This window comes from Rhipicephalus microplus, chromosome X, assembly GCF_043290135.1.
Source record: "Rhipicephalus microplus isolate Deutch F79 chromosome X, USDA_Rmic, whole genome shotgun sequence".
Taxonomy (NCBI): domain Eukaryota; kingdom Metazoa; phylum Arthropoda; class Arachnida; order Ixodida; family Ixodidae; genus Rhipicephalus; species Rhipicephalus microplus.
Genome location: NC_134710.1, coordinates 279,878,119 through 279,950,207, shown reverse-complemented (window position 1 = coordinate 279,950,207; position 72,089 = coordinate 279,878,119). Strand labels below are relative to the sequence as shown.

General features: G+C 43.9%; 1 protein-coding gene across 3 annotated transcripts; it reads left to right on the top strand.

Annotated features, from left to right (window-relative positions):
• The first annotated feature begins 15,579 nt into the window (after positions 1-15,579).
• Positions 15,580-68,346, top strand: LOC119167136 (pancreatic lipase-related protein 2). Of its 3 annotated transcripts, XM_037418571.2 has the most exons (8): positions 15,611-15,732; positions 29,936-30,009; positions 38,393-38,475; positions 41,170-41,298; positions 55,049-55,348; positions 56,522-56,774; positions 64,824-65,018; positions 67,790-68,346. In XM_037418571.2, exons 2-8 carry the CDS (start codon positions 29,976-29,978, stop codon positions 68,110-68,112), a joined length of 1,317 nt encoding a protein of 438 aa, XP_037274468.2. In that variant the 5' UTR covers positions 15,611-15,732; positions 29,936-29,975; the 3' UTR covers positions 68,113-68,346. The 3 variants fall into 3 exon arrangements, with proteins under 3 accessions (XP_037274470.2, XP_075735349.1, XP_037274468.2); XM_037418573.2 differs by lacking the exon at positions 29,936-30,009 and having other exon boundaries at positions 15,580-15,732; XM_075879234.1 differs by lacking the exon at positions 64,824-65,018 and having other exon boundaries at positions 15,605-15,732.
• The last annotated feature ends 3,743 nt before the right edge of the window (positions 68,347-72,089 follow it).

Here is a 72,089-nt window from a genome sequence, read left to right as displayed (position 1 = left end):
TGTTCTCGGAGGCCTCGAATACCACTCGACATGCGTTTTCTGACCAAGCACAAAAACTGTTACAGGGCCCCTCTTAATATTATGACCCACAAAGAAACACACAGGATTTAGCATTTTCGGCTCAAGTATTTTTGTTGTAGTGGAGCATACGCACTAGCGCGTATGCACCTTCCAAAGAGAAGGAAAACCCCGTGCTCTGATTGCCCGAGAACCTAGGCCGCCTTTGCCAGACTTGTCGTACGGCCATTTTTCGTCGCGACAACGTTACGACTTCTCCGGTTCAATAAACATCATCACATTTGGTGGAGGCTGCTGAAATCCCCAAGCAGACCTGGAGCTCCGCTCTCGCAAGTTGCCCGAGAGACCACCGCGAAACATGACTGACGCAGTCGCCAACCAGCCCATCCCTGCCCAGCCAGCACCACCGGCTGTCCCGTCTACCTGCCCCGGCGCTACTCGCCATCGGGATCCACCAATCTTCAGCGGCAGTGGTGAGGAAGACGCAGAAGACTGGCTCTCCTTGCACGAACGCGTAAGCGCCAGCAACAAGTGGGACAACGACTCTAAGCTCGCCTACGTTACCGTTTACTTGGCAAACGTAGCTAAGCTTTGGTTTACCAACCGCGAAACCGCCATCGCCAACTGGTCCTCCTTTAAGACACTCGTGACTGAAGCGTTCGGCCAACCAGAGGTCCGCAAGCTCGCGCTGACCAGCGCCTGCGCCACCAAGCCCAGCAGCCTGGCGAGACGTTTACTAGTTACATAGAGGACGTGCTCGACCTCTGCAGGCGTGTGAATCCATCTATGCCTGAAGAAGAGAAAATTCGGCAGATTCTCAAGGGCATCGAGGATGGCGCATTCCAGATGTTGCTAGCGAAAAGCCCGAACATGATGGCAATCCTCGTAAGCCTCTACCAGAGCTTTGATGAATTGTGCCGTCAGCGTTCCATCGCCCGACAGAGTGTCCCACCGCTGGATTCGATCTCGGCCGTCGCACTCACAAATGCCAACGTTCGCCAAGAAAGTCTGTTCAACCAGATTAAAGACTTCATCAGGGAGGAAATCGCCCGACAGCTCTCCCTGCTGCCGCATAGCGACGCGCCCACCGCAAGCCTGCCTTTGACACTGCAGCAGGCCATACGCACTGAAATTTGTGATGTCCTCCCTAAAGTGCAGGCCCCTTACCCATGCACTTCAGTAGCACCTAATCTCTCAGCTGTCGGCTACGCACCACCTGCACCACCTTCACCTTTCAGCCACGCAGCTGTGGTCGCGCGGCTCCCACCGCATCCAGTCGCCTTATCGGCTCCACCTCCTCCGGCCTCGCCTCCAATTTACAGGCCCTCACCTCGCTTTTTCCGTCGATCTAATGAGTGGTGCACCCAAGACAATCGTCCTATCTGCTTCGCCTGTGGCATCGCTGGCCACATTGCACGCTTCTGCCGCCATCGCCCCACACCTGCAAACGCATACTTCGGAACTCCTACCTACGCACCGCAGCAGGCCACCGCATCTGCATAGGAACAGAGGCACTCAGACTCGGATCGCCGCCCATCGACTGCTCGTTTCCCATCCCCTCGTCGCCGATCGCCATCGCCTATGCGTCGTCGAGCACCTCCTGAGGAGGGAAACTAATCAGTGCAGTTCCGGAGGCAAGAACTGCAACTTGTGCGCAATTCCCAAGGCCTCCGTTTTCGCCGCAAAATGTTGTTGATGTCGATGTTGAGGGAGTCGCCACATTAGCGTTAATTGATACCGGGGCCGCCGTTTCTGTCATGGACACCAAATTTTGTCGGAAACTGAAGAAAGTGACCACATCTTTCTGTGGCATGGTGCTGTCCACGGCAAGCGCGCAACGCATTCATCCTTCGGCTCTGTGTACGGCGCGCGTCGTCATCCAAGACGTTTTGTACGTCGTACAGTTTTTTGTTCTGCCATCTTGCTCTCATGACCTTATCCTCGGTTGGGATTTCTTATCACGTCATGAAGCTATCATCGATTGTTCCCGTGCCGAAGTGTGTTTGTGCCAACATATGAATTTCCACCTCCCGACCGGTCTCCTCGGCTCTGCAAACTCATCGCTGACGACATCACCTTGCCCCCGGAAGCTTCGGTCCCAATAAGCCTTTCATGTGTGGCGCAACCTGACGCCATGGTGGTATATACGCCATCTCCGATTTTTACTGAACGCAAGGGCATCGTTCTCCCATTTGCCGTTCTTACAATTGCGTATGGTTTAACCGTAATGCTGGTTACCAACCACTGCAACTACCCCATTGGCTTACTTCGTGGGGAAACGTTGGGATATGTGCAACCTGTCGACCATATCGATGATATTATTCTTCCCGACGAAACACCATATCACATTGCCGCAATAACTCATGCGTCTGAGCCATCAAGTTTGTCAGCCTTCGACAATGCTATTGACGCAGACCTTCCCCTCTCGCATCGCCGCCAACTTGCTGCTCTCCTTAACAAGTTTCGCTCTTCTTTCGACTTTCAAGAACCTGCTATGGGCCGCACCACGACTATCACTCATAGTATTGACACCAGCTCACATTCGCCTCCGCGACAGCGTCCTTACCGCGTTTCCGCCGAAGAGCGCCGCGTCATTACGGAGCAAGTAGACGACATGCTTAAACGTGGAGTGATACAGCCTTCTCAAAGCGCTTGGTCATCACCTGTGGTTCTGGTAAAGAAAAAAGATGGCACCGTTCGATTTTGCGTGGACTATCGCCGCTTAAACAAGATTACGAAGAAAGATGTCTACCCGCTACCACGAATAGATGATGCTCTTGACTGTTTACAAGGCGCGAGTATTTTACATCCTTGGATCTGCGTTCTCGGTATTGGCAGGTGCCAATGGCTGAATGTGATCGCCCTAAAACAGCCTTTGTAACGCCAGATGACCTATATGAGTTCAAAGTGATGCCATTTGGGCTCTGCAACGCACCTGCCACGTTTGAGCGCATGATCGATACCATCTTGCGTGCCTATAAGTGGAAAACTTGCTTTTGTTACCTGGAAGACATCGTAGTCTTTTAGTCTGATTTCCCGACACATCTTGTTCGCCTCCACGAGATTCTGACGTGTCTAAATTCTGCAGGCCTACATTTTAACTCCAAGAAGTGCCACTTCGCAGCGCGAAAACTAACCATATTGGGACATGTCATCACAAGAGACGGTGTTCTTCCGGATCCCGATAAGCTTCAAGCTGTCGCTGACTTCCCGTTGCCCACATCACTGAAAGCCCTAAGAAGTTTCGTCGGTCTCTGCTCCTACTTTTGTCGCTTCGTGCGCAACTTCGCGTCCATCATCGCACCTCTCACGAGTCTGCTTTCCAATCCAACAGCAAAGGTATATCTGCATGGTCACATGCATGTGAAGACGCATTTCGCCAGCAGCTCCGCCTGCTGACCTCACCACCTATTCTTCGTCACTACGACCCCGCTGCTGCCACAGAAATTCACACCGATGCAAGTGGCATCGGTCTTGGTGCAGTTTTGGCACAACGGAAAGGCACCCAAGCCGAATACGTAGTCGCCTATGCAAGTCGCGCTCTCAAGAAGGCTGAATTGAATTACTTCGTGACAGAGAAGGAGTGTTTGGCCATATTCTGGGCCTTGACGAAGTTTCGCCCGTTCCTTTACGGCCGCCCTTTCGACGTGGTCACAGACCACCACGCTCTATGTTAGCTGTCCACATTGAAAGACCCGTCCGGACGCCTGGGTCGTTGGGCACTTCGATTGGAAGAATACGACAACCGTGTAGTATATCGTTCCGGTCACAAGCATGCGGATGCCGATGCACTTTCGCGATCGCCATTAACCCCAGATGTGGCTTCTCTGTCACCACTTTTTACCACCTTGTCACCGATAGACACCACTGACATGCTTTCGAAGCAGCGTAAAGATCCATACCTTGCATTGTTACTCGACTACCTTACCGATCCGTCTGCTGTCCCTTCCACGAGAGCGCTACGCCGACAAGCAGCCCACATTTCCGTGCGAGACAGCATTCTGTACCGCCGCAACTACATGCCTGGTGGTCGGAAGTGGCTCCTTGCTGTCCCAACTCATATGCGCTCTGACATCTGCATGAATTTCCATGCAGACCCCCAAAGTGCTCACGCAGGTGTCCTGAAAACCTACGAAAGGCTGCGCTAACAACATTACTGGCGAGGAATGTATCGCTTTGTGCAGAAATACGTTCAGTCTTGCACCACTTGCCAACAGAACAAGACACCTCCGCGGCACTTTACTGGCATGTTACAGCCGCTCCCATGCCCGGCTCGCCCATTCGACCGCGTGGGTATCAATCTCTATGCCCCCCTGCCACATAGTCGCTCTGGAAACCGGTGGATTATTGTCGGCGTCGATCATCTCACACGCTACGCTGAGACTGCTGCTCTACCGGCAGCGACCGCCCACGAAGTTGCACTCTTCATTCTGCGCAGCTTCATTCTCCGCCATGGGGCTCCACGGGAATTACTCAGTGATAGGGGTCGAGTGTTTCTGTCGGAGGTCATCCAAGCTATTCTCGCTGAATGCAACATCATCCACCGGAAATCTACCGCATACCATCCACAGACGAATGGTCTCACTGAATGGTTTAACCGCACACTTGGCGACATGCTGAGGATGTAAACCTCCTCCGACACTGTCTTACCTTTTGTTACCTTCGCTTACAACACCGCGACGCAAGCAACTACCGGTTTTTCCCCGTTCTTTCTGTTGTACAGCCGCGAACCATCCCACCCACTCGACACCATACTTCCGTACCGCCCTGATGCATCGGAGTGCTCCCCGCATTCGGAAGTCGCCAGATACGCTGAAGACTGCCGTCAGTTGGCTCGGTCTATGACAAGTGAGGCTCAAGGTCTACAAAAAATCCGACATGATGACGCTCATCACATAGCACCTACGTTTCGTACTGGCTCCCCCGTATGGCTTTGGGTGCCCCCGCACGTTCCTGGCCTGTCTTCTAAAGTTCTGGCCCGGTACCATGGTCCATACCGTGTCATTGACGCAACCTCGCCGGTTAACTACATCATCGAGCCCCTAACACAATCGCCAGATTTGCGCCGTCGAGGACGCGAGACCGTACACGTCGACCGTCTCAAGCCCTACTACGAGCCCCGCATTGTGCCTACTCCCTGAGTCACCACGATGGCTACGCTTCCCCCCCGGGGGGGGGGGGGTATTGTAGTGGAGCATACGCACTAGCGCGTATGCGCCTTCCAAAGAGAAGGAAAAACCCCGTGCTCTGATTGCACGAGAACCTGGGCCGCCTTTTCCAGACTTGTCGTACGGCCATTTTTCGTTGCGACATTGTTGCGACTTCTCCGGTTCAATAAACGTCATCACACCGTAGACACCAAAGTTATATTGGTTGCAATGCAGCTTTCGGAGGTACCACGCTTTTTAGGTGCGAAGCTCCTTATTGCATCACCCGATCGTCCCGTTATTGTAGTAACCACTGGTGGCACTTACCCGTGAGAACGGTGCTTAAAATGTCCACTGTATGGCGGTACTTGTATATGATAAAAACTTGGTGAAAAGATGTGACATGGTGGTACCTGGAGTATTGACTAGATAGATGGACGGACGGATAGACATACGGATGGACGGATGGAGTGACGCACGCACGGACAGACAGACAGACGGACAGAAAGACACAGACAGACAGACAGACAGAGGGGCGGACGCACGGATGGAAGGACAGACAGAGGAACGGCCGCACGAACAGACACATGGACGGACGGACAGACAAACGAACGCACGGACAGAATAACGGATGAACAGACGCATGGACGGAGAGACGCACCGACGGTCATAAGGATGAATGGACACACGGACGGATGCACGGAAGGACGCATGGACGGACGAAAGCATGGACGAACTGACGAACGCTTCGCCACAGCAATTGTCATTCACTCTATAGATATGCTGTGATTTTTTTCTGTTTCGCCTGTCACCAGGTAAACTGAGTAGCACAGGTCGGGGAACTCACTCATGAGTCGACTCTCTCGGACTCACGCAGACACAGATTGAACCATGAGTCTGAAGCTGAGTGAGTCCGGGTCAGGAACATTTTGGTGAGTCTAAGTTCGAGTGCGTCCGAAGCGCAAGATATATATCTTTAGTGAGTCTGCGTAAATTTTACTTTTGTTTGCCGACCTATATTTCAATCTATATTCCCTTCAGCATTACTTTCAACCTTACCAGGAATCACGACTACTTTGACATATTCCAAAGCAGAGTTCTTCATACATAATTTAAATATTTGTTGATCACAAGAGCCAATTAGGTAGAGGTTTGGCTTGATCTCCTTCTAGTCGACTTTTCTAGGGAATTTCTTCATAAATATATCTTATGTTGTCATCCATTCTAGGAGAAATTCCCTCAGTCATAACTCATAGCTCGTATTCCAAGGTACTACATCAATCGGCGCCAAGAAGAGCTACAATTTCGTGAGATATTTGTGTTAACGAGCAGTGATGCCAGGTATAAAAAGGTAATTTAATGATAACGAACCCCAGATTCAACTCACTTGGACTCGCTCACAATCATATCAAGCTTTGAGTCCTAGTCTTAAAGAGTTCGGGTGAGTAATGTTTTCGTGAGTTAGAGTGAGATAAAGTTTGGTTGAAGAAATTGATTGTGAATATGAGTCCCAGTGCGTTCGTCTGAGGAAAATTTTGGTGAGTGCAAGTCCGAGTGGGTCCAAAGCGCAAAATATATTAAATGAGTGAATCGGAGTGAGCTCCACAAGTTTTGCCCACCTCTGCTGAGGAGTGATGTTACTATACGAGCAGACGAGGAGCATGGCCTAAGACACATGAATAGCGAACACCGTCAGCCAACGGCAAAAAGAACTTGCAAGCAAACGGTACTGTAAATACGGCCTTTGGAGATTTTACTGCGATTCATCAGAGTTGCCAGCCACATTTTTTTAACTTTCCATACGTCATGGTCAAAATTACAATACTTACTTCTTACCCTCAGCTTCAAAATAGCACACTGCAACAATAATAAAGTTTCACTACGCTTCACATTACGACGTCCAGACGTGTGGTGTAGCTGCATTTAGCGGCAACTTCAGCAATGTTGAAATTACTTTTGAACAGAAGCTAACAATCATGAAAGATAGGAGATGAACATAAAAGGCGTTCTGGTATTTATATGGAAACAGCATTAACTCAGGCCTTCAAAAGGGACTAGGTGTCTCCTCAGCATAGATCAGCAAAACTTGTAAAGCTCACTCAGACTCACTCACAAAATATTTCTTGCGCTTTGGACTCGCTGGGATTCGCACTCACCAGCTTTTTTTTAGCTGGACTCAGTCGCACTCACACTCACAAAATTATTCCTCAAATAGACTCACTCACACTCGAAATCAATCAAATATTACGCCCTCGCGCTCACTCAGACTTACGGCTCGATCTGAGTCTAAGTTGGTGCAAGTGAATCGACTCATGTGTCCGTTAGCTTAGAATTACGTTGTTCAACCACGATGTCAATGCTCTATAGCATAAATATCTAACGTATTTGGTCCTTTTCTTGGTGCCTTTTTATATAGTACCTTCGATATGAGTTATGAATGCCCGTAAACCAGTAATGTCATTTTTTTTCTTGAAAAATGTCGCAACTTAAGATATATTTATTGACAGCTGCCTTGGAAGAGTTGGTGAGAGGGGGGGGGGTTCAAAGCTCTCCCTTACGTAGTTCACGCTTCTAATCAATAAATAGTGAAGTGGTGTATGAAGGACACTGTTTTGTTATCTGTGTAAGAATATGTGAGTATAAATGTGAATCTAGGTAAAGCTGATGTAATGTTGAAGATTAGTAGATTTTACCAAAGTCGGCAAAAAAATGGACAAAAAGGAACTTATACTCACTCAGACCTACTCAACAAATTTATCTCGTTTGGGCTCACTCGAGCTCAGACTCACCAAAACTTTGCCGAGCCGGACTCACTCGAACTCACACTCACGAAAATTATCTTGAACTGAACTCCCACGGACTGCGGCTCCCGAAAGTTATACACACTTGGGCGCACTCACACTCAGTTTCATGGCTCGTTCTGAGTCTGAACAAATCCGAGTGAGTCGACTCATGAGTGAGTTCGCCGACCTATACTCATGAGCAAGCTGGCAGTGTAAGCGAAATGGTAACAAAAAGCATCAAACAACATGTCATTGAGGCGGCATGTTGGGTAGCAGAAACTGGAATAAAAGCGGCTCTGTATGAACATTGCGTGTGAGCTATAGGGCACTAGCATACATGAAACCGAGGTTTTTAGGGCCAACTTACGAAAGGTAAATGAATTGAGGATAAAGAAGTCAACCACTACTGTTGATTGGAGGTTAAGTTTGTAGAAATCAAAAAAGGAGGAAAACTGATGTTGGAGGGCGATAAAATGCACGAGTTCGCGCTGCACATTTACCAAGTTTTTTTATAGAAGAAGCACCTCAATTCAGCTGTACAAGATTAGGCCGTGGTCTAATAATACCAAAAATAATAATAATAATAATAATAATAATAATAATAATAAATATAATAATAATAATAATAATAATAATAATAATAATAATAATAATAATAATAATAATAATAATAATAATAATAATAATAATAATAATAATAATAATAATAATAATAATAATAATAATAATAATAATGTCAACCAAGTCTGAAGCTTGTTTAAGCACAGGTTTTCCCTCTGCCACTATAAAAGTAACGTGTTTTCGTCAATTAATCCTGGACAATGTCATCGAAAAAAATCATGTGCTCCCTCATGCATTTGCTTGAGATGACTGGAAAATAAAAGCCATTTTCTTTTTGTTTTATTGTCATTCGTTTGTAGTCATGCACCTACCATCAAAATAATTCTCCACCTAGTGCGGTTTTGCACGGTCTCAGTGATCGGAGACATTGCAGGCTAACTGCACCTCACGTGCCTGCGGGTTCCACTCGGGTGTAACCAGATGACAATTTTATGTGATGTCGCTAGCACAGCATTACGTTCGAGTTACGTTACTACGACACCATCGTGGCGTGTCACATTTTCGTGGTCTGTGACGTCACGATGACATCATGAGGTGTGATTTCTTGATCATGATGATTTCTTGCATCACTTGTGTTCACAGCGATAGTGACTTTCTGTGTCTTATGAGACATCAAAGGTTTTTGGCTTAACTAGAATGAGCTGCCATCAAAAAATTTAACACCCCTCTACGCAACGAACGCATTGGAGGTGATTAACAAAGAAAAAAAACCAAGGATGAGAAAAAAACGACAATGACAACACCGGGTAGTATTGCATATTATCTTTCGACTATGTCCTAAGCTAATATCGTAAATGATGAAACTTTCAATTTCATTCATTGAAAAGTGTTTGATCGCTTTGAAACAGTAATTCTGAAAAATGTCGCGCGAATCATCTACATTTTTACCTGACAAACGACGAGCAAAACGTCAACATTGCCCTACGTTTTCTAAGAAAAGTGCATTACCGCTCTACTACAATACACAGGCCTAAAAATTAAGAAATTACCCAACAAGTAGGCTAATTACGCTACGGTTGTCAACAGTGCATTAAACCACTCAACCACCTTCAGCACCATGGTTTGTGAACGGGGTAGTTCTGCTGTGAAGCTGTGATGGTGTTACGCTAATTATTTATTTATACACCATCAATTATTTAGTTTGGGTATGCAGCAGAAAAAGGACAAGCTGGTATTGATATTGAAGCCGGATTCTTATGTTCACTTTATCACAGAACCACACCTGCCACCAAACATCTGCTCGACGGTGGCATGGGTAGTACATCCTCTTTGCATGGACAGGTGTACGCGTCCACTTCCGCCAGTACTTGCAACATTACTTTGAAAACTGAAAGTGTAAGTATTGTCTATGTGAAATGCTGCGTCAAGCAGCAGATATACTGAATGTCTATCTTTTTGCGAAATCAGGCAATTTCCAAGTATACACGCACGCACACTCATTTTAGTCGAAATTCGCGCGTACCACATTGCGATGCCAACTTCTGATAGCAGCTTGGAATGACATGCGTATGTGCACGTGCGTTTTTGAGTACGTGCGTGTGTTTATGCAAAAAAAAAGCGCAAGAGCAGCAGAACTTGTGCATTTTATTTTGCTCGTGCTAAAAGAACACGCCAGAAGGGTGTACTGCTGGGATATTGGGTTTGTCATTGGTCGGTAAAACCTAGCACAAGTGCAAGTTATTTGAACACAACAATAGACCTTGTTCTCATACGTGTGATGTGTTTGTGTCGAAAACGTTTCACGCTACGCTTTGTACTCAGAAGTTATTGTGCCTCTTATTTATATTGTACCACATCTAAGGGAGCTAAATGCTTTGGTGTCTAAAGATCCTAAAACAGGTTAATATGCTGAAATACGTGGCGCAAGCTTGACAGAGAGAAAAAAAGATGAGACAGAAAGAGCGCCAATAAGGTTAATATGGCCATGATGCAGCACAAACCAGTATTTCGTACGTGCTATGAGCTGTATTAGTCACTGCGCGTGAACTCAAAGCACAGCGATGCTGCGGCGGCTGCATTTCCGATGGAGGCGGAAATGTTGTAGGCCCGTCTACTGAGTTTAGGGTACACGTTAAAGAACCCCAGGTTGTCGAAATTTCCAGAGCCCTCCACTACAGCGTCTCGCATATTCATAGCATAGTTTTGGGCTGTTAAACCCCACAAATCAATCAATCAATCAATCAATCACGGCACAGCAATGGGCTAACATGGTATACCTGCCTGTACACAACTTGACAAGTAAGTAGGGCGTGCACTGCCAAAGCTACGCCTGTTTTATCAGATTGTGATGTTGCAAAGCAGCTGGCGCTTACTGCGCTTCCTGTCTGTGCTTGCTGTTGCATGACCACAGTGCAAACTTGTTGGAAGAGGTGTCGCATCTCGCCACAAATCTAGCAAGACATGCCTGAGAGAAGTTTGTATAATGTCATTGCTGAGCGTTCTCCGACGCTTGCCGTCTGTCTGGGCATCTAGCACGAAGCTACGTGACTTGAATGCCGTGTTGGAAGAATATTTTTGCACATTCTTTGATTTTTTGAAGTCCTCCGGCAGTATCTTTTCAAGGTGAGATTTCAGTTGTACCCGCCTCGCTAGTCCAAGTGGACGTGAGGGCGTGTTCTTTGTCGTTGTTTTACACTCCAGGCAGAGTTTAAAAGAAGCGTTAAAAATATTTCAAATAAATGTGAATGACACTAGAGGTCTTGCCCATTTGTGAAATCATTCTTGTCCTGCCAGTAGTGAATCAACAGAAGATTGCAGTAATAGCTGCTTTCAAGGGGAGTGCCACCGTGGTTGATGTCATTGAAAAAATTTGAAGCGATGATTCTCAGAACGCGCCGCAGCACTCCGAATATTCATGTAACTCTTTACTGAATGGGTAGTAAAGCGTATGGATGGGCACTGTCTCAATACAATATAGGGATCGATTGTTGGATTAAAAAATTAAGATTTGAAAATTGACATGGCAAGGTAGACTGAAAAAAGAACACTGGAATGCAATATAAACGAGAAAACATAGGTTCAAGCACACATTTCATAATTTCGCGTGAAATTTCACGGTATATTAGTATAGCCCTCTACTAAGCGTTATACATACGGGTAACTGTGCGTCAGATAACAAATTAATAATTAACTAATATGTCTAGTTTTACGTCCCTTAACGACGATATGATTATGAGGGACGCCATGGTGAAGGATTCCAAAAATTACGACCTTCTGATGTTCTTTATCATGCACTGACATCACACAGTACACGGGCCTCTATTAATTCGCCTCTATCGAAGTGTGACAGCTGCGTTCAGGATCAAACCAGTGACCTTCCGGTCAACAGCCGAGCACCCAAGCCACTGATACGCCGAAGCGGATGGAGAACAAATTAGGACGATACAGTGTCACTATGTTACGCATACGAAAGTACATGCGTTTGGGCCAGTAGCGCTCGTTTCGTAGGCTATAATTAAAGGCACACTGTCCCACGTAAACAACAATCCAAATAAAGAAAAAGATGTCTCATACCCTACTGCGCGGCTACGTTTTACAAAGTGCCACATACGTTTTCTTCATGCATTTTCTATTACGAACATTTTCGAAACACGCCAAGAAAATATTTTTCAGTGTTGGTCGTTTTTCGTTCATTTATTGTTGTAATAGAAAAAAATTGTCCCACTTGTGTTTTGAAGGCCAATCACGAGGCGCTTATCACACCATGCTAACAATGGATCACTAAGCACCGGTGGCAGACATGACCATGTGTGCCTACGCTTTCACACTGAATGGGAGAGCTCAAATAAATACGGCTGGTGAAAGTATGTATTAATGTGGCTTAAAACGAAGCATATTAGCAAACTGTGCGCCATGTCGTTGCTCCTGTTTGATCCTCGTTGTTGTGCATCAGGAAGCCTCGTTCACTCACCCCTGTGCATACGTCACTATTACATCACATTATCTAGACACGCTTCCACATACCGCCTTCCACTCTAATCCGTATTCAACCCAACGACTGTACAGCAGGAGGAGGCCGTAACGGCCAGTTCGGCCCTGCATGATTAACGCTGGCCGCTTTCGCGAGTTAAGAAATGAATATCTTGAAATCGATCCGGAAAATTGGGGTTCCTCCGATGAAATTTTTACTGATAACTGAAAGTTGAATTCGCCGGAGATTTCTTGTGTATTGCTCAATAATTTATTAAATCGGTTAGGTAGATTTATAGTATTCTTATACCATGCTTTTCTACTACGCGCATGTGTGACAGCCGGTTTCGGCACATAAAACCTGATGCCCCTGAGAGCTGTCAGTTACGAATAACGCAAGAAAATTTACGTAGATTTTTTTATCGAAAATAGGCGTTTGTTCTTCCAGCGTAAGCTTGACATTAGTCAACTGTCATTTAGTGAAATGCAATACAGTCTTATTTGCGTATGAGATGAGTGGCTCATGCTTATTTTCTTGTAAAAGTTGTCAGTTATGTGAAAGCCATGTTGCAATATTAACGCAATAGCGCTAAAGAGGTCATTTCGCAGAAACTCCGTCGTTGGCGTCGTTGTAAGCGTCAACGTCGTTAGTTGTCTGCGAAAAATCATCTTGTTCGTGACCGAAAAATTGAGAAATAGCTAAGAAAATAAAAAAAAAATTCTGCATCTTAGTGGGATTGGTAAACAGGTCGTTTGCATGGCAAGCGCCTGTTCTATCACCCAGCCACGCGCCTGCTTGTGAGCAGAGTGAAAATAACTTATGCCTAGAAATGCAGTGAAAGTAACTGATACTTTACAAACATGCGCGTCCTGTATACATGCGTCACAATACAACATGAAATAGAGCAATAATATTGGGTGGCACAAGCATACTTTGCCACCAGGTGTCAGAACTTGTGATTATCATAATAACGTCATGTTGTAAAGCCGTTCACCCACTACAAAAGGCACACACGTTCCTGCGCTTATTCTCTTAAGGCGACGTAGTGGGTGAATTGAAAGTTGCGCAACATTCCGTGCACTACGTGCTTGAAGTACGTACTAAAGACTAGATGTCGCTATCGCATTCTCGCAATTTTTCGTCATTAGACTTCTCCCCACAACATGAAAGGCGACTGGTCGTTCTACGTTAAGACTTGCGATAGTTTATTGCATTACTCTTAGTGTACGAATGGTGCTAGTGATTAATCATAGTCATGAAAACGGCCGCCATTCGAAATAACGTCGCTTTTGTCACAATCTTCCTTGGCCCAAAATTTTTGAGCAGATACAAAAGGCCAAGTTTGGCGCATTTACTAGACCTGAATAAAGTTAATTTGTTAGTATCATCACCTTATACAAAAGCCATTAATGTTCGATGGTTGTAGCAGGCCCATGTATGAAATGTACCGAAACTTCATGGTGCTATTTACACAGAAAAAAAAACATGGGTAAAGCTATTCAGCAAAATATGTTTTAAAATGTTCGTTATAAGACGTATACGCCCCGTGTAGCTACCAGTTAACTTGTGCAGTTTATGCACTCTAGTGGCTGCATCCCAAAGATAACGAGGGCCTGCAGGGACAGGGCTCACCTGGCGGTTCCGTGTACCTTCCTCTTTGCCTCTCGTTTCTTTCGTGGTGGCAGTATACAGGAACGGGCGCGAATGGGAGGGGAAAAAACGACGAACAGTGCAGCTATCATAGGACTTTTACCTCGCAAGCCTCCTTCCGTCGGATAGCATAAAGGCTCGCTGCTGAGGTTGGCATGTATACGTGCTGATACCTTTGTCGTAGTTTTTCTGTAAGTTTACTTTTATTGACATTCTCAGTGACAACTGAATATTTTAAAAAAACACGGTATTTTTGCTTTGAAAAGCTGGCCTCCTGACATGCCGTGTTTTAAGCTATGTGAAAAACCTCTTTCCAAAATGACGTCTGCTAGCAGTAGAATTAGGAATACCAAAAGGCTTCAAAGGCCCTAAAGCGAGAATGAGCAGTGCTAGAGACGGGATGGTGATGAAATGCCAGAAGGGCTGCTGGCACCTGTGGTCCTATCATCATCCCGTGTCTGGAGCTATAAGTTCCTGTTTTATTAACGTAAAAATCAGCCCAGTTAGACGCACTTATGCAAACGCGCTAACATTTTCTAAGCAAATAAAAAAATCACGCACAATGCAAGTGCTACAACTCCTGGCCCAGCATTGCTGTAGAGCAGCAGATGCTTTGTCAACTCAACTTTCTTCAGCATACAATAGAAATGTATCAGTCTTATAAGCGCTGACTAGGTTTTCGTAAAAGCAGTTCATTGTGTTTGTGACTGCGTGAAATAAGTTATCACTCTTGACCATCTGAGAAAACGATGAAGCTTTTGATAAAACCCGGCATCATCTAGGTTTATCCGAATTTTTTATTCCGTCATTCTGCGCAGTCTCTTGATGCACTAACTAACTAACTAACTAACTAACTAACTAACTAACTAACTAAATCAATAAAAACGTAAATATTTGAATAAATCGGTGCATTGGCACGCCATTAGAAATAGAGGCTGAATAACAAATACATTGGAAACCACAGCTTTCGTTAAGGGGTTAGTGTTACAAAATTTACCCATGGTAGACTATCAAACTCTGCATGGGGAAGTTCTGTTTAAGTAGTCAAGAAATGCCACTCAGCACAAAAATGTGAAGTATGTTTGTCACGTAATCATCACTGACGCTGGGAGACTCTTAGTGCACAATGAAAAATGGCTGAAATGATTACCTCACAAACAAACGCTGATACCACGCGTCCAAGCAAAGTTAATAATAAAAATGTGCGTGCATCTAGCTTTTATTGCTGGTGCGGTGATATTGTGGCATGTCTACGTACACAACCGGTGGCATTAAAATTTATATGCTTCTACGAAACCTTGTTCTTTGAGCCGTTGATCCGCGAACGTCCATGGTCAGACGTTAACTGCTCGAGTACCACATTCGTGCTTTTCTAAGGGTGAATGCTGCAGGCACTGAAAACATGAGCTGACGTAATAAGCGGCCGTCCTTGGATGAAAGAAGCGAAAAAAGAAAAATAGAGGCCAGATATTGCGAAAGGAAGTCGCCCCTCGCCGTGGAGGAGGTCGTTTTGAGATGCGCGAGGCAGCGGTGGCCGCACGCCGATAACTTTTCTCGCGATCGGTTCTGACGCCTGCTCACGACGCGGCACACTTGCCAGGAGGTAAGCGCTTGTTTTGTGTACGCGTGGCCTGGTTGACCATTTTGCGAGCGATTGCCAATATAATGTCAGCGCAGACGTTGTGTACGATAAAAAAATGAGACAGCCGAGATTATTTTGTCGCGCACCGACTCGTGCTCACACGAGTCTTCCCTCTCTTCCTACTTCTGTTTTGACACTGGAGCGATTGGCCACACTCGTATGAATGGGAAAAAAAGATGTTACAAAAGAAGCTGCTACCCAGGCACCCATTCTAGCGATAGCCAGTATGAAATCATGTGGACATGTAAGCTCCCCCGGATACACCCCTGCATGGACAATGCATTGCAAGCAACGATTGATTGACATGTGAGGTTTAACGTCCCAAAACTACCATATGATTATGAGAGACGCCGTAGTGAAGGGCTTCGGATATTTTGATCACCTGGGGTTCTTTAACGTGTGCCCAAATCTGAGCACACATGCCTACAACATTTCAGCCTGCATCGAAAATGCAGCCGCCGCAGCCAGGATTCGATCCCGCCGCCTGCTGGTCAGCAGCCGAGTACCTTAGCCGCTAGATCATCGTGGCAGAGCTTGCAAGCAACAATTCGTACACTCCAAATGATGAGATACAAGTCGGTTTAACCCGGTGCAGCACAGGTCGAGTTTATTAAAAATTGATTGAAATGAATGTGCTCGTGGGCTAGTTCGTACACTGCCATCTTCTCAAGATTATATTCTGAGATTTCACACGCCGAATTCACGATCTGATTTTGAGGTACGCCGTACTGAGAAGATAAGGAATAATTTTGACAATTTGTGGTTCTTTAAAATTAGACCAAATTTATGTGCCCGAAAATTTTCTTTTTCACTCGTCGCTAAATTTTGACACACACAAAACAACTAAAGGACGATTCTAGTCACATTTCTTGTTGTCTACCTGAGTTTGGAGGTGTTAAAAGAGCGTATAAAATTCAACGATGGATGAGTTTGTAGCAATATATTGAAGGTGGCAATTAAAACGAAAATAATTATAAAGTGTTCATGGCAATTATTACCGTGACACCGTTTTGATGCGGCGTATTGGTTGAATTAGATCGCAGGCATTCGACCGCGACGTTGCATGTATCCTTTAACAACATTTTTATTTCTTTTTTTCGCGTCTCCCTTTCGCTCTCTACTTTCTTGAAAAACTTTTCCTGTATGCATTCACAACACAAAGAGTTGAGAAAGAAGCAATATGCTTTGCGAGAGGCTCCATTCTAAACTTGCATTTTAATACCCCTCACGTCATTGTTGTCGTGGAAAGAATTTAAGGCATCCCCAGAAGACAAGGCGAATGTTAAAGAACAATTTATCGTAATCCTGCCGTTGACCTCAGCACGAGTTCGAGAGCGCGGTACAGAGGCGATCTACCCAATTAAAACATCGCTGGCAATTTACAGACCATGAATATGCAGTGAATCTCAGATGTCAGCAATGAATAAAATGTCTACTTCGGGCTGTCCACAATTCAGTCCTGCGGTTGTTGATTCTTTAGAACAGCTTTTATTTTTTAGTACACCCAAACATTCTTCAGAAATTCAAGTGGGAAAGGAATAAATAATATTGTGCACACTTCAGAGCCATGATGTAACTAATTTGGCTGATATTTTATCCGCTACTCAGAAGTCATTATTTCCTTTACCTGCCGCGGTGGTCTAGTGGTTTAGGTACTCGGCTGCTGACCCTCAGGTTGCGGGATTGAATCCCGGCTGCAGCAGCTGCATTTCCGATGGAGGCGGAAAGGTTGTAGGCCCGTGTGCTCAGATTTGGGTGCACGTTAAAGAACTCCAGGAGGTCGGAATTTGCGGAGCCCTCCTCTACGGTGTCTATCATCATCATATGGTGGTTTTGTGACGTTAAACGTCGCATATCAATCAATCAATCAAACAGTCATAATTTTCTGTTGTTCATGTAACTGCGTCCGAAAGTTTGTCGGAAGGTAACATCTAAAGCTTCCACAGTTACTTCAGAAAGGTTCCACACATCGGGGGCCTAATGCACAACACTTTTCATTCGTAGCTGCAGTTCACTCATTTGGAGGTGACGGTAGTGATATTGCAGCAGCGGCAACATTCTTTGGCTGAACACTATTTCCTGGTGAAGTGAGGCTAACAAAACGTGGCTGGTCCCCCATGAAGGAATTGGTAAAACATGGAAGTAAAGCACACGTGTCTTTACAGAGGTAGTTGAGCGTTCCTTGTGCCTTGTTTCAGCAACAAGATCAAATTGCAGAATCATGTTAAGAACGGCGATGTATCCAATATGTTTGCAGCGCAAACCTCTAGCAGAAAGCACACACGAAATTAGCATACCACTGCAGGAGCACAGACTAACAACTCTCACAGCTCGACACTCAAAACACGCTGTTCAAACAGAAACAAAGACGCACGAAACGAGCGCACAAGTATATATATATATATATATATATATATATATATATATATATATATATATATATATATATATATATATATATATATATATATATATATATATATTAAGAGTAATAATTCAATGGGCCAGCTTGTCTTCATAAAAATGTGGGATATAGCACCACGCGTTGTCAACAAGGATAAATATATTTACTTACCATCAGTTTCGGTAGGGGTCCTCCCTTCGTCAGGGGATGAGTTCCTTGTTGACAACGCTCCTATTGCGGTATATATATATATATATATATATATATATATATATATAGATATATATATATATATATATATATATATATATATATATATATATTTATATATATATATATATATATATATATATATATATATATATATTTATATATATATATATATATATATATATAAGGAAAAGAAGTGTATACCCAAGGGCTCGTTTTTCCGTGTCCTGACACAATAATAATGAGATCTAACAGACAGTAATGCCAAGGAATGTAGAGGGGAAGCCATTAGAACCATTGGAATGTAAATAAGGAAGAAAAGTGGGTGAAAAAACAACCAGCCGTGAGCCGGAATCGAAATCACGACCTTCGAATAACGCGTTCGATGCTCTAACCATTGAGCTATCACAGCGGCCTTCCCTCCATACACTTTTTTGTTTTTATATGTGAATTTAGGAGTAGGAGTGTCAGTCAGCGCCATCTATAAGCCAAGCGACGACTATGAAACACTCTTTTATGCGCATGTGTGGTGTCACGTAGCACGTGAACTTATTACGAGCGGGCAGCTGATCAATAGTTCCTCGTATACAACCTAATGACACTAAGCCTGCCAGTACGAGACCCAACCCTACACTACCAGCCGTTATATATCGTATAAAAACATATACACCCATGAGGCCACTCACAGCCCGAACGTGAAGACACCTATCAACACCCACTGCAACGCTGTAATTGTATACCTATCGGGCACGAGTTTGTCAACCGACGAAGTAAAACTATCATCTAAAGGACTAAACTTCAACCCAACAAGAAAATCTTTTGATGATGCTCACTTTCTCTGAGACATCGAACACTTCGCTAAAAATTTGAGGCTGCGCGAATATTTATTAGACAAACCGTCTAACATTCCAAAGGCTCCCTACCACCAAACAGGCGATTATACACCAAACATCCACCAAAACAAGTATCTGAACCTATATTTTAACGTGGTCCAGAAAGATATATTGCAGGAGTACCACAGACAAAATGGAAAGCGGGGAGACATGACAAAATCTGAGAAAAGAGTATGCAAAACCTAACGTCTAGGACTGATATAATAATAAAACCCGCTGCAAAGGAGGGGTCATTGTGGTCTTAAATACAGCTGACTACCTACAAGAAGTATAGCGTCAACTAAACGACTCAAAATTTTACGAACGCCTCCTAGGGGATCCGACAGAGAAATACATGCGTATTGTAACAAACGAACTGAACAAGATGTAGGAAAAAGGAAGAATAACACGCAGTATGCACAAAGTAATGCGACAAGTACATCCTCGTCCACGTCGTTTTTACATACTCCCAAAAATTCATAAATCCGGTAACACAGACTGAACAATAATATCAGGTATAGGCACAGTAACCGAAACCATATAGGGGTACGTAGACAAATTAATAGGCCACATTCTTTGCACTCTTTCGTCGTGTGTCAAAGACACCACACATTTTCTTCGAGATATTGTAGACCTGCGCGTTCCGAAACATTCGTACTTAGTTCCTCTTGATGTGTCCTCACTGTATACAAACATTTCCCACAATGATCGCATAGCGGCATTAAAAACATATACACACACCATAGACAACCTTACACCCCAGATTTTCCTTCCATCTCAAGGCTTGCAAGGCTAGTATTGAATTAAATTCATTTGAGGTAAACCAAGCATACTTCCGACAAATCAGCGGAACCGCGATGGGTAGCAAGCTCGAACCAAACTATTTTAACATTTTCACGGGAAAACTAGAAACTAAATATTTGTCCCAAATTCTATTGAAACCACTCTTATATACAAGAAGTATTTGACGACAGTTTCGTTATTTGGACTCACAGCAAGGATGAACTTCTAAATTTTATCGGTACTTACAACACTGTGCATCCAAACATACACTTCACTTATACACCTACTCACAAGTAATCCTAAATTTTCTTGACGTTACCATAACAATAGTAGATGACAAACTTTCCACAACCCTCTACCGCAAACCAACGGATCGACAACAGTACCTCCATCATCAAGGTGATCATCGACGCCATTGTAAAAACAGCAATCCATACCACTAGGCCTACCGTTTTAAGGGAATTTGAACACTGACTTCCACGTGAGCTCACAAAGGCTAAAATTTATGCTCGATAAACAGAAATATCCTCCACATTTAATTGATGACGCTATTCTAAAATCTAGAAAACTGAAACGTGATGACCTTCTTATGAAGCGGTCACCACAACACAACCTGCAACAGACACATCAGTGTTTAACTTACAGCACAAATTTCCCCAACGTTAAAAAATCCTTAAACGACATTACAACATACTGGAACAAAGTGAACATCTCAAACGTACATTCCCATCGGCTCCTGGCGTCATTTACCGACGAACACGAAGCCTCAAAGAACCACTTGGTCGGCATGAACTTCCAACAGTTCATGCCGACCTTGTCTAAAGCCTCGATGTCTTGTTTTAAAAGCGATGCGAGACTAGCAATCCAAGCATATATATATATATATATATATATATATATATATATATATATATATATATATATATATATATATATATATATATATATATATATATATATATATATATATATATATATATATATATATATAGGTATGGGATATGGCACAACGGGAGCGTTGTCAACAAGGATAAATATATTTATTTCCCAACAGTTTCGGGAGGGGACCTCCCTTCATCAGGAGATGAGTTCCCTCCCGAAACTGGAGGGAGGGAGGTCCCCTCCCGAAACTGTTGGGAAATAAATATATTTATCCTTGTTGACAACGCTCCCGTTGTGCCATATCCCATACCTTCACGAAGACTAACTGGCCCATTGAATTATTACTCCCACTATATATATATATGTATATATATATATATATATACATATATATATATATATATATATATATATATATATATATATATATATATATATATACACATATATATATATATATATACATATATATATATATATATATATATATATATATATATATATATATATATATATATATATATATATATATATATATATATATATATATTGTAACGGCGATGAGGACTGGAAAATTGTAACTATGCCTTTGTGTTTCAGTGTAACTACCCTTTCTAATGTGCAACTGTCGTCCATTAATGTCTCTCATACTAACTGATCCATGGTTGTAAGCCCGACATGCCAAAAAGCCACCGCACACACAACTAAAAGCCCACAAACGTGGATTCTCAGAACAAATTACTATTCACGTTAAACTTCCATTCCCGTAATTCAGCAACACTGCCTGGTACCCCTCCAAAGCGAGACAGGTAGCGCCTTAAGAAACATTTTCTTCCGCGCCGCCTTCCTAGAGCCTCGGGATGCCGTCCCCTACGCGTGATTAGTGACGGTCGAGAGAAAGAGAAAGAGAGAGAGAGAAAAAACTTTTGCCGCACGCAAGCCCTTATCTTAGCCAGACCCCGTCTTCAATAAATGGACCGCCACCCAACTACACTGAACGCAATACATCTAAGAAAATGCACACTGAAGACGCCACTCGCACAGCACAGTAAGCCCTGGAACGTTCTAGATTGTCTTTTCTAAAGACGATAGTCTTTCTTAGGGACCTTCGACGCAAACATTTTGGTCTGTCTGTCCATTTTGTCCACCCTTAACGCTACCGCGTACTCTAAACGACACCAGCGGATACTCCAAATGGCCTACCCCATCCGCAGCGCCCACCAATGTTGCTCAAGATTCAGCGTTCATAGTTGTGTGATAGTCAATTAAAAAGTAATTATTGCGCATATCTGAGGCACCATAAGAACACGTATATATTCTGTATGTGCGTCTTTTTCTAGCAAAGGCCTACATAGGAACGTCGAAAGACCGTAGCGTTTATTACGCTGCGCTGATCATGCAACGGTTGCACGAAAAGGCAAGTGTTTTCAACGCTTTGCTAAAATGATATTGTGGTGGCATCTACCCGTCGCATTGCGTTCTACACCTTATCACCTCTGAGACGGGTGCGCACGCGCGCGTCAGATCCGCATGCTGCGTTTTTCAGGATAACTGCGAGATAGCGCTCATCTCTCACGTGTGACATGACTTGATGCGCTCATGCGCCTCAGCTGCACACTCGAGATACCCTACCGCAGCTCCTCTAGAAAATTTTTCATCGATTCTATTGCACACAACATCACATAAACGTTTTGTTCGCTATCTCCAGACGCAAGACTATCGTCTTTCGACGACATTTGCACATTAAAGTGCAGATACGGGGCCAATATTTTTACTCCCACTTTTTCATTTGTGTTTTTCTTTTTTTCTGTCTTAGCCATTCTTTCCCTGAAATTTTTCACTCAAAATACTCTAAATGTGAACGCGAACAGAATATAACCTCAGGGGTCTGGTCTAAATTGTTGAATTAAACACTTGCGTTGTTACAATTCTCTTGACCTATTGCAACGCTACGGCTACTTTTGCCACCGTCACCATGCAAATATATATATATATATATATATATATATATATATATATATATGAAATCTAGCAGACTATAATGCCAAGGAAAGTATAGGGGTATAGGGAAAGTATAGGGGGAGAAGCAATTAGATCAAATTTTAAGGTAAATTTGAAGGAAGAAAAGTGGGTGAAAAGATAACTTGCCGTGAGCAGGAACCGAGCCTGCGACCTTCGAATAACGCGTTCGATGCTCTACCACTGAGCTACCATGGCGGCTATCCTCCCAGACACTTTATTTGGTATATATGTGAATTTCAATGAGGGAGTGTAAATCAGCGCCATCTGTAGTCATGGCGGCGGGTGTGGCACACTCTTTTTATGAGCCTGAGTGGCTTCACGTAGCACGTGAACCTATTATGAGCTCGCAGCTGACCAATAGTCCTTCGTATCATATATTTATTTATTTATATATAGAATACTGCGGACAAAAATTTCAAGCAGGGTGAGCATACATGAAACACACTAAATAACAAAATGAAACAAGGTTGCAAAGCGTTTTTTACACAATTTATTTGTATATATGACAGAGGGGTTATGAATTTTAAAAAGTAACAATTGAGCAACAAGGGGACAATACAATTCTAAGGAAGTCATGGAAGAATAGTATTTACTCAAATGGTCAAGAGCGTTGAGGAAATGCTTCGGTTACAACCTAAGGCACCAAGTCTGCCAATACGAGACCCTTGTTAAAGGAATATTAAATACCTGAAATACACCAAACGCGTCCGAATTTACTGATGTGAGCAAACGTAATGGACATCTACTTCGTAAACACATACATATTGTCTATTGGTGGGATCGCAATGACAGTGGGTGTAAGTCAAATATAGTCAGTTTGTAGTATGTACGACACGAAGACCATGATTGAAGGCATTCTGAAAAGTGCCACCCCTTAGGACAACATCTGAATATAAAAAATAGTATGTCCTTCATCAAGCTTGCATGGTGTTTCCTCATATAACCATTTCTAGCAATGAAAGTTTTCATGAATATGGATGCTGACACGTAGGACATGAGATGAAGGAAAAATCGACGTCTTATAAGAAATAGGAAATGTTGACCCTTCTAGACTTTGTCTCTTATATCACCAATGAAACCACAGTGTGAGCAGTGGTCTTCTTTCACCATTAAACCACACTATTAGTCTAGAAATATCATACCACCGAAAGAAAATGATTTTGGCCAAAATTAACTACTTGAAGCTAAGTGGCAGGGAAGTCAAAGCAAGCGTACATAATTTGCTTTTCATCTGAATGCTCATATTACTAGAACTATGGAACTGAAAGTGGGAGACAATTTGCCATCTGGAGGAGTTGAACCCGTAACATCTGCATGACACCAGCGTTGCTCAGACAGTTTTGCTATAACAGGGTTTGTTGTCTCCACTCCGTGGTTATAATTCCTGCACGTGTTAAACCAAAAACGTGTTCCTATTAGAAGCGGTGCTTCCTAATCAAGCGGTGCTTGAAGTATACTTCAAGCACCGCTGTTGGATTCAGGGCCCTATTTGATGAAGGCAAGTGTTCGTCCCAAGTACTTTTTTGTAATTGTTTGCCAGCCCAAGAGGCGGCTAAATCTCATGATTCAGGAGTCATTAGCGAAGTGGCAGAACTAACGAAATCAGAACTTGATGAATAAGGGGGAAAAAAAACGCCAGGCCTGCGGGGAATGCGCAGCACTGTAACAGCGCAAGCTGGAAGAGTGGCCTTTCAGAGTCTTTTTTTCAACACTCTTTGGGTAGCTGATGCAAGCACAGTTGCAGGGTATCAACTACGCCATTAACCATTGTGCAGTAGCCAGGATTTCTCTAGGACATCCTTCGTCATTCTTCGGAGAAGCGTGGTACTCCCCGCACATTTTCGAGAAAAGTTGTGCAATATTTTGTGCTGTGGCAGATGACGAGGAAGTATTATTCCAGAAGCTCTTGTAAGCCTTACAATCCCCCGCAGTGGGTATGTGCCACAATAATAGGTGAACACGATGAAGCATTTGTAAAGGATTGGAGCATTCAACGACCCACTCATTGCGCAATTCGCATTATGTGACACCTTGTTGTTTCTTAGCGGTTCTAAAAGGATTACTTGTTCATAATAACGCGATTCCTTTGCCGAAATCAAGCTGGCCTGAAGCCAGTTTGCATCTTATCTTATCCGGTGAAGAGGAGGAGAGGATCGTACGTCTTGGCTGGCCTCGGTCTTTACTTGGAACGGTTCTCTTGTTGTTACCGGCCGCACAAAGGTCACTGCAATCGTTGCAGTCTCCATTTGCGAAAAGCGCGCGCTTTTCCGACAGAGCAAAGTAACAACTGAGACACTTATTCGTGTGCAACTGTACCTGTGAATACGTTTCGTGCGTCAGTTGTGCGCAAGAAACGTGGGGCACGCTTCAATCTGCATTCCACTCTGCTCGTGACCTTCTAATTTGTTTCTATCGCGTTCATTGCTTCGCCTTTGTGGCGATTCTGTGGCTTTTTTTGTTATTGATCAGCCATGATCTCTCTAGCAATGTATTCTGCATCAGAATTTGCTAGAATTTCCTTTTACAAAAAGCACGAGCGTAAGAATTTTTAAATACCGCGAATCTTGAGACTAAAGCACCGCGTGTGCTATGATTTATGGCCAATTATTCGGGACAAATAGGCGCCCTAAAGTACGCGTCTGAAAGCGCCTAACGATAGTGAAGACGAAGGCCCAACCTTTTATGTTTTGTCTATGCTGTAATAGCAGCAAAAGCTGTCGCCGTAACTCTTGCTCATGACGAGAGTAAGAGTCTTGTCGTCTCAATATATATATATATATATATATATATATATATATATATATATATATATATATATATATATATATATATATATATATATATATATAGAGAGAGAGAGAGAGAGAGAGAGAGAGAGGCAATTGTTTCAGCAATAAAATAAATATTCACAATTATTGCGATTTAACTTCCCAAAGCCACGATATGATTATGAAGGACGCCGAAGAGGATGCTGTTCTTGACATGCGCTTCAACCTAAGTACTTAGGACTGTTATAATTGTCCTCCCTAGCATTGCACCACTTGGACGTGAGATCGTTGCGGGACAGCTCTCCCAGAGGTGAACCACAAGCAACAACGACACGCAAGGCGTACTTGGAATTTCGCGGCGCAGCCATCTCCCCTCGTAGAACCCTTTGAACTTACCCGACCGACTGGCGACCTATGAAGGGCTGTTTACAGTCAAAACGACTTAAATAATATGGTTAACTCTGTACGTCTCTGTTAATTGGAGTACCACGGACAATAGGCCAAGTGACTGAGAACCGTCTGCGGATGCATTTCCCACGTTCTTCATGGTGCCTAATACCACTGTTTCTACAAGTCGTGGTCTGCTTGGCACCGCATACTGAGCACTGCAATGGTCCACATAGTTGATTTCCACGTGGGACTCAATGTCTTCGTGCTGTGCTGTGTCGTGCACAGTGTGCAGTGTTTTCTCCCTCGCCATGAGCTGAACTGGGCGTGCCTCTTCCCCCTTTCGTTGGTTGGGAAAGAGGCGGCTTTTTACCTTCCCCTTTCGAGGGCGGAGGTTGAAATGGCAAAATTTATTGGACTGTCCTGGCCTCCATTGTTTTTTCTTGCAGGTAATCCTGGGAAGGCCACGACATAAAATTCGAGCGCCCAGGTGATCCCACATGCTTTCACAAACTCCTAGAAGCTCACAGAAGCTCGAGGGCCTCCATGATGCTAACGCCATCATGTAGCAACACGCTACCTGTAAATAATGTAAATAGAAGTTACTGTTAGCAGCTCTTGGCTCCTCTCCTCGACATCTCCCCGAGACTCTGGTTGGCTCCGGTCTTCAGGGCAGACCCCCGAACACATCAGGACTTAAGCCTCAATGGTTTTATTTAATCCCGTGATCTCTGTGTGTCAGTAGTCAAGAACAGTAACCACTGGACCATCGTGACGGGTACAAACAACAAGTAGTGTGCAAAGTGGACGAATTAATGATGAAATAAGGGAAAAGACTAAGTGTTCTCTCATTCTATTTCCCACTTTGTGCTGCAGCTTACATGACTATTACCTTCAATCAGGGTCGCGGGCAGAAATTTTCACATGGGTGTAGGCAGGGCTCCACCTAATTCTGTAGTAGGGGCTGGGCACACAGATGTGGTCAAAAGTCAATTCATGCTTTGTATGCCATATAAAAATATTTATGGGTGGAGGTTACGGGCTTGGTGTGTCCCACATATGTCTCCAATACCATGGCTAATTCTTAAATACCCTGTACCTGGAGCCTTCGGATCCATTTTAACCCAATGGAGTTCATTAACGTGTCCGTAATTGATTTGAATGATAAATTGCGACAAAAACACTGCATCAACATCACGCAGGCCTTTTGTTGGTGACAGCTGTGTGTTAGTCAGTCTGCTATGTTTTTCTGGGTAGCTCATTCTTTTGGAAAGCGCTCTAACTTGTTCGTAATGAAACAAATGACAGTAAGCAAAACATATATCACGCATGCACGTCATGCTATAATTCTTCTCATACTTATATAGAACCAATGTGGAGAAAGGTAATACAGTCGGAACAGTGGCGCGAAAATTCACGCAAGCAACAACAGAACAAGACGGGACACAATGGTGTCTCCTGTCTTGCTCTGTTGTTGTATGTGGGATTCCTCGCGCTTCTGTTTTAAGTTGTGCATTACCAACCAGCCCATAAAGTGTTTTTGAACATAATAATGATTAGAAGCAGTAATGATTCCGAATAATAATTAGGGAAGCATCCATCTTTCATTCAGCCTTCAATGACAGCGTGATAGGACGGACAAAAATCGCGATAAAAAATAGCGTGCCCCACATGTGTATCGAAATGTATCGGAATAAAAGAAAGTCACAGCTTTTCCACAATGGCGGAGCAATGAACGTGATAGTAACGAATTGGAAGGTCAAGCGAAGAATGGCAAACAGATCGAAACGTGCCCTGAACTTTTCACCCACAAAGGACGCACGTACTCACAGGTAGAGATGAACGCGAATAAGCGTATAAGAGTCTCAGTTTTCCTTCGCTGAGTCCAAAAAGCGCACCCTATTTGCGAACAGAGACTGTGCAACAATTACAGTGACCTTTGTGCATCTGGTAACTACAACAGAGTTGTTTCGGTGAAAGCCCAAGGCCAGTCAAGGCGTACGATTGTCCCGACCACGAGATAAGCAAGTGCATGCGTGAGCGTCCAAGCTGCCCCCTTTTCACGAGGCAAAGTACGCTTGGGAGATAAGAGCACGCGCCGCCACGTCGCGCCGCCACGTCGCGCCGCCACGTCGCGAGGATAACGCAATGATCGCGCCACGCGCGATCATTGTGTTATCTTGCTGGTAATATTGCAAACACGATAGTTAACCCCGAGATTACCATCACCGGTAACTGGTAAATATAAATAGCTTGCTGTTTGAACGCTCAAGGAGGTGCTCCTTTCTGGCGCAGTGGGTAACACCTGCACTCACATTTCATATATCCGACGTTCAATTCTCTGCACCAGAACCTTTTTCTGGGTCATTTTTATTCCTTGTTATATATATATATATATATATATATATATATATATATATATATATATATATATATATATATATATATATATATATATATATATATATATATAGATATAGATAGATAGATGGATAGATAGATAGATAGATAGATAGATAGATAGATAGATAGATAGATAGATAGATACGTATACATATACGGTCAGTGACGGCGATGCCAGCGGTGAAATCCAGCCTAGTGTGTCGATATAATTGCTATAGCAATAAACAGAACTTCGAGCTATTGTGCTAAAAGGACACTGCTGCAGTGTTCCATTTCCAACAAGTGTGTTTTTATGTAAGGTTGTCCTTCAATGGAACGCGCAGAGTGTATTGAGCAGGCGGACTCGGACTCGCCAGTCATGGTAAGCATGGTGCAGTTGTTGACATGGTAAGTAAGCGAACTAGACGTCTGGGGGTTGACATGCGCGAAACAAAAATTTGTTCATGAATTCAGACCTTCAAGTGGCACATACAGCAACAACAAACTATCGCCTGAATGTACAAGCTTGTTGCCATTGGCTTGAGATTTTCGGTAATAAGCCAGGCATCAAGACCAGCTCTAGCCGGTTTTTAGAAACGCTCATATTGAGGAACTTTTCTCTTTCCCTTCTTTTTTCCCATTTTTTGAGAATATGGGCACTGCTCTGTACACTCGGCAAAATATTTAGCTATATCGTGCATGAGTGGCAGTTTTTTTATGTATCTGTTTTATGTGACTGAATTAGGTTTTAAAAACTGTGCGGCCATGTGCATGCCCATAAGGCACATGCACACAAAACAATTTTTTGCAACTTTGTTCAATCATACAATGCTGTAGACCAATGTGATCTGATTTGGGTGCACGTTAAAGAACCCCAGGTGGTCGAAATTTCCAGAGCCTTCCATTACAGCGTCTCTCATAATCATATAGTGATTTTGGGATGGTAAACCCTACTTATCAATCATCGTTATATGAAGCTGGCATACAAAAACGTGGCCGCTGCGCACTATAGCTAAAGCTTTCGCGAGTGCTGTGACAGAGTTTGCCAGCTGAAAGCAAATTAACAATCAGGGTAGCACTTTGCACAGCGGACCACACTGAGTAAACTGATATATTCATACAAGTGGTTTACTTAGCCCGAACCAGCCGTTCGTTGCCCAGTTCAATGAGGGCATACGTTAATTTATACAAACAAAAAGAAATATGGTTTTGACAGCCTGAAGGCTTGCAGAAAATTGTTCTTGCAGAAACCAGCCGACAAACAGAGGTGGCTGCTGCATGCGCAGATGTTTACGGCATATCGAGGTACATAAATCACTGTTCCGCGTACATAAAGAGCACAATCTTCTCAGTCATGACGGAACATACATTATACACTCAGACAGCTGACCAGTCCATCTATGTGGGCAAACCTCGTCCGAGGCTGCCCACGTCCCATTTGTTTTGCTTTTCAGGGTGGCTGTGAGTTGGCTGTTATAAACCGTGAGGGGTTTCATGCTTAATTTATCTTCCCCAGAGAGCCGCAACGGTAAGTAGTGTTTTTATTGATCGGAACTTGTAATATTTCTTAATTTCCTCACTCGTATTATTAAGCAAGATGCAACGGGTGTCTTGACGTCACCAGGGTAACATGAAATACCAGAATATCTAATAACAATGCACTGTGCAGTGTTAAGCATCGAACCTGGCACACCGTCATATTCTCTCGGTAGTCATTCTCCCTTTATCGCTTTATCAGTTCTAGGGTAAAGCCACCGCAGTGGTCCAGTGGATATGGTGGTCAGGTGCTGACGCGAAGATCGTGGTGGTGGGATTGAGTCTTGGTCACATCAGCCATATTTTTCTTGAAACGAAATGTTAGAGGACCATGTGCTTACATTTAGGCGCATGGTAAAAAAAATTGGCACCATATCCACGGAGTGAATGATGGAGAGTGGGGCGAAGCGTTAGTCCGTCCATTCATTCTTGATTCCGTCTGTCCATGCGTCCGTCTCTGTGACCGTCCATGCGTCCATCCGCCCGTCCGTGCGTGCGTCTGTTCGTGAATCCGTCCCTGCATTCGTCCATGCATCCGCCTCTGCGTCCGTTCATGCGTCCATCCATGCATCTGTCTGTTTGTCCGTTCGTCCATCTATTCAACACTCCAAGTACGACCATCTCGCATCTTTTCATCATATATTCCTCATATAGAAGCACCGTCATCCAGCGGACATTCCAAGGACTATACGAAAGGTGGCACACGCACACTTTCTTACGGCTTTCGCTTCGGGTCTACATCCCACCTTTAACCACCTCGAGTTCATGGTATATACTAGTTCACTTTATTCATGGCACTGCGGCCCAACGCTCACTAAACCTTTCTAAAACCAAGGAAGTTACGCCCAGAGAGTATAACGTAGCAACCTTTTCCTGTCAGACAGTGCTCAATGTACATGCCAATGGCTGCTAATGGGAAATGAGAGACAGGAGAATTCGGCTTTTACTTTCTTACGGCTTGCGCTTCGTATCTACTTCCCAGGTTTAACCACCTCGAGTTCATTCATGGTATATACTAGTTCATTGTATTGATGGCGCTGCGGCCCAACGCTCGCTAGTCCTTTCTAAAACTAAGGAGGTTACACCCAGCAAGTATAACGTAGCAACCCTTTCTTGTCAGATAGTGCTCAATGTACTTGCTAATGGCTCTTAATGAGGATCGCAGCGTGCGCGTTAACTAAAAGCCGAATGCTCCTGTCTCTCATGCCTCATTAGCAGCCATTGGCATGTACATTGAGCCCTATTTTTTATTGTTCAACAATGCACAGAAAAAATTTTTTGCTGGCACCACCTTGGAGGTCAAAATGTTATACTTGTTACATAATACAACGGCTACGAGGGACGAATGGGTGTCGCTATAAAGAGCTTCGCCCCTACAAAACCCCATGTGATGGAAATTTATGGAGACCTTTACTACCGCGTCCCTCATAACCATATCGTCATTTTGGGATCGATAGCCTCAACAAATAGTGGTATATCATTTATTTTTTAGGGAGTGTGTTAGATCTGTTGTTCTTCCAAACTTAGGAAGCCCGCAAGTGTTTTGCGCTTTTTTTGTTTTAAGGCTGGCGAGTGTCAGTGTTTATTGTAAAGACGAATCCACATGATTTTAGATAAATTCTTTCCGGTCTTGTTTCCCGACAATAATTGACTCTCTCTAAATCATCCTTTGTTCAGAGGAAAAAAAAGCTTTTTTATGAAGAGGGCTTTTAACAAAGGGCCCGTTATCTACCATGGCCAGGCGCTCTATAAGGGCGCGTGCGCCCGCAAGACCACTCACAATTGATCATGATAGCATCTTGCGCAGAAAAGGAAGCCATCTGGCCTTGATATGACACTTCCTGGCTGCTAATTGTTCTGAGGGAGGCACACACTCAAGGGCGGCGTATGCTTCCGCGCTATAATAAGTAAGACGCAGATAAGACCCCTTACATACTAAGTCTTCACAGCGTTGTACATAGGTTATTACACGTATATTATGGCTCGCTACGCCAGACCGTCAAATTTATCTTTGAGCAACCCACAACGCAAATCAGAACGCTATTCGCAAGACCTAGTGCTACGATTGTTCGCAAAAGAAAACCGTTGCCAATACGGATTCAGCACATGTTATTGGCAAGATAGATCACGAAAATATGCATAAAAGAGAGAGTAACAACGTACCTCAAGGAAGGAAAGCCGAAAATTTTTGATAAAGATGTAGGCCTATGCAGTCGTAACAGCCTAGAGCGAATAAACCAATAAGTGGTCGACCATGACCAGCGGAAGTTTGCGCTTATTTAAAAGGATGCATATTTTTAAGTGCTTTCTCGCCGAAGAACGCCAGACTATTGCAGCACGGCGAAATCATGAAGAAAATGTATATAATACGAGTTTAATGAAAAGACGGCACATCGCCACTGTTGCTGCGCGACAAACCAGATTTTCTCATATTTTTCCTTAATTATAAGAGGCACTAAATGTGAGGTAATTCTTGTGCCAGACTTTTCCAGGTCGTCCACTAGAAAATTGAAAGCACCGCTCATTGCAATGCCAGTAAGGAAGTAAGAGCACAGTTTATATTTCTTGTTGTTTTGCTTTCTTAAAGGCTGGTAGAAAAAAGCAGAAGGGGGACCTCTAGGCCCTATTCTTTTTTGAAGTCGTTTTTATTGGCTTTTCTAGAGCAGTTTTTTAGACTCCCCTACCACGTGGACAGCTATGGAAGAAAAACATGTCAATAGAAGTGGAAAAGAAAACTTTCTCGCCGTGTATTGCGGTGCTCCTGCCAGCGTTGTTCTCTCTTTTATGACATTGCTAGTCATTGCGTTCTTTCAAAGATTTGAGCAAGTGACTTACGTAAATGCCCTTTCTTGAAAAAGAGGCTGCAGATGTATTTTTTGTTTAATGTTAAAAAATACTGTGTCCTTTTCTTTGTTAACTGGTGAGCTGCGGAAAAGTTAAATATTACATCAACTCCGCTACTCCTTTTCTATTAGGTCTTGAGCAAAAAAAAAAAAAAACCCACGACATGCGACATATTTGGACATATGCATGGGTTCATCGTAAGCATGGGTTCATCATAAGCACGACAGATTTGGACATAAGCAAGGGTTCATCTTTCCAGAGCGTATATTACTGGAGGTTCGGGGCGCTTTGCCTTCAAGGGCAACTCCGGCGCGTTTTTGACCCTGTCAGCATAATGGTGCTTCCATGTTCTTTAGACACTTCTCTCACGAGCCCGATAACTGAAATGCTCAAAAAATTCGAAAATAATATTTATTACCAAAAAAACCACGATACCGAAAAAGAAACACAACTGAGTGCGTGAGACGTCATGATTTGCCTGACGTTGTCGAAACCTGCCTGATTGCCCATATTTCTCGCCAAGTGGCACTACCTGTCCGCGCAGACCGCGGCGATCGGCTGAAATGCTTTTGCTGTTAAGGTGAATATATGGCGATTTGTGTGTGGCTCACAACGCAACACCACTTGGCACCTAACGCACGCCGATCAACGTGGAAAAGAAAAGTGCACACCCTATCAAGGAAGTGCCGGCCAAACCCACACAATCCATAGCAGCAAGCAGACGCTGCAGTGGCACATCAATTTGTCACTTCCGCCAGGCAAAACTCAACGTCACACACACAATGTTTCAAATAACTCTGGCAAGTGAGGTGAGCGCTACGAGGCAAGCTATAAAATTTATTTATTAAGAATCATCGAAACTCTCAAACCTGTAATTTAGCATGAATGGCGCAAACGTGCAAATGAACGTATCAAGTGAATTTGATTGAGATCACCTGAGATCCACTGGCGGCAGGTCATAGTGATGGCTTCTGAATTGATTTCGACTCCTTGAGGTTGGTATATTCGGAGCACTTCTGGGGAATGGCTTATCATTTATCCATAGTCGTTCATCTTTGTATACCTTTCATGTGGCGTGATCACGAACGCAGGGAAGTCAGAAATCGCAAAACCACTTTAAACTGAACGAACAAGGTCTAAACTATTAGAGCTACCACAATTATTCAAAAAGTAATTCCAGTATTAAACTACGATAGCTAAAAGCGTTTCAGAAATTTATCGCGGACTCCGCTTGATCAGTGTGGTGTTGCCGTTATATCTGATGGAGGAAACAACTTCATCGAACTTGCTGCAGCTAAGCGAATTTCAACTGCCGCGAGAAGCATAAAGTGGATAAAGCGCTGCAAAAAGTAGGGTACATCTTGAACACAAAAATTGACGCCATCGACGCTTTCGTGAACAAAGCAGTAGGAACTCCACGAACTGGAACCACTGGGTGCTCGTGATGCCCTTGTTACGCACTTCACCAAATATGTTTCACTGTAGTGGAGCTGTGATACGTTTTTAATGGTCTCCTAATTATGCCTTCCACCTCCATAGAAAATGTCGCCTCCATTATCCGGGATCTAACACGTGTCCTCCAGCTTGGCAGGTACGAAAAGGCTCCGAATGAACTTTGTTTATAGGAGTCCGTATGGACACTTGTTTATTTATTTGCATATATACAGCCTCAATTCGAGTAAGAGCGCCATGACCAAGAATCGAGACTGCGATTGTGAGCCAAAGACGCTGGGCCATCATAGCCGGGGATACGTGATTTTGAGCGAATGCGTAAATTAGGTTTTTGCATTTGTGCCATGACATGCAGGTGTTTGAACATGACATCTACGCGAGAGGCATCCGCGTTAGTTCAGGCGAGAGAGAGAGGTGACGTAACTCCATGGCGTGCAACAGCTGGCGTAACAAACGCCTCGCCTATTAACTGCGGGAACGAGAAGGAAGGACAGGGAGGTTAGCCAAATTAACTGTGGATACGTACGTTTTGCCTACAGGTTGTACTCTGCAGCTTTTGACAGGTACGCAAGCGTGCGCACGCTTATTACACCTCTTCCACCCTTCCCTTCGTAAATCATGTGTTCAAATTGACTTGTAGGCACGGGAGGCCTGTGCGATTCTCGGACTAAAGACGTATGGCCTGAGTTCTTGCTCAGATACGACGAAGCGCAATCAGAGGAAACTTATTTTTCGCACGTGTTTATCATTTTTGGTACCAAATGAGATGAAGTCTGTGGCTCACAATAGAAAAAATAATGAAGAAGTTGATGGTAATAATAATTCTTGGGGTTTAACATCCCGAAATCACTATATGTATATGCGAGACGCCGTAGTGGAAGGCTCCGGAAATTGAAACCACCTGGGGTTCTTTAACGTGCACCTATATATAGGTACACCAGCCTCACACATTTTCACCTCCATCGGAAATCTGGCCGCCGCGTCCGGAATTCGATCCCGCCGCGGTGGCCGCATCACACTGCCGAAAACTGAAATTTCCGTGCTGGTAAACATGGGTTTGATTACGTAAAGCAGGCTTCATTCGTTCATTATTCGCTGTCTCTGAAACAAAAAATGTAATTATTGCATCCCACCAACATTAACATGTCGTCCAGAAACTTCCTGCATAATGAGCATGCCTGAAAATACGCCAGATTTATCGCCCAGCATATAACGAAGAACTCTTAGCTGTAACGTTAAAGGACTGCAAGGCAATGACGTAGCCGGAGATGAACTGTGATGTCCAAAGTTTTAGTTGATATCACGTAGAAGAAATGGGGTTTGTCTGAATATTATTGTGTAAAACAAATACACTATAAATACTGTGGAGGATATCGCAGGAGTAAAAAGGCCAAGTTACTCTTCATAGTGTTATTCTACACTCGCAAATAATCAGGTAGAGTGAAATTCATTTTCACCCGGTATGAAACGAGAGAGTGAAACAGCTTTCTACTTTTCCGCTCTTTCAGAGAGTGAAATGCCCATATACTGTTCAGGCATGAGAGAGTAAAACGCAAGTATACTTCAGCTCTTGATTACATTTAAATGTGTTGAAACACTGCGAGTGATTAGCACTACCTCATAACCACACATATGTGAAGTAACACGCGCTGCATTCGTTGATCAAGGCGTTAGAGAGGAATAACAAAAGAGCAGCGTTTCCCGCGCGCGCCAGAGAATTTCGGGGCACTGGCAGGTACTTGGAACTATTAATTTACACGTTTTTAGTATTGAATCTGTGTAGTGAAATAAGCGAATACTATCTCATTCAATTGGTCACAATCGAAACTCAACGCAAACGGCTCTGACATTCTCCTATATTATTAATAATGTTTTTCGCTACGACCATCACACACGGGCGATGGTTCCGTAAGCTTAACGTACAGTACGGCTACAGTGAAGTATTGTGGCTTTAGTCGTAAAACATGTCCCCGCTTTGATGGTCTAGTGTCTAAGGTACTCGGCTGCTGACCCGCAGTTCGCGGGATTGAATCCCAGCTGCGGCGGATACATTTTTGATGGAGGCGGGAATGTTGTAGGCCCGTGTGCTCAGATTTGGGTGCACGTTAAAGAACCCCATGGAATCGAAATTTCTGGAGCCGTCCACTACGGCGTCTCTCATAATCATAGCGTGGGTTTGGGACGTTAAACCCCACAAATCAATCAGTCGTAGAACATGAACACGAATGACCGAAAATATGTCCAAGGGGGTGAACACAAAACTAAATTGTTCAGTGTATACTTCAGAAGCGTCACGAACGCTGCTTATGACATAAAGAAATATACGCTCATAAGCTGTCAGTTCGGTGTAGTGCAAAAAACTCAGGAGTTTGTATCTGAGTGGTTGTCGAGGGTGGATCCCTTGGCAGCACTTAGGGAGTTTTAGTTTGTGTCGGACTGTTACTGCTTGTTTTGTTGTGCTTGTTGTTTGATGTACACGCCTATGAACAGGCCATAAAGCACAAAAGAAGTCAGTTTAGTGTAGTGGTTAACGTGGCGGGCTACCAATCTTTGAAGCATCTGGAGATTGAAAGTTTGAGTCCGATTCCAAAACAACTTTTCTACATTTCACTTTTTTTTTGTCGTGGTGCTGGTATTTAGCCAACCTACGATCCGCGTGTGCAGAGATCCGTCAAAAACAATTAAAACGCCCAATTATGGCTCAAGTTCTGCCATTTTTTGTCAAGTGTACTGTTACTCTGTTCGGTAGAGTCACGCTACTCTGCTTCGGGCAGCATTGTGTTACTCTGTTGAGGGGAAGTGCTTTGACACGTTCTGGAGGAACCACTGTACTCTGTCTAAACAAGAGGTGATTTAGTCTTGAAAAAAAGAGTCAAACATGAGACAAGAAAGTACTCGCTCAAAGAGAGTGCCCAGTACTCTCTTCGTTTTTAGAGTGTAATCGATGGCACATTAAGGCTGTAGATTGATTGCCTGGTGAATGTAACGCCATTGATAGATGGAGGCACTCCTATATGATAAAAAAAATGGAGAGATGTAAAATGACACTAGCGGGAACGAAAACATCTTTTAGATCTTTCGTCCTGGAGGATACATCAGACGCTACGGTTAGAATATGGTTACCACATTGACCTTTATCGGAATACTCACTCAGACATATTCTCAAGATTGTGATTGTCAGCGGCAATACTTTGGAGTACAACATGCATGGTTTCAGCACAATGTTTCAAGCGCAAAAAAGAATGTCATTCAAATATATTTACAGAGGAGGCCTCCCACAATAAGTGTGAAATGCGTGTTTGATTTCTAGCGAGAAGTACAGCGGAAGTGCATTTCATGTGGTTGCCGCTTAAAATCTCAGACACAGTTCCTCCGCTGATTTAGGTGAGGATTTACGCGTGCTTAGTGCGCTGGGATGTAGCATCACGAGATAAAACAGCGCATACTAGAGGTCACGTTATAAGATAACTATGAAACGTACAATTTCACAAGTGCGAAATTAAGACATGAAGGAGATGTGTGTTTGCGTCCACACCGAGCAATACCTAAAACCTCTTCCTAATCCTGGTATGCATCGTCTCATGTTAGCAGACAACAAAAAAGTTTTTTCTCGCTTTGGGGAACAGCTGTGAGTTCTCTCATCTTGACGCCCCCGTACGTTCTCAAAGAAGAAAATACTTCGCCTTTGTCCTTATACAATGCTGCTGGTGGACATGTGGCTGGGTTTGTGTAAAAGCGCCATTTCCCCCCCTCCCTCCCAAATGGTGATGTTGCGCTCTTTCCAAGCTTTAAAATCCTCGTTTTCTGGGTTGATTTAACTCGGATAGGTCGTATTCAGAAGAGAAATCGACATGCAATCATAGTCATGCAACGGTTTCCAGCTTGCGTCGGAGAACATCAAGTAAGTGTAAGGCTTCTGATGCAAAGTTCCTCGATATGCGCGTTCCGTTTTTCAAGAATCTCACAAAAGCTAATGTTTGGTCAATAGTTGTAAAACATTCTTTCACTTTTAATATTAAAGCCGCACAAAGAAAGCCGCTTCATCCATCATTGTTCTTACTTTTTTTATTTACCCACAGCTAACATGACTCTGCTTGTGCTACTGTGCACTGCTGTCGCATATGGAGCAAGCACTCGCAATGCAGGCAACTTTAACGTCACGGTAAGTGTATTTTACACCAGTCTTCATAAAAAATTAATTTTATGCGTTAGCCTCGCCGTAATACATTACAGCCTCACATATCTACATGATGTAGTTTGTCAATGCTGGCTTTGCCACGATAACTTATGCCGTGAGATGATGCCACCTTTCTGTTTCTGCTTTCCGGGATAGTTGAAACCATTTCTGTAAGAGTCACCAAATTCATTCATTAGACGAACACAGCAACTCAGTGCTGGCAAACAAGGGTCATGTGCAGCTTACCAGTCATGCTTTTGACAATATGCGCGCTACTCCACCACGCCGTATTTGTAGGCACCAAACGCAATACATTCCGTTGCCTCGATGCAGGGGCATCGGCCTAAAATTTTCTTTTGGGGGATGCTCCTCTTTGACCTGAAGCCAGGGCCAGGAAGCCAGGTGTGAGGAAGGAAAGAAGGAAGGAAGGAAGGAAGGAAGGAAGGAAGGAAGGAAGGAAGGAAGGAAGGAAGGAAGGAAGGAAGGAAGGAAGGAAGGAAGGAAGGAAGGAAGACACACAGACAGACAGACAGACAGACAGACAGACAGACAGACAGGCAGACAGCAGACAGCAGACAGACAGACAGACAGACAGACAGACAGACAACTTTACTTTGGTCCTGCGGAGCGCGACCCGGCTCAGCTTGCGGGTCCGCTTGGACAACCTTGAACTGATCAGTGAGAGCCGGGCTGCGTAGAAGCATCTCCCGCTCCTCCAGTGTGAAGCCGCAGTCCATGTTTTGGCACGTGCTGAGGATATGCTGTAATGTGGCTGTTTCACCACATGACGAGCACCGGTCGTTCGGGAGGACGCCCGGGTACATGTCATGAATGTACGCAGGACTTGGATAGGATTTGAGCCAGCTGAAGAGAAACTGCTTGGGGTCTGTTGAGTTTAGGGTGCGGAGAATTTAGTTACTTCGTTATACAAGTACGGTGCGTCCATGTGGCCGGGGTAAGGAAGGGTATCAGAAGCGGTGCTGTCTGTCAATCCTCGCGCGGCTTCGTTCGCAACCTCGTTTGGGTCCCTCTACCTCCGTGTACCTCCCCAATGTGCGCGGGGAACCAATGTGAAGAGTGAGAGTAAACGTGATCGGTGATTTGTAGCACACGCAGAGCTAACCGGGAGATCCTACTGCTCTGGGAGACACTCATCGCTGCTTTTAAATCACTATACACCACATCTCTGCGGTCATCGAGCGTGGCGAACGCAATGGCTACCTGCGGAGCTTCTTCGGAGTTGGGTGTCTGCACTGCTGCACAGTTGACGACGTGGCACTGTGCATTGACTACTACGGCCGAGAAGGCGTCTTGTTGTCTGTATTCCGCTGCATCGACGAAGCTGGCATCGGTACCACCTGGAAACAAGCTTCTCAGGATGTAATTTTTTTTGCCCGCGATGACTTGCCCGCGAGGAGCACGCAAGTGCGCATTTGTTCACACGACAGACAACCTTAGAAACAGTTCATTTTTTATCGGCAATTATTTATTGAAATGGCTGCTTAACGCACCAAAACAGAAGTTAAAAAGCAGTCAGACAGACGGGGTTGTAAAACATCTCATTTGTCACGAAGTAGCTACCAACGGCTAACCTGTATACCAGGCATCCGCAGCCTTTTCAGTCGGAGGGCCCCTTTCTATGAAGCCGACACAGCGGTGGTCGGAAGGCAAACCATTGGGTGTGATGGCGAAGAGAAAAGAAACAACTGGGTGAAATACTGTACAGGCATGAAAGAGAAACCATGTTTATTTTTTGCACGCAAGTCGAAAGGTTGTAATATACAAACATAGGTTGCAAATGCAAAACCCATTTCTGGTCAAAAATGTCGAGTCTGACTTCAAATAAAAAGTAACAAGTGTGAGGGACGTGTTCTGACGTCACGCTAAGGGCCGAATACTACTTCCTTGTGGGCCGCAGGTTACGGGCACCAGCTGTATACAAACTGCCCTCTGACCGTGGGTGTTTGGGTGAGACTGCGACGTGTATGTATCCACCCCGATAAAAGAATTCATTATCGTGACTCAAAGAGCAAATTGTTGGCTGTGTTTACAGTGCTTCACTTTGAAATACGACTACTGCGTAGCAAGTACTTATAAGTAACACATCACTGAACGTATGATTATAGTACAAATAACGTTAATAACGCATGCACTGGAAGGCTAGTTCTTCATTGCAAATCCTGCATTTTATGCATCGTTAAAACAAGCTTCAAGAGAAAATACTGAGGTTTAAATATTCGAAATCCTTGAAGTACCATTTTCTGAACATTCCTTTAGGTGATACTGAGGTTGATTTTCTTCGAAAAATGTTTATTTTTTGTGCGTCTTACGTGTAATCACAAGACCTAGAAGTATATGTTGCCAGAAATATAACGCTATTTATGTGGGTATCCGTCAATATTTCTTCATTCTAATTTACTTCTGCTGCAAAAATTTTTACTCAGTATGATTGAAGAAGATCCTTCGCTTCTGCACTTCTTTTTTCGCTTCATTCCACATTGCGTAGGTGTCCGCGTAGTGAATGTTTCTGGAGCGAACAAACAAACATAATTTTGTTTCTTGTATGTTGTACGCTGTTCTTAAAGCATGCTTTACCGACACAGCACAATCTTTGTGTTCGAGAAGCTCAAAATTCACGATAATATGTTATTGTTGTCCTTAATTTTTCACAATTTACAGACTCCAGCAACCACCGACGGTGACGTGGACGGCCGCCTTAAGTTGCCCGGAAAAGCAACGCGCTTCATTGGTGCCTCAGTCGAGCTCTTGGATAGTGTCTTGCCAGGCAATCTGGCTGATGCCATCAATGTAAGAATCAAACTGTCTTTGTGTCCAAAATTTATATTTTTGTGCATTGCTGTTAAACTTCCTCGCGAACTCCTGAATGTTTTCTATTTTATTCATTTATTTATTTATTTATTTATTTATTTATTTAGTTATTTATTTATTTATCATATACTGCGATCCATTTAAGGTCCAAGCAGGAAAGGTACAGCAAGTTCAAAGGTAAAATAAAAGTACAACATAGTTACAACAAAAATGATACTGGTATACACGAAATGTAAGAAAAACATAGCAATCACCATCAAATTATTCTCGTTTCCAGAGGGCTGAGTACACCCACTGCGACACAATCCATAAGCAATGCACCACACTCTTAGGCACACAACAAATCGTTAAATCAAACAAGTATTGTGAAAGCCAGGAAACACAAGGCGCATTTCATGGTGAAAAAGAAAGAAGAGTAGAGTTTCGGGGCAACAAATTCCACTCAGAGATTGATTTCGGGAAAAAATAGTGTTTGTATAAATTAGTTCTTGCGAAAATTGGCTTGATGCTACAGCTGTGTTTGTGACGGGAAGGCCTGGAAGAATCCTTTACCATGTAGTTTTCTGGCTTTATTTCGAGTTTAGAAAAATATATTAGACGGAGTAAGTTAAGTCGAGCAGCTCGTCGTCTGTCCTCAAGAGGTTCAAGATTTGCCAACTGCAACATCGCAGAGGGGGAATCGCGGCGTCTATACCTACTGTAAATAAAACGGGCTGCCAGGCGCTGAATTTTTTCTATCTTTTGTATATTGTTTTTTGTCTGAGGGTCCCATACTACGGAGGCGTACTCCAAGGAAGGCCTTACCATTGTTTTGTAAGCTTTAAGCTTTAAGGAACTGGGGGCATTAGCTAATCGGTGCTTTAAAAACCCTAGTTTTTTATGTGCGGAAGAGCATGTATTTACTATATGGGTTGTCCAGTTGAGGCTTGAGGTAATTGTAACACCCAAATATTTATATTCTTCGACTTGTGTAATCTGTGACCCTTTTATATCATATTTAAAGTGAAACTTGTTGATTTTGTTGGTGATACACAAGTGAGCAGTTTTTTCAAGATTAATTACCATGTTCCACTCGGAACACCAAGTTTCCAAGTTACCGATGTTTCTGTTTAAAACTTGTTGATCTGCCGTTGAGTTTATGACTTTGAAAAGAATGCAGTCGTCTGCGAACAGTTTAACTGATACGCTGGTATCTATTGCTTGAGCCAAATCATTAATATAAATGTTAAATAAAACAGGATCGAGTACGGACCCCTGCGGTACTCCTGAAAAAACGTCTAAGAAACGCGAGCGCGAACCCTCAATATCTACGTATTGTTTACGGTTTAGTAGGTAAGATGTGACCCAATTTGTTATATCTGAAGGAACGCCAATTGACTTCAGTTTAATTATTAATTTTTTATGGGGAACTTTGTCGAACGCCTTCGAGAGGTCAAAAAAGATCACGTCAACCTGGCTACCAGCATCTAGAGCCTTCGCAAATTCATTAATTGTAGTTAATAACTGCGTAGTAGTAGAAAGACCTCGTCGGAAACCGTGTTGGTGCTCAGTGAGAATATTTTGGAATTGAAGAAAGTTATTGAGGTATTTTGCGATAATATGTTCCAGCAGTTTACAACAATGACAGGTGAGAGAGATGGGCCGATAGTTACAAAAATTGAGACGGTTACCCTTCTTATACACAGGAGTCACACGTGCAATACGCCAATCATCAGGTATCGCACCAGACGAAACGGATTTCTGCAAAATGACTACAAGGAACCTGGCTAACAGTGTAGCATAGTGTCTGAGAAATGCGGAAGGGATATCGTCAGGGCCTGTCGATTTTTTCGGATCCAATCGCAAAAGCAATTCTGTGACACCTTCCAAAGAAATCTGAATGACACCACAATCACCATCTTCACAAACAGCCCCGTTTAAAGGATCTGACGTTGAAAACACACCTTGGAAATACTCGTTAAACACCTCCGCCACTTCTCTTGGATCAGTAAGCACCTGATCACCCTTGGCGATTTGATCAAGCCTCGTGCTACCCTTATTCAATAAAAATTGCCAAACTTTAGAGGGACTTTCGGATACAAAACGATTGAGTGTCACATTAAAGTAGTGATCCCTAGAAGCAGCTAATTTGGACTTCAATGTAGCCTGTAAATCAGAAATGTCTGCTTGAGCAGCATTGGAACGTTTCCGCAAGCGTTTTAATTTGCGCTTCACATGAATTATTTCTCTATTTATCCACGGATTCGTCCTACCAACTTTTTTCCCTTTATCTGGAATAAAATGCTGGATACAGAAATGACAGTGCGCTTTGAACTTTGTCCATAATGTATTGATGTCATCACTATCATCAAACAAAACAATGGCTTCCTCGAGATAATTAGTTATATTTACATCATCTGCAGATGTGTACTGCTTTATAGTAATAGGTTTGTATTGGGGTGGGTTGGATTGACGTGGGAGCAATGACGTAAAGTATACCAATTTATGATCTGAAATTCCCTCACAAATATCGGTGGTAATGTCAGTTATAGTTGAGGAGCACAAGACGAGATCTAGAATCGAAGACGTACAGCTTGTCACCCGAGTGGGAAGTAAAACGGTTTGGGTCAGATTAAACGCCAAGAGCATGTCCAGAAAAAATTTCAGAATTCGGTATGTCTGTTGGGCCGCACTTTAGCGTTTCCCAATTAATACAAGGCAGATTGAAATCCCCAACAACTAAAAGAATTTGGTTGCGATACTGATTTAGCTTGTCGTAAAGTTTTAACAAGAAATCTGGTTCAGCATTGGGTGGTCTGTACAGACCTACTACGATGATTTGGTTTCCTAAAAATTCACATCTGCAAAGCACACTTTCGTGGTCGACATCAATCTCGGGCAATTGATATGACGGCACACCACTTTTGACAAGAACTGCAGTGCCACCGCCCCTTGTTTTGCGATCCTTACGATAGCACGTATATGAAGGCGGAAACACGCAACTATCTCGATCGTCAGGGTGCAACCATGTTTCTGAAATTACGGCTATGTGAGGATCATAGGATAGCAGAGCATGTTCAAACTGTTCTTGTTTGTTCTGCAGGCTCTGTGCATTGAGGTTTATCAAACGAAGCCGCTTGTGCACTAAGGTTTGCTCGTCATTGTGATGTCAATCTTCTGAGCACACAGCGCTGCGCAACAGTTTCCTACGGTTTTGATGCTCGTCCCTAACGTAGACGTCATCATTGATGTAAAGCTTATCATAAACTAAGTACGCCGTATCACCCTGACTTCGGTTGTCCTTTACTGTTTTCCAGAGCTTTTTTCGTAGCTGAAGGGTTGCTTGCGAGTAGTCGTGAGATATTGATACACCCGAATCTTTTAGTATGCTACATTTCTTGAAAAGCAAAAGTTTTTCGTTGTAATTGTACAACCGTACAATGACCAGCCTTGGGCGTTGTTCATTCACCCGTCCAATTCTATGAATGTGCTCCACGGAAGTAACTGTGACCTTTAGGGTGTCTTGGAAAACCTTAGAAACAACTTTGTCTTCCAAAATTTCTCTGTTATCGTCTGGTCCTTCCGGTATGCCGAATACGACCAAATTATTCCTTCTTGAACGATCTTCGTAATCGACAAGCTTTTTGTCTTGTCCTGTCAGAGCCTTTTCTACGCGCTCCATTCTTCCCTCCAGTTTCTTTATTTTTTCTTCGTTCGCCTTTGATACCTTTAATACTTCGTCTAGTTTGGAAAGTTTTTGTTAATGTCTGAAAGTATGGTGTCGCGTTTCTTTTGTTCCTCTTTAGATTGTTTTAGTTCAGCTAGTATACTATTTATAAGTTCCTCAAGATCTGGACCAGGGTTGCTCTCCACATCACCACACAGCAAAATCGTTAAGACAGACCAGTAATCGTCAACAATTTGGGCACATTGCCGAGGGCACGGCAGAATCAAAAGCGCGCAACAACTAGTACGGACAGATGAATTAGGGGTGTGAAAACTGACCTGCACGACAATTCATGCAAGCTTAGACATGTTGTTCTGAAGAACGTTGCCGTGCCCTCTGAGGCGGAAGGCGAAATCTTGGTGCTTTATACTCGGCTCCACTGACGTCACCGATGACTGAAGCCAACGGCGTGGTTCACTGGAGACGAGGGTGCGTAGCTGCGATGTCGACGGTGGTTTCCACGTGCCTGGAGCGTGATCCAGCGGCGCATGCCCAGAGTGGGATGGCCGTCCAGTATCAGGCAGCGGACCAGGCTTGACAAGAAGAAACACCTGCACGACAATCCATGCAAGCTTAGACATGTTGTTCTGAAGAACGTTGCCGTGCCCTCTGAGGCGGAAGGCGAAATCTTGGTGCTTTATACTCGGCTCCACTGACGTCACTGATGACTGAAGCCAACGGCGTGGTTCACTGGAGACGAAAGTGCGTAGCTGCGATGTCGACGGTGGTTTCCACGTGCCTGAAGCGCGATCCAGCGGCGCATGCCCAGAGTGGGATGGCCGTCCAGTATCAGGCAGCGGACCAGGCTTGACAAGAAGAAACACCTGCACGACAATCCATGCAAGCTTAGACATGTTGTTCTGAAGAACGTTGCCGTGCCCTCTTTTCCTGACCAGGATGCCAGCTTTGTAGCTCTTTTTTGTGTTATTTTTTTTAATGTATGCCAGACTAAATTTACGTTATCCACAGTTCTTCACACATGTAAGAACTCTGATTGATATGTGGGGTTTAACGTCCCAAAACCACTATATGATTATGAGAGACGCCGTAGGGGAGGGCTCCGGAAATTTAGACCACCTGGGGTTCTTTAACGTGCACCCAAATCTGAGCACCGGGCCTACAACATTTCCGCCTCCATCGGAAATGCAGCCACCGCAGCCGGGATTCGAACCCGCGCCCTGCGGGTCAGCAGCCGAGTACCTTAGCCACTAGACCACCGCGGCGGGGCACATGTAAGAACTCTAGCTCTACCTAATTACCAATTGTCGGCTTTGTACGCAGCGAATATTCCAAATGCCCCTTAATTACGCCAGACACCACATTGGTTGTAATTCCATCCGCTTTCAAAGAGACGTCTTCCAAGGATACAGCCGGGTGAATATTAAGCTATTCTATTAAATTATGCCAATCAGGTGTTTGAGTTTTTCACCGCAGGCATGCGCGTACTACTGTAGCGACTTCCAATAGAACTGACAGAGCATCAAGCCAAGGAAAGCATGGGGGACAATCTTTTTTGTTGTTTCCAATATAGTGAATTGATATTTACCTGAACTGAGAGGCATTAGAGCGGAAGAAAAAGTGCACGTATTGCGAAAGTTGTGGGTTCCAATCTCACCGACGTAAAAGAATAAATTTTCCACCACCGTAAATAATCTTGCAATGTCTTCGCTATGCCATAAAGTATATCTTTTGTAAAGTAGAAAAACCCACTATGGCGCATTCGTCATGCTGCGGAGAACCGAGATACCCACATACACATCGGGAAGGCATTTGTGCACTTTACGCTGTGTCTGCTGACGGTGAAGAATTATGGCTCAGCGCTTGTGTAGTGACCGTTGCACAACCCGCATTGTGTGACACCTGGTTGTTACTATACGCCTTTACAAAGCTATATTGCATATTTTAACGCCATTTCTTGCCCGACATTATGCCTGTATATCTTCTTTTTCGCAAAGGATTTTCCAGCTTCCGCGTGGCTCTATGGTAGAATACTCGACTGCCATGCAGATGGCCAGGTTTCTAATCGCATACGATCCTGCATGTTTTTTTTTACCGTATCTTTTTCTTTCATTTTTATGCAATAGCTGTTAAGGTCACCGACAGCAGCAGCGGTGGGTGGGTGCTACACTTCAATGAGGTCCGACGCGCCGCAGAAAACTTCCGCAGCCAAATTTAACTCTTATTGCGATCACACAACAGCTTCCTCTCCTAAAATAGGGGCAGCTATACGCGCAAGTGCTGGTGCGCACCAGTGGTGCAAAGAGTGGAAACAGAGGAGCTGAACACCTGGACCTCCGGCTTTCTCTCATCCTCATGTTCGCCTTCTTTTGGAGCCCCATTTTTATACTGCAGTATACATTGTTGTGTTTTGCATTATTACAGCGAAATATGTTATCAAATCAAGACAGCCGCCTTCGACGCTACAGTTGTCTGCCGATTACCACCGGTATTTATATCGCAGATATTAAAAAAACGCAATAAACAAAATATATCAATGATAGAATGGGATTAGAACCTGGGCCCTTGGCGTGGTAGCCCAGTATTCAACCTCAAAGCCACGCCAGCATCATTTTGTTTTCTTTTTTAATAGAGAGGCTAGTACTTGAAACTCTTTTCAAAAAAGACCTTATGCAGGCTTCATGTCGGGGAAGGAATTACGTTTACAAGTGTAGCAGAGCGTTTTGAAAAACGAAAATAACGAACACATGTCAAACTATGCGAACTGCCAAACAGGTTAGTCATTGACTGCTTCCAGCACATCAAAAAGGCTAAGTAATATTATAATCACCCACAAAACGTGAGATGCGCTACCTCATCGTCATCAGCTGCAGCACTAACTACGGGCACATAATGCCATTCCGATGTGTAACGGGTGCCACGCTTCTCCGCAGAATGACAAAAATGCCTTTGTGGGTCTACTTCATCAAATACTAAGGTTTATAGTGTTGTGGACGCAGTCCCATGCAAGTTTTGTTGTAGCAGTTGCTTGGATAGTGTTTAAAAACTTTCTCGGTATAGCCGGCCTCCCAGCTATCGCTGCAACTGTGCTGAGCGTTCACTGCAGGCCTCTCTTTTTTTCTTTCTCTTTCTTTCTTTCATTCTTTCTTTCTTTCCTCATTTGTTTTTTTTCTTTCTAACTCACTCTCTCTTTCTGTCGTAAGACGGTTAGTTGGGCCAGTTGGTTAGGATCCATCGTGAACTTACAGGGCAACACCAGAAAAAATACAGGACAGGGAAGGAGAAAAAGAAAAAGAAAAGACGGCGCTCACTTACAACTGCTGTTTATTGGAAAAAACGGGGCGAAAAACTGTATATATAGGTACTGGCAGCCTACATCACAACATGCGCACAATACGAGGTGCACCGAGGTAGCGTTATCACACTCATGGCAATAAACAAGATTGACCTAAATAAGTTAACTCTTTTTTATGCAATGTGGCGGATGGTTCACTAACGCACTTGCTCCCCCTAATCTTTATATAATATGCCTCAGCAATTTCTCTTGTTAGCTGGTTAGAATGCTTGAAGATGATGGTGGTTCTCTAAAAAATGGGACGACAATCGCATGACCTGCAATGTTCTGGCAGATGAAGTCGCGCGATTCCTTGAAGAGATAACTCATGCTCCCTTAAACGAACATTGACACATCGTTTCGTTTTTCCCACGTACTCCCTACCACACGATAATGGAGTTAAATACACAGCTTTTTTACGCATGCGATGTACTTGTTCTTATGATTTACCGCGCATCTCCCTTTGGCTTGTTTGTTCCTCAGCGCATGATCAACCATCGGGCTAATGCGACCTATCTTATGTTTGGCGGAAAAAAGAACGTCGACACCATATCTTGAGCCTACGTTTTTCAGTCCATGCGCCAACTTGTGTACATAAGGAAAAACCGCTCTTTTTCTTTTTCTATCAATATTTTCTTGAGCTCCTCTGTGTTTCACGAGCTTAACGCTCCGAACCATCGACTCACACACAGCCGAAATCACCTTGTCAGGATAACCAGCATCTACTAACCGTTTTACCTGGTTATGAAAAGCAGTATTCGACACGTGCACACAGGATTTCCTGAGTGACGCATTTAAGATTGTCTTTGCAATCGCTCTCTTCACAATCTTAGAATGGCAAGACTTGTAGTTTAAGATAGGCTTCACTGATCTTGGGTCATATTTCCAACACAAATGATCTTTACCAAAAGTTAGCTTTAGGTCAAGCAACTGTAGCTCGTAATCCCTACAGACTTCGTGAGTGAAGGTAAGACCTATACCATGCTGATTGAACAATTTGAGAATGTGGTCAATGTCCTTATGGTGAATGTGATTGTGGAAAAAAATTTCGAAATCGTCGACATAACAAAAAACAGCACTGCAGCACTTACTAAGGGGACCTTCCAGCTGCCTGTCAATGTAGCCTAAAATAATGTCACTATTAATGGGGGCCACGCTCGACCCTATGCAGACACCAGACTTTTGTACATAAAGATCCCCCCGCCACGACACAAAGGTACTTTCAAGGTAAAATGACAAAAGTTCAAGAAATGATTCTAAAGAAATACCGCAACCATCGATGAAAGATTGTTCATCGTTATCAAACACAATGCAGGCTTTTACGCATTTCATAACCTGGCAATGCGGAAGGGAATAATATAAATTTTGCACGTCGACACTGAAGGCGCAACGTAGGCTCATCGAGTTATTTTTGAGGTACTCGCACACAGAATCCGAATTCGGTATGCGGAAAGTGTCAACAATATTCAGGCATGCTAGGTTCTTTGGCTGAAAACGCGAAACATTTAACTGCCAGCTACCTTTTTCCGAGACTATGGCCCGGAAAGGCATGTCTTCCTTGTGTGATTCCACCGTAAAGAAAACTTCTATCTCCAGGTTTTTTGCCCTCTTTACGCTGGCTGCCAAACGTTGCAGATTCATTCTTTCTAACAAGGAAAGCGCTCGGTGTTTTACTTCTGTGGCCTTAACACTGACACGCCTGAATTTGTTTTTCTTAACTGCGGCCTCGCTCTTCTGTGAATACGCTTCAGAATTCATAATGGCAAAGTATCCCTCTTTGTCGACTGCTAGTACATGCAACTTGTTTTCACAAAAAAAAAATCAACTAGCGGCCTTAGTGAGTCCATGCCCCCCCGCGCCTTTCCCGCTCTGGCAATGGTATCAATACAGTCCGAAACACACCTTGAACGTTCATCTTCCTTGGCACACCTTGAGACCGCCCTCGCTGTGGCTACCTTTTCAAAGGGATTCAGGCGGGGCTCGAAGCAGTACTTTGGGTCAAGTCCCAGCACCCTCTCATGTTCCTCCGGTATTGGCGTTGCGCTATGCGCTAAGGTTGACCACATGGCCCTGTACCAAGTTTGCTTTCTTCTTCACCGGAAGCGTCGGACGTACAATGCGCCAGAGGAACTCGATGGTGAATTCGGCCGTGTAGCACCACTGTCTGTACCGGCATGAACCAGGGTAGTGATCCAGATAACTCGAACATGCAATGCGAAGTAGGTCCTTAAGCATCCTAACTTGTCGCCACCACTCAGACTTGAGAATTTTGCAGATCCTTCGCGAATGTCCATCTGAAGGCTTCAGCCAACCGCACAACACCTGCACCTCGGCCGGGCAAATTCCTTGTCTGACGTGCCAGGAAGCAACTCTGGCTCTGCACACGCACACGGCAATCATGGCTGCCAGGCAAGCCGGGTCATGAAGGTTCGAGTTAACACATAGAAAAGAGCCCTGGGTACTAGAAAACTTTTTCCAATAAACAAGGGTTGTGAGTCAGCGCCGTCTTTTCTTTCTCTTTTGCTCCTTCCCTGTCCTGTATTTTTTCTGGTGTTGCGCTGTAAGTTAGTTCACGATGGATCTCTTTCTGACTTTTTATCTCTCGCTTTCTCTGCATGTTTCCCTTACTTTCTCTCCTTCATTGTTTCTATCGTTTTTATCTTTTTTCACTCTCTGATAACAATGCAGTAATATGGTTCCGATGAATTATTGTTGTGAAATCGTACCGAAGTAGCCGAGTGGGTACGACGCTCACTCTCAAACCGGGAAAATCTGGGTTTTAATTCCACCTCGCCAAGGTATATTATTTATGTTTATTTATTCTGTATACTCCTTCTTACGTTCGTCTTCCTTTCTATCCACTTTCCCGAGCGCCGTTTTCGCTCAACGCCCGCGTCACTCTTCTACCCGACTCTGTGCCTCATGCAACAGTTCATGTTTTACAAGGGCTCTACTCTCTCCCACCCCAGGCTTCAATGTTCTTCGCCAGTGCTTTCTAACACTCTTCTTTTTTCCACTCTCTCCTTGTCATGTCTTTGTTTTTTCTCAAAAATTTGCTACTCTGTAGTGGGTGCTTGTCAAATTCCCGCCCGAGCATTTGCGCGTGATTCAATTAGCCCCTTCAGTAGCGGTAGCAACGTTTATTTACGCAACCTGTTTATTGTAGTGGTGTAAACTTGTAGCGAAAAAAAGGAGGATACATTTCTGAATATACGAATTTAACCTTCTGCTTAACCGACGGCTTTGGGATCAAATCCCGGCCACGGCGGCCACATTTTTGCTGGAGATGACAGTGTTTGACGCCCGTGTGCTTAGATTTTGACGTTCGTTAGGAAACACCAGGTGGTCGAAATTTTCGGAGCCCTCCACTACAGAGTCTTTCACAATCATATCAGGGTGGTGGGACGTTAAAACTAACTGAAAACACTTTGCAATGTCAATATGTGCTTGCTCTACCTCAATGTGCTGCGTGTTGCTTTATCCAGCCACTTTTATAAAGGCACTACGATGTGTTGCTTTGTAGAACAAAAGTCAAAATAACTCATAATTTTTCCTCAAAATACTTGCAACCAACAACGAATCACACGTACATTTGAAATCTGATGATTACACTCTTCTCGCGTCAAAATTGTACGTGACTGAGTGCAGAATGATGAAGTATTTGATTACACGCTAATTGCAAGTAGCGTATAATCACTAATTGTAATTCATTATAACATTCAGTGCCTTAGAATTATGGTATCTTCGTTTGACACATTCTTACAGATAGCGCGTCATAATTCATACCTGAGGGGGATAGAACAGTAACTTAAACAGCTCCTCTATTGAAGAGGAATAAACGTTTATTTTTCGAAACAGTGTAGTGGTGTAGGTTCCGCGTAAAGCACTGACAAAAATAACTTTCTCAGTGCTTTACTTGGCCCAATTTTCTGATGGTTTTGCTATGCGTGTCAAACAAACAAAAAAAAACAAACGAGCCCCTCGACCTATTCGCCATCTTTCGTACATCTTGTAGCAAATATTCCTCCGGCATGTTTTCGATCTCAGGCAGTATAGTTCGGCGTTCAGGTCGCAAAGCGCTGCATCTCGTAATATACAAGTTTTTCCTTTTAATTTACTTTTTCTTGTATTTTGTAGATCTGCGCAACCTTCGTTGTTCCCATTCTTTGCATCAAATTGGATGTCTTGGTTTTTTTCTTTCTCGGGACTACTGGCTGCCCATTTACTCTTTCACCTGCTGTGTACTGAGCTTCCAACTTTGTTTTAAATTCTTTATTACGTGTTTATGCTTTTTAGGTCCACGTGTTTGGGCACTCCTCCACTTCATCTATTTTTTTTATTTTTCATCTATCTTACTTAATCAGCCTTCAGAACTACTATAACGCGGCGATTTTCTGCTTCCAAGGAAAGCCTCACCTATATCAGCTTGTACAACTTCATGTGTATTATCTTGTTTTATTAACCACTCCACCGAAAATCCAACCACTGTCCTTCGGTTACCGTCCAACCCCGACAGCCAGAGCAATTTTTAAGTAAAGAACCGCATCTTCGAACATCAGTTCTAGTACAATTACTACTTCCCGAATTCCGTGCAGCTCTATGTTGCTATACGTGTTAGGATAAATAAAAGTATTTAGACGTTTCTAAAAATTTCTTGCATTGTCTACGAGGAAGGCAATGTCATCCGCATCTGTTTCAACGTTTACGAACTACGTAACGGAAATGAAATCCTATGTGTCACTGCTCTCCGGACGTCGTTGTATGCGTTTAACCCAAATCTAGAGCCACAGCTGAAATGGAGGACATCTTTGTTTTAGTCCTAGGTTTATGTCCACTAATTGCTTACATTTCTGGGCTTCCCAAACAGTTTTTGCGCAGTTTAATTACTCCGCCATGCTAGAAGCGCTCTCTCACAGCAGACTTACTGGAATGAACAATGCTCGCAATCTAGTCATCGTATCGCGCATGTCTGTATACAAACACCACGACATCAGCTTCATCCTTTCTACTGCTTTTTACAAGCGTGAACGTGCGTCTGCATTCTCTCGTTAAGGCTTATTGGCATCATTCTTGCCACTTTCGCTTGCATTCTCGAAACTTGTACAGGTGGAATTTTGGTGGTTGTGTGATGTTGACAATTATAGCATTACATTCAAGGCTATCTGTAAGGACATCTCTAATATTTTAACAATATATATAGGTAAAATATAGAATGTACAAGTAGAGTGAAATCATAACTTAGTTTCATAGGAGTGCACAAGATGAACACTCCAGGTGCTTCTGACTAATCCAGAGGGAACCACTACGGCATAGGCGGAGAGTTTTTATATTTCCGGAGGGGGCTGTGTGAGAGAGCTAAATACGCCGAAGACCTATTTGGTACATAAAACAAAACATTCAATTTCTTGATGCTTACCTCCCGTACTGATTCGCACGACAGCCGTGGAAATGCCGCAATTTAAGTCATCCTGCAACTTCTTTTTCAATGCGACCATGGCAACTTACTTCCTACATGTCATTCGCCCATGATCCGAATGTTAAAGGCCTGAAAGCAAAAGGGGCTCGCGTAAACAGTCCCCTGTGAAATACCTGTAAGGCAAGATGTACAACAGTACATTGACAATTGATGAGAGCCTAAGCCAAACTATTAAAATGCCAGGCCAGTGCCAGAGGGGTGGCTCTGCCCCCCATGAAGCAGCCCGGAGGAGGCTTTAGCACACCAGCACCATGTACTTTCCGTCTACGCACTATGGAATTCTTCATAACTACATTGGGGTTTCGGCACATAAAACTCCCAGATTTGATTACGATAAAAGGGCAGGGAAATTACGAAACAAAGAACACAGTTAGATAACATACATTTCGTTGCGGAAGAGTGGGGTGCGAAGAGCAATTAGAGGAGGAAAAGATAAGTATAACAAAAGGCTGTTCATGCGAAACCCCAGAACATGCCCTAGCAGTTCAAAAGTGCTCGTAAAGCCCAGTCACATTCAAGAAGCGTCATAGTGTTTTTCTAACTTCAACTGTACAAGCTTCCAGGATCCTGTCTTGGTCTTCGAGAGTGGCCTTTTGTAAAAAGAAGTCAATAGTCTAGATTACAAAATCCATTGTTGACTTGAGTGCCAGGGTCTCATCAAAGCTACAGAAGTTGGCTGATCCTATGAATAGGTATTCGTAAATACCACGCCCACCATCACGCGATATAAGTGGAGTTGTTTCTTGGTGAGAGACTGTCGAGATGACAATTGACTGGCAGCGTCAAAGTAGTTTAATTAGTGTCTCACGAAAGCATAGGCTTTCGCCTGTGCTCCCTTTAGCATCGCCTAAAACGAATGAATGAGTGAATGAATGAATGAATAGACTTTATTTAAAGTCCGGCAGTTTTACCGGGCGAGGTGGGGGAAGAGGAGATTAACCCGTGTGCCTTCCCACTCTCCGTTGATTATGATGGCTGTGCCTCAGGTGACCGCTTGAAGTCCTTGCACCCGGGTGGCATTTTAAGCTTGCCAACGTTCGTACCACATATGCTGTTTAAAACGTGAGCAACATCGCACCTCATTATTTCTTTCATTTTTCGTGACTGTGTTCCATTCATGACAAACGCGCTGGTATTCTACAGCACGACGCAAGAGTACGAGAAGTATCTGAGAAAGAAACACATAGCAATGTACTGTTTCACATTCTAAGCATTTCTGTTGCAAGCGGCTACTGATCCGCTTGGTGGTGTGCAGGTGACGGACACGAGCAACGACAGTGTCTGCTACCCTCTCGTGGGCTGCTTTCGCACGCGGGACCCGCTGACGGTGCCGACATCGTTTCCCGATTCGCCAGAGAAACTCAACACGAGCTTCCTGCTCTACTCGCGGCAGAACCGCAACTCGTCGCTGCGCCTCGACTACCGATCACGGGCGAGCATTGAGCGGCTTAACCTGTTCCGCGAGCGCAAGCCGCTCAAGCTGATCGTGCATGGATGGCACGAGAGTGGCGACAGCGAATGGGTGCTCGAAGCCAAAGACTTGCTCCTGAATATCGTAAGTAACGGGCCCGCGGCTGTCACTCTGGTAACACGTCACACAATAAAGCAGAGTAATGAGCACATAAAATATAACAGGAGAGGAAGCATTACCCGCAGAGCCAAGAATGTTAGAAACAGATCGGCAAATCAGTACCCTGATTTAAAACTGGATGATGCCTCATACCGTGCATGTAATGTACTCAAGCTTGCATTCCACTACAGAGTACAATACGACGTGATTGAGAGGGGCAGAAGTCTTCTAAATAAATTTGGCTACATGAGTTTGTTTAGTGCGCTGAATATTGTAATTGTACAAGTGTTTTCGCATTTCGCCGAGACGGAAATGCGGCTGCCACAGAGGCCGGGAATCGAACACGCTCTTAGAAGCACAGTGCTATACGCAATGCACAAGCGCAATGCATTGAGTGATGTCAAGAGCGAATGGACGTAATATGAAAGAACAGATAACTGTGGTAACCAGATTAAACTGTATGGCCCCTTAATTTGATCCGGTACCGGTGATACAAGGTCACCGCTAATTACTGGGAGATCCGTCCCGCTAACATGCCCTGCATGTATGTTGTTAAATATCGTTGCGTGTTCGCCGGTAATTGTAATCATATTGTTGTATGAAGTGTTGTCAGTCCACCCTCGTTAGAAAAACAAACAGAAAGCTGGAATGGCCCCACCTAAAGAGCTAATGACCCTGCACTGTCCACTTTATCTGTGCAGGGGTGTCCAATTTTAATTCTACTGAGAATAATTAGAGCCCTTCGAAACGTATAAAAAACACTAAATGAAATATGTTTTGCTGAAAGAACTTTCGCGTCATTTCTCCTTATTGCTCATGTCGTCTGGCTTGTGTGAGAGCTTCTTTCAGGACGTATTCATTGTTAACGCGCGTAGAATTCAACCACCAAGTATTTTCAATCCACTTTTCCATGTTTCGCTGTGCCTGGTTTGAAGGCTCGTCAGACATGCTTATACTTTAGCTTGATTCTTCGTGGTTTCTCTAAATGCAACTTAATTTTTTGATATACTTTAAATCAAAGTATTTTATTGCCCACGAATAAACACACTAAGAAAGACATGCTTCATTTCCCAGAGTGCACACTTGGTGTTTAAGTCATGACGAATACTCGAGACCAATGTATTCATAGCCCACAGTAAACTCCAGCACTGTACATAGGAAGACTGTAACGTGGTCGTGGTGGACTGGCGGGGTGGCTCACAAAGTTCCAACTACATCCGTTCTGCTGGCAACACAGCTCTGGTCGGCCGCGAGGGATCGCTCTTGCTCCAGCAATTGCTGTCCGTGTACCAACGCACGTTGAGCCCCGACGATGTGCACGTCATAGGTCACAGCCTGGGAGGCCAGGTTTCTGGTTTCCTTGGTCGCCACTTCTTCAACCAGACTGGTGTTCTCCTGGGGAGGATTACCGGTGAGTGAGTCTTGGCCTCTTAAACAGAAAAGCTGACACGCACATATTCAAGGGTACACGAAAATAAAGGAAGCTGTCTTTGCCAAACACCTTTTATGCACTGTGTGAATATTCAGTATACTTTGCGGATCAATGTAAAGGTGAGAGCTGCTGCACTATAATGTAAAAATATTCCACTACAATTCTGTTCCACTCTTTCAAGGTCACAGTTAGCTCACCGGTGACGCCAGCTTAGTAGGGTACTCGAAACTTTTTGCGGAAAAGCACGGTATAAAATAGAGCAGCATGACACCGTCTCATATTTTTTTCTTGAGAAGCTAAATAAAGCCTCGGTGCGTTCGCCGATCTGGGCAGAATTTTAACAAGGTGAGCTCGCACAGCAAAAACAAATCGCCGCGCGTCGTGGGTTGCGCCGGCTCCTCCCGATTGGTCCACTCCGTTTATTTATTTTGCGGTGCTTTATTGGCTTGCAACGGGTGTCAAGTCGCCAGCAAGGACAACTTGGCCGAGCGATTCTGCGCAAATCAATTCATCGTCACTGATATCTACGTGCACAGCAAGCTGTTGTGCCGCTAACGTGGACGGTTCTTTGCCGACTCGCGTTGTTGCAGCAACAGAGAAATTACAGAATGTAGCAGAGAGACGATTTTTTGTGCTCTTTTTATTGATGTTATTGTACCGACTCACCCAGCTAGGTGCCATTTCAAGAAAAAGTTAGAAAAGGCTTACTGTCAACCAATTTGTATATCGGGCAGGCTCGGGTAAAAAAATTAGCATTAAGAGTATGTAGATGCGAAATGATAGCGTCTGCAGGAAGCGACCGGAGCGTTTTGTAAGCAACACTCACGAGCTGCAGTAAACCAGTGATGCATTTGAAGCCTCTCGTGATGACGTCAGTGGAGACCTTGGTCCCATAATCCTGTTTTCAGTGAAGAAGCTTTGCCATGCAGTTGAGAGCCATACGCCTTAGGACACTGGAATACTACTAGACAAGCATGTGCAAGGTCTGTTTTGCTACCACAAACCCCCAATTCAAGAGCATTCGTGAGTAACAGACCGAAATGCGCCGATGAAGAGCAGCTCATAAAGGACTTATAGCCACGACATGGTAAAGTGGACGAAATGTAATGCTGTCACCGAAATCTGGTTGTGGAGTTTGCAATTAGACGATGTCCTGGCTATTCTCAAAAGTCTCGCATGGAATGTTCCCCGTGCCTGTGGCAAGTTGAGGTGACAGAACGTGAACGATTGGTTAGGCGCTTACTGACTGATGAACTGTGATTCTGAGCGCAAATTTGCAAGCGTAGTGGCAGTCGCTGACGTCACATACTATATACTTTGTTCTCATTAGATGCGGTCAAATTGGTTTCTACAGCTGCTAAATTGAGCTCCCTCTGTCCCTTGAGTGAATATGTAAGCAGCCATTTGGCCTATAGACATAAAAGATATCAGGCTGCCTGTTGTATAGCCACTTACAGCCTTCCCCCGTACAACTTTCCCGCCTTGCTTGTGATGTCGGCATAGGTTGGCAAGCTCACTCATTAGTCGACTCACCCCGTCTCATACTGAAATGAGCCTGTGACTCTGAGTGAGTTTGGTCTTCTAATACTATTTCTTCAAACTTATGCATGGATAATGAGGTAGGTAAGGTAGTGTGATAGTTTACCATGCCATTCATGAACATGACCGTAGTATTTAAGGAACAAACAAAACAAGAGATCCTAACTCTAACAAAGGCTCCCCTTAAGCAGTGTGTTCTGCGAGAATTCGGAAGAACGACAGTGACTCAAAAACAACCGCAGGCATCTTCTAATGTGATAGCTCTTGGCATTGAGATAGGCGTCGTTGGTAGTGAGCAAAAATTATTATCTTGTCCGTGACCAAAACTTTGAGAAAGATGCAGGTAAAAAATGTCAAGATCAGAGTGAGGATCAAATCCAGGCCGTTATGTGGAAAACAGGTGTTCTTCCACACGGTCATGCATCTGCTCAAGAAAAAAAAATGAGGGACCCTTAAGCCTTTAAGAGTTGAACGTGACAGCAATATTCTCTCCCGAGTGCATACTTCAAACGCTTAGTGCATGAAATGTTTTCGAAGTTGCTATGCACCCACTTTCTGGCCCTAAGTCAATAGGCGCAGAAACGTGTCTGCCTAATGTAGTGGGTGACCGACTTCAAACCATGAAGTCATAATAATAATCACATGTTCTGACGCCTGATGGCATTGTACGCTTCTCTTTTGATGTTATTACTGCTATATTTCATGCTGTATTGTGAATCATGCATACAGGACGCGTGTGTTCGTAAAGAAAGTTACTTTCACTGTATTTCTAAGCAGAGGAAGGTATTTTCACTGTATTCGCAAGTAAACGCGTGGCTGTGTGGTAGACCACCCGCGTGCTAAGCGTACGATTCGGGTTCGGTCCGCACTGCGATCGAGAATTTTTTCTTATTGCTTTTATTGCAACTTTCTCGATCTTTAGTCACGCAGAAAATGATAATTTTTCGCTAAGCTTACAACCAACGACGCCGACACCAATGCAGGATTTTCCGCGAAACAACCGTTTTCACTCTGTCACATTAATACACTGAAAATAAATTCCTGTGTTTAGAAATGCCGTGAAAATAACGTTCATTCTTTACAAACACACGTGTCTTGTATACAGATTTCATATTACAACATGTAGGATTGCAGTAATATTCGGTAGTACAAGCGTGCATTGTTATCGAGCGTGAGAACATGTGATTATAATAACAACCTCATAGTTCAAAGCTGGCCCTGCAATACTTAAAGCTCACACGTACAGGGCTGGTCAAAAGTTCTCAGGCCACTATCCGATGTAGTTCTATGTCGGTGTGGCCTGGGAATTTCATAACCTCCCCCCCCCCCCTATTATGTTAGGGCTCATGTGCCCATACACTACGTAGTGAGTTCATGGCAAGTTCAAAAAATTTTTCACCGCATAATTGCTCCTACTTTAAAGTATGCTACCCATTACATAGAATGCAGCCATATGTGACAGCTTTACTTGCACAACCCATTCTCAACTTTATCGATTACATTTTACTTATCCACAATTCTCGAGTTACATCTCACAATAAAAAGTACGCACGAAGTGGTTGAAGTACGCACTAAGGACGAGATATTTCTATTGCCTTCAACTCTTAAACGTGAAGCTTGAAGATCTACGAATTTTTAATACTATATACTCAAAATAATGCATGGAAAACACTGCAGTTGAGGTAATGGTATAGGTGACTACATAGCCGGAGAGAACGAGGGGTAAGGGCTAATGGCTCGGGATCCCCCCCCCCCCTCCCATAAAGCCCCCTATGGAGGCTTTATAGTGGATGGAGCCCCCAAAGTGCTGACCCGGGATATTTTTTTGTAGCTTGTCTTAGTTCCCTGTGTTTTGACAAAGGGCTGTTAGGTACTCTGTCTGGCAGCTATTTCACATTGGGCTGTCATGCACTCTTGTTTTTCATTTTAGTCTTTTAAAATAGGTATAACGTAACGATCTCAGTTACCTCACTTAAAATGCCCTGAAATGTACTTGTATGTGCCGAAGACGTTGTGTTGACAAACAACTGAAGCGGCCTCTTAAGCTATGACTACATAGTCCTGAACCACGTAGTGACTGGTTTTCAGGACACAAAAGTGCTGCTGTGAACACAGAGAAATCCATAAGCAAAAAGTCTGACACTGCTCTATCTAACATGGACTTGCTCACCAGGAAGTAATTTCCGGGTTTTCTACTAATTCGAACCCTCGACATTGATGTCTAGGAATGTGCTGCGAAAAGATGCCATAAATTTATATATATATATTTCTCAGTGGAAGGTAACTGACAACTGGCTGTGACTGAGTAAGTGACAACTTTTATTCATCGAAAGAGTGAGGAATGCGGGAGGCTAAGCCAAGTAGGTTGCCAGGCCATGCCTCTCGATCACGACTTGCGCTCGTTCAAGGATATATGTTAGGATGTCCCTGTCGGTGCTGCAAAGAAGAACCTCCGATTTTTCGTCGGTAGGGTGTGGGTGGAAGAGGTAAGGTAGTGGCCACTGGTGATCGAAAAGCTACTCTAACACTCCCCCAGAAAACAATTTTCGGCGTGAAAATGCACAGCTCTAGCTTCGCAAAAAGTATATTGTCATAGAAATTGGAATTTTCCGCTGTGTGAGAATTATTATTGGCCGTCTTAGATACAATAAATTAGCGGGCTTAAGCAAAATGCCCTGGGTCATCATTGACCCGTTCTCTTTTAACTGGTGCATGGTATTACTCTATAAGTAGATGAAGAGTAAAAAGACGGTAAATACGGGATTAGGATATGACACCGACCCATGTCTGTGTCTTCTTCTAGTCCAGTCTTTAGCGCTATTTTATTCTTCGTAGACAGTGCACTAACACGTCAACAAGTAAAACACGTCAATGAAACACTTCGGCCAATTCCACGCGTTATTTGAAACGATTTCATGTCATGCAATCAGCGAGTAGCAGCCTAAGTGGCCTTTCTCTCTTTCAGCCAACCGTTACAATGTAGATCGACGTTTTCGTAAATTGAAAAATACGTCTGCAGTCTCCCCCTAGATATATTCATAACAATATCGTGGTGTTGGCCGGCATCTAAGAGACTAAGGCAGTACCACATTCTTTAGTTTGGGAGCTGGAGTCTCTCTCAATATATATATATATATATATATATATATATATATATATATATATATATATATATATATATATATATATATATATATATATATATATATATATATTTATATATATATACATATTGAGCGAGAGATAGCATTGTGGATGAGTGATTTGGGCCCGCTCTTCCGGGAAATTGAAAACTCTCCACCTATGAACGTTTTGTTGAGTCTGAGTGATCTCTAGTTTTTTGCCGACCGATGGGGATGTCGGTAACCTCTAGTGTGTAATATGTTGAATTAGCAACTATAGCACAATGTGGAGGATATTAATGCGTGCAATTTCATAATAACAAGGCGAAGCAACTGCTTCAGTCTCAGACAAAAAACTGCGGGAAACAAACTGAAAAAAAATCACAGCATATGCAGGGAGTGGATAATGATGAGTGGTTGAAGCTCTGGAGTTGCATCGGTAAACCTTGAAGTCTCCGTAAATCTTGCCCAGCCGATCGTCCTTTAAAGACGTGACAAACACTTTGTGCGTGTTTCACCACCGCTTCGTTGGCGCTCAGCTCAGGATCGTCTTACTAGCGCTTCCGCACATGTTCGATTTCGCTGGCTCTCACTGCAGCGCATGCTGCCGCCGCTTGCCGAGCCCTCCACTTATACTCGAAGCACAATGACTGCCGGCGAAAAAGAAAGAGCGCCAAGAGCAAACGCATTTTATACCCACGTTTTTCGCGGTCTCTTATCACACCAGAATGCGCATAGGAGTGAAGCGAGCGCCACAGCATCACTTAGTGAGAGGCCAAGTACTAGTGGTGCAAGCGCCACAGTGCTATCGCGATCCCAACTAGTGAGCATGCCGTCTACTAGCGGTGCTAGGGCCTCGGCGCCATCGCCATAGCGGTGGATACGACGGACAACAACGGCGGACTAGCCTACGCCTTGTTTTCCACTTCGGGCAATCTCTCGATATGTATCCGCTTTCGTTGCAGTTCAGGCATCGCTGCATTCAAGATGGCTTCTTGAATGGGAAATATAGCGCAGCACTTGACTTTTTCAGTTCCGATTCATTTGCTTGGAAGTCTGTGTGTCTCGGCTCCGTCACGTCTGCCGTGCCATTGATCGTCGGCAGTCGAGCATTGTAGCTCTGTCAATAAGCTCAAAAACGCAGTCGCAATGCTGCGATGCCAAACGACTCGCCCATTTATCTCCTTTAAAGCCTGCCAATATGAGGAAGATTCTGTCCTTGGTCTTCATGTAATACGGCGCTTTTTCCAGTATCGCGTTTTTTGAGTAAAGTACTCAGTAATGTATTCTTGCCGCTGTAGCATGCGTTTTCTTTGAAAGACCCGAATTCTCGCATTGTCATTTTTGTTTGAAACGTTGAGAAATTGCTCGCTTCCACGTATCCAAATTTGCCATTAGTTTTCAATACCTTAAGTGCCAGCCGCGTGCAGGACTTCGTAAGCGGGTGATGGTGTTCACAAGTGTCAGCGACGGTGACTAGTGAGCGAGTGAGGTTATTTGTTCAGCCTCAATTATCCAAGTGTCTACGTCGGATTGAACTGAAACGTCATAAAATGGTATTGCTGCTGACGTGTCGTTGATTGAATGAACTTGAATTGGTTCTTGGGCTTGGAGAATATTTCTGTCAATTTTGCTTCTGATTCAGCCATCATTCAGAGTAGTCGGCTGATGTCACTGAATTCCAATTGTCGTGAAGTGCCATCTGCATAACGTGCATGCTCGGATGAATCTAATAGTCACTCACTCATTTTGTCGTTTTCGTGACGGCTGTCGTGACGTTGGCTGTCTTGTTGGTCGTTTGTCGTAGCCAGAAGTTCTACTTGACTTTTGAGGGCTTTGATTTCGGCGTGCAGCTTTGCGTTGGCAGCAGAGAGGCTCCGAATGCTTGTCAGCTCGTCTTCGCTGGTAGTCCGCTGCATCCTTGGAGGCTCCTGAGTGCCGCTGGTTCGTCGCCGTTCATTGTTCTCGATGAGTCTCGTGACGAGATCGTCCACTCTGCCCATGTGAGCGATGCGGCGTTGCTTGAGTTCGTCCGCAAACTCTGTCTTCTTGAGTGCGGTGAGAGCTTTTCTGTCTTCAGACAAAAGCTAGTCCTCCGTCAAGATCTTTGAGTAAGCTCGGGATGGGTTTTCGGTGGCTTCGTCCATGGTGATTGCAGCAGTAGAGGGTGTAATTGCAGAATGCCTTTATTTCATCTGGTTTTTAGTTAGTAGACTGTGCCATGTCAAGGGAATAATGAACAAAAAAGGTAAATTAATGATTTTTAAGCGAACTGTATTAAAATCAAAGGTTACATCTCGTTCTCCTGCTGCCTCGCGATCCGTCCCAGTTCGTACCTCGAAGTTGACTGCGTTGCCAGGCATTTCCGGCCTGACTCCACGATCGAGAGGGGCTTTCTTCACCCCACGGGGGGCCACACCACTGCAGGAGCACGACGGCTGTATTCTTAGTAGTCACTCGCAGAAAGCGCGTGAGGTCGGATGCATCGAATTATAACGGCGCGTTTCACAGGGCCGAAAAGCCATAAACACTGCCCGAAGGACGGTTCGAACACACAAGGACACACACGCACATGAAGCGGCAGTGCTCCGACACTGACAATGGCATTCCACTGACTTTTCAGTAATTGCTCTGAAGCAGCAATTATTTCATTAGTCGGGGCAAAATTCATAAGCTTTGGCTTTGTATGAGCTCTCGTTTGTCCGAAGGTAGACCTCCTAATGTTAAGGGCAATGTATTTTTGTGAGCATCATTTCCCTTATTATATTATCAGGTGTGTCGGCCAGCAAGCGTGTCCAAATTTCATTAGAGGGCCATTCTTTTTTCTCTTTCCTACTCACAGTACCCAGCCAAACGTCAATTCGCGGTAAGCCTAAATGAAACTGTGGCGTCCATTGAAAGTATTTTGTGGCTGCGTTCTCTAAAGCAGTGCGATGCTACTGTTCGCTGTTGTATTTTTTATAGGCTAAGGTGTATAAACTGTAGTCGTTATTTCTCATTTATTCTCTGTAAACCATTGTCATATTTTTAAACAACGATAACCCTAACGACAGCTTATTCAAAGCAATGCGGATTTTATTATATATAGCGAATCAAGACGAGGGAGGTAGAAAACGATTAACAATTTTACTATGTCGCATGAAGTTAAAGAATATGAATAAATGTTTGTCTGTAAGTTCTCAATGTTGTTTCACTTTCAATACATACGTATTTGCCGTCTCCCTTTTATTGTGAGAGTGTTGAAATTTAGGCGAATGCACTTCTGTATGTTGCGGCAAAGTATACGTGCTCGTGAATATCAGGTGAAGCATTATTGATCTTACAGGTTTGTTATAAAACTAATTTTCCTCTTATCTAACCTTCGAAGCTCTGGATGCCGCTGCCCCACTGTTTGAAGACACCGACGTGTTCCTGTCCCGCCGCGACGCCCAATTTGTAGACGCCATTCACACAAGCGCCGGAGGAAAAGTTATCAAGGGCGAGTTCGGGGTCCTCAAGCCATTTGGCCACGTAGACTTCTACCCAAACGGCGGCCAGAAGCAGCCCGGATGTCCGGCGCTAGGTCAGTGTGATTATCTTTATTAGGTGCTGCAACTCTTGATAACAGAAATATTGTTAGGAGAGCACCTAGTAGGGTTCTTAACTGGGTTAGTTGGTTCGCGTTCATTACAAAAGAAATAGTAACACACCCGACGGTATGACTGAAACAGACGGGAAAATGCGCTGAATACGAGAGACGAAAGGAGCAAGAGGGTATAGTGCAGAATAACTGAGCTGCACTAGGTGGACTAGATCATTGCTCGGCCAGGCGAGCAACACCGTCTTGTTTGTTTTACTCGTCTCATCGTCCACGCTTTTTCACCATTTTGAGCGATACGATACAATTTAGTACGATACATTAGGAGTGATAATTTCTAGATGCCTATTACTTTCAGTTTAACCAAATTCAATACCTTAGACAATCATAAAGCACACCTAATAATAATAAAGTTATAATGATGTTTAAAAGTATCAACATTTATTTCCATATAATGATTATTCTGTTATGGATTCACTTTAATTTACTGCACTTGGTAGCAATGTTGTCCAGCACCACCACCACCTCTGGTATCCGTCACACCTATCGCATCTACTGGCAAAATATAAACAGGGTGGTCGAAAGAACCTCCCTCATGAGATTGTTATAACTTTCTGAACACTGTTCTTATTGCACTTTGCGATGATTGAGTAACTGTAGTGCAGTGGGGTATATACAGCAAACGAAGCATGGGGCAAAGTTGACATTGCTTTGGCAAATTTTGTCTTGACAGTTTTACGACATTGTCACCTATAGAAGCCGTAGCGAAGTCACCTTTTTTATTGATACGGCTTGCACTATATTTCTAGCGTATGTATTCATGTTAAAATACTCATGATGGCAGTGTAGCTGCGCTAACACCTCCGTTTGATTTGTTTGAAGAATAAGTGGAAATCAACCAAAAACAGAAGAAAGACTTTCCTAGCTCTTCCTTTATTTTTTTCATAGTTCGCTCTTAAACATCGCAAAACATGGTGACAGAGATAAGCGAACAAATTTTATTTGTCAAGAAAGCCTAGTAATAAACCCTGGTATTATGGTCCGTAGATCCAACCATCAATGCCGAATGCTCGGGCGAGGTATGGGTCCTGTTACATGGAAGCAGTAAAAGTGGCTAAGTTGCAGGTCTGGGCAAGTGCCCAGTATACTTGTGCCACTTTCACCTCTTGGATTGTGGCATCACAGAAAAGGCTCAATCCACCATTTTTGTTGACACTTTTTCTTGAGGGCATACAGCTATGACATCACAACCGTGTTTTAGGGTTTTATTTACCTTACGCAGAGAGAAATACTGAAGTAGAGAAACCCTGTTATGCTATGTGTGGACTACATACCTTTTTCTAGCGGAAAATGCAAGTGCTACACAAAAATGGTCAATCCTTGTCGTCATGAAGCAAGACTTCTATACCTCAATCTCAACATGGAACATGAACTCAATATTTAGAGACAATTTTAATTATAAATTGAGTGCTGACGTGATATAAAAGCAGTGACAAGCCACTACCATAGTCAAGCTTTATAATTGTGTCTAAAGATATGTAAAATATACGAAAGGCATGTGCAAGCCTCTACAAAATGGTGTCAAAATGAATTCAAAGCTTAATAATAAAATGTATAGCTCTTTGGGGTTAAAATAAATGTAAGATTGTGCGCAAAACTTGGAAAGAACTAATCTTAACGGTTATGACGTCTGTAAATGCAATTTTCCAAATGATGGTTTTTTTTTAGGGGGGGGGGTCTGAATTATAACCAAAGGGCAGTGCGTTCCCCCACTGGCATTGGGGGCCCACAAGAAACCCATGAATGAGGTTGTGCGAGGCGTTGTGTCCACGACTTCAATTGCAGGGAGAGAAGGAAGCGCACAGCAAAATAGTTTTTCTGAAACACGTAGTAAGAGACAAAAAGTTAAGGGACACTCCTTGTGCATTGATCTATAAAGCGTGTACGTAAAGTAAAAGAAAAAGATCAAGAAAGTTGATGACCAGTTACAGGTATAATCAAAACTGCCAATAGTTTGCGAGGTGCAAATTAAAGTAAAGTTAGAGGGACAAACGCCGCAAATTCGACACTAAGGATGCAATGAATATCATGAATATTTAAAAAACATGGCAAAAGGAGAAAGTAGAAGTGAACATTTGTATTATAACAGATGGGTCAGCACTTTGCGTGTTGAAGACTGAGCTGCGCTTCAGAGAAACAATATATACCGTAAAAATATTTACAAAAACAAAGAGTGTGTTTGTGCCAACAAAAGTCATAAAACTACCGGTCACATTGCGGCTCAATACCAGAATATCACAGGAACGCCAATATGTACGCGAAGAACTGCTATTCGTAGTCGCATGTGTGGGTCTCTTGTGTCTTGGCGCCATTTAGTGCAAACAGCCAAGCATTTCCTTCAATTATGGTCAGCGCTTATGTGGAAGTCGAGTATACCTTGTACTAATGCTTCGTCAGTGTCATGAAAAGAAAACGGAAGAATGAGCAACACAGGACATGCGCTGCACTAGCAATAAGAATCTTTATTGAAGAGAGGCCATATGTAAGCCAAAGTTCATCTTTGCTGAAGTAGATTCACACATGTTACGTTTTTGTGAGTTCAGCGTGTCTCTTGTGCAATGGCTCGTTTGTTCGTTTGTTTTATACTCGTTCTATAGCAGTGCCCATACATCGCTATGAAACCTCCCCAACTTGGCCCCCTATCCGTTATCCTGCCATTAACTTACGTTACTTTGTCCCATTCTGATTTTTTGCAGAATTGTACTGCGACCACAAGCTATCCAAAGACTTCTTTCTTGAGTCTCTACGCAGCCAGCGATGCCGTTTCATTTCCGAACCCTGTGGTGGTGGCCTGGATGCTCTATTGGCCGACCGCTGCACGCGGAGGGGTGACCGCGGCGAGATGGGCTACTTCGCTGACCGGGCACCTGGCCGAGGTGTACAGACGCTGGAGACCAATGATAAGGCGCCTTACTGCCGCGAGAGGCACGTGCCCAGGAACCCAGCAAGAGACGACACGCCCAGGAATACTGCAAGAGGTGACACGCCCAGGAGAGACCGTATCAGACAACGAGGTTGAAATTATGACTCGTGATTCTACTCAACATATTCGAGAACGCTTCCGCTGTCTTAGTCACTATAACTCAGGAGCTCAGCGTTTTTCGAATACCACAATCCGCAACCTACAAAGAAAAGCTCTGACGTGTTTTCAGCTTCAAGCAACATGCAGACATCCTACAAACAACAAAAAATGTCTCATTACCAATAAATGACTATCTCAGCACGTGGCAAATAAACATATGGTAACATGGAATATCGCTTAAGATTTCACAACCATGTGATTCGACAAATTTCTTCAAGAAAAACCAATTTCTCGCCTGCGTGCCCTTACAACAGTGCACTATTTTTTCCCAAAGCATAAAAAACTGTAACATGCAGTGCAAAAGACGACACACAAAAAAGGGAGGACACAAGACAAGCGCTGAAGGTAACAGTACTGAGCTTGCCGAATGGCTTTGCAGCAGCAGTAGGCCGCTAGTGAGTAACAGTTCACGTGGTGATGGTTTGAAAACGTAACATGCCGTCATTATTACTTGCATTGTCAGAAACATGCAGTTGCTTGTTCAACGGAACACAGACAACATTCTGATTAGTAGAGTTTGTCTCACAGCCATGCTGAGACTCTAACCGTGCGTAATCTACTGCACTCGGGCGTTTCAGGTTTAAACAGTGGTATGGAAATATGAACATTGAAAAAAAGACACACGTACGCTTTTCGAACCATGGCAATTGCGAAAATTTGTCGAACAACTACGTTAGGAAGGTAACGATGCAATACAGCAAAATTTAGCAGAGAAACATAAATTGTGGCTGTAACTGCAAGTTTCAGCACTCTAACTACTAGTGCACTTTACTATAACTACTGCGATTGCGCTTATTGCAATGTACAAAAAACTATGGTTTTATTTTGATCTAGCTGAAGTATATAATAAATTAAATACAACCTAACTGAGTCACGAGCTTGAAAAAGAGATTAGCACATGAGAGAACATAAAGTTCAACTGCCATTCGCGCGTTAGCAGCTGATCATTCATCGTCTCTGTCACTCTCGGCGCTTTCACATCCTTCTACGTCCGGTCAAACATCCTTGTCGTCAAGATGATTTCTTTTAACGTAACAGCTGAAACAAATCTCAAAAGTTTACTTCGCCGAACGACTCCGACCACTTCGCGTCAACAAGTTCACAGTTAGAAGGACGTCTGGGTGCTCAGAACATTGGGCCGATTTTTCTCTGAAGCCGTTGAACAAGCGAATTTCTTGCAACGTGTTGCCACTCATTAACAAATGTACAAAAACAAGTGGTCAAGCCTCAGATTTATTATAGGTTTGAAATGCATGGCACAGCAAATCGCACGCTCGTGCGACTTTCCATGTAAATAGTCTGTAATTAAATCCATGAGTACAAAAGCACCTATGAATTCTATAAGCACGTAAAACAAGATGAGATTCAACTGCGAGGGCTGTGCGGTAATATTTAACTAGTCTACGTGGCTTCAGAACACCTCACGAAGCTGATATGTATATGCCGTGGGCTGCCGTTGAAAGCGCTAGTTGTCATGTATTTTTATAAAGGCTTCGCATCTAGACAGAATGATTTGGTTTATCATGTCAGTGTAATGCACGGTTCTTTTGAATGTTTAGTAAGAAGAGCTCTCTATGGTTTAAACCTACGACAGACTTAACGAAGGGACAAGGCCGTTTGTACCAAAACTCAAACAAGACGTTTAATTCAAAAGTAAAAAGACGAAAATCCCCCATAAACGAAACAACTAATAAAAAGTTAACTAGACACGGCGAAATCCATCTATCAACACTCTACAAAAAAGTTCTAAGTGTTCAATTAAATCTAACGTCCAAATGGGGCTGAGCGGTGGAGTAGGGCATGCTGTCCGTTTGGTCTCACCGACACGCTGAATTCGGCGACGATGAGCAAACCGAAACGCGGTGATCGGGCTTCAGGACGCGGGCAGGACGGGGAAGAAGGAACGCTGGCTGCTGACGACACGTCGAGAAGCCAGACCGGAGTGTAGTGGCTCTGGCTTTAGGAGTGTGGACCCGTCGGTGACGAGAGAACGCGGTGATCTCGGCTTCAGGACGCGGGCAGGACGGGGATGAAGGAACGCTTGCTGCTGACGACACGTCGAGAAGCCAGACCGGAACGTGGTGGCTCTGGCTTTGGGAGTGTGGACCCGCCGGTGACGAGAGAACGCGGGCTGGTAGCGACGCGTCAGGGAACCAGGGTCAACCTGGCCAAGTAGCTGGGCGTACAGCTCGGGCCTGTAGCCCGGCGGCTGTTGCTCGCCTGTTGGAACCTAAGTCCGCAGGCCCTGGGTAGGAGTTCAGCACCGGATGGCCACGGTCTTCTCGAGCGGGAACACGACGGCAGGAGGCCCTTGCCGGTTGAAGTCCTGCAGGCTCGGGTCCGACGCCCGACGGTCCATCTTCAGCGCCCGATCCGGTGACGACCTTCCGCTTGTCCCGTCTTCTTCGAACTCCCCTTGATCTGCTCTGCTCAGGCTTCTGCTTCCGGTCCGGCCCATTTGTCTCGTCCCGATTGGAGATTCTGTACTTTCGGGGTACCCAGCCATTGGGCCTTGAAATCCCCTTAGTGTATGATCATTAGTTACCTTATCTTTCATTTTGTTCATGGGGAGCCACGTGTTCTCATGCACGCGACGTCTTCACTGCCATCGTCATTGTCGTTGTCTAGGCAGCACAGCACGTGCACTCTGTTCTCTTCTGTTTTTGTGACGCGCACTTTCCCAAGGCGCGCACTTTGAACGCTCACTCCACTCATCACAATTTTTTTTCCAAGAAATAAAAAACTGCCGTTGAGTGCGCGTTTCGCACTACACCACAATTTACCCACATATATTTCCGCCACACAGTTCACTGCATTGTCCAAAGCTCCACATTCACTAATCTCAAAATACGCAAGAAGTGAGAAAATGTATGGACACATCTAGCGGATCGTGAAAATCACCAAATTAGCCTGTTTAGTACACCACTTTTTCTTTTTTTCATATATACCCTATCATCACAAAAACTATAAATCATGTTAATGTTATATTGCATGTAACTTCTACTATTTACAAACAACACTCTTCCGTGGTGTGCAATCAAGATCCAAAAGAAACCACCGGGAAATCGAACCCGACGCTTAAGGTATAGCGTCCAAAACAAGATGTTTAACGACTCTAACCATTTGACAAGAGTAAGGAATCAGACGCCAGTGAAAGAATTCTCGACCATAAACTCGTCTGAACTTAAAGCTGCGTATCCCCAGGCGCCCAACCTCTAAATCACAAGCATACACGCTGGAATGCCTGTATACCAGCCGGAGGCGTTGCCTCCAGGCGCACCAGTACAACCACGCCTGAATGACTTCATCCTTTCCAGAAACGCCTTGCTTGAGCTCGTAAGCCACTAATCGTTCAGACATCTTAACAGAAGTGATCTTTCCAATCGAAGATGCCAGAGAGCACCGGTCGGCGTCCTTCCTCGTACAATGACCTGCTGGACCATTACTGCCTTCTGGTTCACTTTCCATCACTTCAGCTTTTTTTCTTGCTTGTTCATCAAAACTTTCAATCCTTCTGCCTGCGTCATTGTGACTACCCTCATTGTCACATATAGCTGATCTACATCCCAACTCTACTCTCTGCTCTTCAACAAGTGCTTTTGCATTTTGCTCCAATATTCTCATAGAAGCATCATCTACAATTTCCCGAGAACTCAAGCCATCTCTCTGTGTGGGTAAGTTATAATCATGGTGAAAAACCATATACGAAGCATCTGTTGCTATCTCCAGTGGCCCAAAACAATAGGAAGCAGTTACATCAGAGCTTTTGTTATGGCATTCGCCGGCATTACCTAGGAGACCTTTTACTGGTCCTTCAGCGGAGCTATTCAGAGGCAATCCTACCTCTGCATAAAGTGCGCTTGACCACTCACAGTTTTCGAAACACCCTTTACTCTGAATGGAGCGTTCTTGTT

What these genes read in the sequence shown, in the direction of transcription:
- LOC119167136 (XM_037418571.2), top strand. Translation starts at nt 29,976, where the DNA reads ATGCTTAATTTATCTTCCCCAGAGAGCCGCAACG. An exon ending in TTCCCCAGAGAGCCGCAACG is followed by an intron (nt 30,010 to 38,392) that starts GTAAGTAGTGTT and finishes ATTTACCCACAG; the next exon opens with CTAACATGACTCTGCTTGTG. An exon ending in TCTCCTGGGGAGGATTACCG is followed by an intron (nt 56,775 to 64,823) that starts GTGAGTGAGTCT and finishes TAACCTTCGAAG; the next exon opens with CTCTGGATGCCGCTGCCCCA.